The sequence below is a fragment of the Mytilus galloprovincialis genome, chromosome 12, assembly GCF_965363235.1.
Source record: "Mytilus galloprovincialis chromosome 12, xbMytGall1.hap1.1, whole genome shotgun sequence".
NCBI lineage: Eukaryota > Metazoa > Mollusca > Bivalvia > Mytilida > Mytilidae > Mytilus > Mytilus galloprovincialis.
Genome location: NC_134849.1, coordinates 18,391,920 through 18,464,008, shown reverse-complemented (window position 1 = coordinate 18,464,008; position 72,089 = coordinate 18,391,920). Strand labels below are relative to the sequence as shown.

General features: G+C 31.7%; 3 long non-coding RNA genes across 4 annotated transcripts; 2 read left to right on the top strand and 1 right to left on the bottom strand.

Moving 5' to 3' along the window:
- Positions 1-27,193: 27,193 nt before the first annotated feature.
- LOC143054685 (uncharacterized) lies at positions 27,194-32,034 on the bottom strand. The gene is made up of 3 exons (XR_012971784.1): positions 31,973-32,034; positions 28,282-28,369; positions 27,194-27,640 (listed from the first exon to the last, which is right to left on the bottom strand). It is a non-coding gene; the product is annotated as an uncharacterized LOC143054685 (long non-coding RNA).
- Positions 32,035-41,349: 9,315 nt separating this feature from the next.
- On the top strand, positions 41,350-48,142 carry LOC143054647 (uncharacterized). Of its 2 annotated transcripts, none has more exons than XR_012971766.1 (3): positions 41,350-41,565; positions 46,136-46,229; positions 47,533-48,142. It is a non-coding gene; the product is annotated as an uncharacterized LOC143054647 (long non-coding RNA). The 2 variants fall into 2 exon arrangements; XR_012971765.1 differs by having other exon boundaries at positions 41,357-41,530.
- Positions 48,143-51,187: 3,045 nt separating this feature from the next.
- Positions 51,188-58,316, top strand: LOC143055424 (uncharacterized). The gene is made up of 2 exons (XR_012972027.1): positions 51,188-51,262; positions 54,582-58,316. It is a non-coding gene; the product is annotated as an uncharacterized LOC143055424 (long non-coding RNA).
- The last annotated feature ends 13,773 nt before the right edge of the window (positions 58,317-72,089 follow it).

Below are 72,089 nucleotides of genomic sequence, written 5' to 3'. Positions count from 1 at the left end.
GTTTCGTCTACAAAAGACTCATCAGTGACGCTCGAATCAAAAATGTTAAAAAGGCCAAATAAAGTATGAAGTTGTAGGGCATTGAGGACCAAAAAGTATTAAAAGGTTTGCCAAATACAGCTAGGGTAATTTATTCTTAAGGTAGAAAAGCATTTAGTATTTCAAAAATTCAAAGCTTTGTTAACAGTTAATTTATAATTATGAACATATAAGTGAGTGTTATAATAGGGTATAAAATGATGAGGCTGTGGCAACGAAAATTGTTTGTTTTACATAATTTGATTACATAACTCCTACAAGGGTCGTAATCTACGACCCAATTAGACTTTTACACTTACACATTTACACGAGCAATACCACATGAGGAATATCTTAAGCAGGGTTTGTTCAACTTTCCCGAACACCTGCGATCGGGTTTGTGTTTCGTATGCTTTAGTTTTTATAGATGTTCGTAGAGTTTTCTTAAATGCATATGCTGTTGATACCTGTTATCTATCGTGTGTTATGAAAAGATGTTTTAATTTCAAAATTTCGATTTGATTAAGTATTATTGATTGAAATATGTATGAAATATTTGAATATACAGTGTATAACTTTAATGATGTCTAAAGGTTAGATAAAAGTCAGTTGACAGTAAGGTATTGCGCATTGTCTTATGACGTGATACAAATTATAAACATATTTTAAAGGAGAAACCCGGCGAGTGTCACATGTGGATTCAGATTAGCTTACTATTCCGGAGATCATGTAATCGCTCCGATTTATGAAGAGTTCGTATTCCCCATTTTTGAGTTTTTCTATGTTGTGATTTGTGCATTGCTGTTTGTCTATTGGTCATTTCTCGTTTGTCAGTATGATTTCGACTTCAGAGTTATTATATATGTGGTATATGTCGCATTCCCTCTACACTAACACATAGATTGTATTGGGAATTTTTTGGTTTTCGACATTTATACTCCAACACGCAATTGAGTTGCACTAGGCACCTATTCCTTTTAGTTCTTTACACAAATACGTTTTGAAAATTTGAAATTTGTACGTGGAATATAAATAAAGGCAACAGTAGTATACCGCTGTTCAAAACTCATAAATCGATAGAGAAAAAACAAATCCGGGTTACAAACTTAAACTGAGGTAAAAGTATCAAATATAAGAGAACTAAATACAACTGAAGACAAAAAGAAAAGGAATCTGTCTGTCATATACATATTTATGTTCTATGTTGTCTCACACACCCACAACTCACATGCACTCTTCCTGATGTAATGACTATTATTCCTCCTTCATCGAGTTCTCGTGACGACGGTTTCTCTTAGAGTTAATTTCTTTGACGACTAATTAATGAAGATTAAGTTATATAATTATTATATCGAACAATTTCATTTAATTCATTTTAATGAGACATGCGGCTGTCTTTGTTTTACTTATTATAGAAAATACTTTTGTAATGATTGTTTGACGCGTAGTTTATAAACTTAAAACAACTAATACACCATTCATTGATAATCTAAAACTACACATTTGATTTTGGAAATTATAAATTGGCATTCGTTATTGACAATAATTGTGTTTCATCAATAAACTTATTGCCCTTTGTAAATATTTATATATTTATATGAATGCCCACAACACACAAAGTTTCATAAGTGTAGGTTTCCATATTATTGGTCTCCAGCATGCTTGATTAAATTATACATGCATGCATAACGAAATTCATTCGGATGTTTGCAATTATTGCACAATGCTTGAGATATATATTTATTAGCAAGACATACGTATGTTGGTGTTAAGTGGTGGGTAATTGTCACATTGCATAAGCACCAATGCTGTCCTTTGTTTAATAATTTGGATAACAGAAACTAAAAATTTTGAAAAAATTAAGAATTGTCTTTTATAGCAGGAAATTCAACGCCTTACACTTTTCATTTGATAATAAGGAATCGTCTTCCTATGTTCAATATTTTCTTTAACTAAAACACATTTGTGAAGACATTACTATGTCAACTTGACTGTATCATTAAAAAAACTTGACAAAATAACCCTTGATGTTCCTTGTAAACATTTTACAGTTCTCTATGAATTATCCGGGTTTTGAAAAACATTTGGTCTCTTTTGATTGTAGCAGCGCATCAACTTTAATATCAACGTTTTGGTTTTCGAAAATTCTGGCCTTGATCATCACTGAAAACAAAAACGTGCAAAACGCCTACTGGTATCGCAAAAATGAGACCATACAATCTGTTTAGGCATAATTATGTCAAATTAAGTTTTTGGTTTTGTTTTTAAGTATTGCTAATAATTATTCAGTATGTGGCAATTGTAACTTCACAAACATACAAAAATCGTCTGTTGTGCGGTGTTTCGTCTGTGATTAGGGACTTAGTGAAGGGTGTATATAACATGGTGCAGTAATTGCATCTATATAACTTAGCCTTATACCTGTTACAGAGCACCAGAAACTACCGTTGAATTTACCAAAAATCACACTAAAATGTCTGTAAGAAGTATGATTGTTCTTGTTGTGGATAAAATGAAAACAAAATGTTATAAATTCCATGCATCAAAAGCGCTTTTCTGGATTAATCTTCATCAGGAATTCAAGACGATGTGTTATAAAGATATAATGTACAGATCCGAGGGAAATCGATAATACTGTTAAAAATATAAAATCACATACTTATAATGCATTTCTTGTGGTAAAACAAATAATGGTCGAATTGTTGCATAATATATTGAAATAATAAACCATTCACGAGTGCATTGATGAACGATCCATTAAACAAAGTACAAGAGAATCTATTAAACGAAATATATGCAAAAACAAAAATCTACGCAAGACAATTTAACATGCGTTGTCAACGATTGAGGAAAACGATTTTCTGATTTACATGTTAATTAAAATAAGATACAACAACATGTCTTTAAAACTACACACTTTTTTAGCATTTAAGCACATTGAAAAAGATGGTTCAGTTTGGTATTTAAAGCGAAGGCACGAAGAAAAATCTCTTTCGTCTGTGAGTAATGAACAAGTAAAGAATGCATTGAGTCCAATGTTAAGTCAGTTCATGTCGAGTCGAAGTCGAGCACAGTTAGGTTTTGTCAATTATATTCAATTTGTTTATATTGCAAAATGTGTATACATGTTTTTTGTTTAAATGTATTTTAATCACTCTAATTATTTACTTTGATTTATTGTGTAATAATTCATTCTATTTCATTGCTCAAATGTAGGACATCATGATTGGTTAACAAAACATCTTATCTGATAACATTAAACGTTCTTCAATAACACACCATTATTGGTAAAATATACAAATGTGTTTAGAGATAGAACAAATCTTAAATATCCATATGCTGCATCTATAGACAGCCGTCGATACTTACATCATTGTCGTTTTAAGCGCAGGTAGAAACCATTATAGAAAGATATTACTTTTGTGTATGTGTCAGTTAAACACATTAGACTAGCTATTTACCGCAAAATGATAGTTTTCAGATATCTAACAACACATTTTTTTCATTTTATTTTAAAAGTCGTAGTACAACTTCGTCCTATGAAATACGCGCGAAAATTTGTTTAATTTTTCTGCACTTTATGTTTTTTATTTATGGTTTTGCTGGATTTAAATCTAAATGTTAAAATAAAGTTGTAAATCTTTTGGAAGCATCAAACCACAATTGTGTAAGGATATCATGCTAAACCTCTCAACGTCAACGGTAAGTCAAAACTATATTAGAACTATCGATTGCCAACAATTCATTGTAAAATTTTATTAAGATATTTGTCCGTCATTACTGGGTATTGACAGACAAATATCTTTAAAAAGTATTGAGAAGCAAAAAAAAAAAAAAAAAAAACAACATAAAAATGCATTTAACCCCCCCCCCCCCCTTTAAGGTTTTTTATAACTGCAAGAGCCATCACAAACACTAGTAAGCCAAACTTGTGTATGAAATATACTGTACAGGACAATTTTTTTTCAAAATACTTCAATTTTTCTCACAAAGAGTAAAACATGTAAAACAATGGGTGTCTCTCGATGAGCAGAGTCTGCATATTATCCCAGATTACCTTAGAGCACCAAAGGGTTTTTGTGGGGTTCTTTTTGCTCAATCTTTAGTTTTGAATATAGAGGCTGTTTACTCATCGTTATTGATGTTGCCTTGGCATTGTCATATTGTATCGACTTAGCTTTGGATGACCCTAGGTATCTTTCTTTAGATACCTCTAGTTGTTGTCTGATTGGTTTATATACTTAGATGTAGAATTTTGCAGAAACTTTGGAATTTTAAAATCGAATATCATAACGAATTATAACGCATCAATGTGTTCAAAATCTATCGAATAACATTACATATATATTTCTTAAGATATGAGCAAAACCCTTACTAATATCAAGATCATAATGGCATATGTTTCAGTCAACAAATGAAAATAAAAAACATGTTTTTATGAGTGACCCTCTGTATCTTTCTTTAGATACCTTTTGTTATATATATTTCTTAAGATGTGATTAACATCTTTGTTTCAATTCTCAATATCATAATGGCATATGTTTCAGTAAAATGAAAAAAAAAATGTTAATGGCATAACAATTAAAGTAGTGTTCTTATTTTCATACAGTTAAAGGAAGTTGAACATATAAAGATGATATTCACAAATCTTAACTTCAGTAAATTGGCAATGTCATGGCAATACATGAAAATTTTACAGAACAGTGCAGTATACATAAAACTATGCAGACTGTGTAACTCAAACTTCTTAATTTTTTTTGGAGTGATCACAGTTTCCTAGGATCTTAATTATGTTTGGATTTTGTGAGAAATCCCTTAAAAGCTAAAACTGATAACAATGAAATAAGACAACTAAAGTTATTAAAACATGACTAAATAAACCTTTTACTTGTCTCTTACTTTATCAAACTGTATTGTATAACTTAAACGTTTGCAACCATTTGAAAAGATTCGACAATTTGTAAAAATGCTCAAAACAAACCTTAAACTTATCTAGTGTGCGTCTTCTCTCATAAAGAACTGCAATGTTTTTAAGTTGTTTTTATCCGTTTTTTGTCCCCGGAAAACCACAGGGAATAACACGAATATTCAGCTGTTAGATATAGTTTATATATAAATAAACATAGTATCTTGATGACAGGGACAGTTGAAATCATTAATTCAACGCCTATCACCATGGATAAATAAAGGGAAAGATTTAAATGTAAAAAATAAATTGATAGTTCAGACGCACTCAATTCAGATCAGAAAAATATAATCTATTCTGATATCTGTTAAATTGTGATACTATATATAGTGTTATCAAATACGTTATCTAATGTTAAGAGTATCCATTATGGGGCGGATACACAATTAATCAAGGATATTAGAAGTTGTAGAAATTGCAAAGTAAAGGTATGTGGATTACGTTGTTTGCAAATCCGCTTTGCAAATCTACACTTAACGACACTTAATTAACATGTACGTTAAAATTATAATACGAGAACCAAATAAACTGGCATTGCCGAAAATGTAAATACAACGATAGGTGTCCTAGCTATAATGTAGAAATTATTGTTTTATAGTTGTTTATTGAATAACACTTGCAAGTAAAATTAATAAAGATAGGATCAGTTGTTTTAATGTCTAAGTAATATTCCATTGGTGTCATACATATAATTTCCATCTTATTTTATTCTAAACGTGCAGAGTTTATAAAATTGCCAGATCTTGTAACATATATACGTATTCTAAATGTCAACACATATCAATATCTTGCAAGTCTTTTTATGAATCAGGCAAATTGAATTTAGAAAATTCCCAAAACATGTCTGAAAAAATCTGACCGACCTAATTACCCTATTTTAAAAGTATCCCAATCCGGAGTTAACATGGGTCAACTTTCGTTTCTTGGTATCTGGTAATTGAAGAAATATCTAGATACATTTCTGTTAGAAGGATAACAAATTACGGAGTTATCCCCCTTAATTGTTAATTTCTAGTGTATTTCAATCAAATTAAATCTTGAATCGCCAAACACAGGGAAAGAAAAAAAATGTTATATTTACCAGTATGCACGAGTAAACATTCTGAACGTGAATTAATGTAAGGTTGACCGGTTGTGTACTTGTCATGTTGTCACCACTGACTCATTCCGATGTAGATTGGTACTCAAATGATAAAAATATGTATCAGAAATAAATCAATTCAACAATAGTTTACTAATGCTTTAATCTTAAAACATCGATGAGGAACAGGTCAATCAAGGTAACAAACAATACCCGATGATATAGTATGGACTCTAAAAATCAACGGATCGTGTGCGGAGACTTATTAGTGTAAAGTAAATAAGTTATAAAATTAAATCAAAATGTTTACTGGGATCATTTTATTGCATTCAAAATAAACATATTGCTTTAAAAAGACAAATAACAAATCCGTTCGTATAACAATATGGTATCTAAAGTAACAGGTATGCTAACTATTCATCAGTATCTTAACGCCTTGTTTTTACATACGGAAATAAAAATACAGAATGATTTATTTTATCAAATAGTAAATAGCCGAAGGTCACCAATGGGTCTTCAATGTAGCTAGAAACTCCCGCAACCGTAGGCATCCTTCAGCTGGCCCCTTATTAAATATGTATACTAGTACAGTAATAATGGACGTCATACTACACTCAGAATTATACACAAGAAACTAAAATTAAAAATCATACAAAACTAACAAAGGCCAGAGGCTCCTGACTTGGAACAGGCGCAAAATTGCGGCGGGGTCAAACATGTTTATGAGATCTCAACCCTCCCCCTATACCTCTAGCGAATGTCGAAAATTAAACGCATAACAATACGCACATTATAATTCAGGTCAAGAGAAGTCCGAGTCCGATGTCAGAAGATGTAACAAAAGAAAATAAATAAAATGACAATAATACATAAATAACAACAGACAGCCAGCAATTAACTGACATGCCAGCTCCAGACCTCAAATAACCTGATGTCTTCATCATATGAATATCAGGCACAATCCCTCCCGTTCGGGGTTTAGTCATAAAATATATGAGAAGAATAGTTCCGATGCAAAGATACTATAAGTGAATCAATATTAAAGCCAAAATATGCAATCTTTAATGACCTGACAACAGTATCGTAATTATATCCCTTCTTAATAGACCTTTTTCAACAACTGTCGACACAGACTAATGACACATACAGTTTACAGGTAAAATGAAGGGGCCGTCTCAAAGACAAAAACGTTTGGTTATCATTACGATATATAAATTTGGTTTGGCGGTTATATATAGCTACAGAAGATATAGAAAATAGAAAAAGTAAATAAGAATATTTCTCTATCATACAATATTCTTATTACATGTATTTACACGACATTTCACATTGAATTGATTAAAAAGTTACTGCAATCATTCCGCATCCTGATAAGCTTTCTCTTCAACTTTCTTATTATGCCGCATGCCAATAAGAATAAATGTGTATCTGTAAAAGTTTTTCTGAAAATTTCTGATAATTTCTGAAACATTATTACTGGACTATCTGTCCGTCTGTTATCACACTTGTAAACACGGTCGAGACTATTTTAAACGATCTAAACCTTACACGATGTACATATTCAATTTTTGGAGGGGTATAAACATATTGGTTTCAAAGGTCGTAGGAAAAGATCAAGATACCTTGTTAAAGTTGGTGTATTTCCTTCTTGAATAAGGGGAGATGTATCAACATTTAAGTAGTACATAACTGCGTATGGAATTTATAATTCAACATACTAGTTACTATAGAGCTTTGTCATTGTAAATTCTTTTTGGATAGTGCTAAGCAGGGGTTGGGAGTCCAATGACTTATTTTTTTCCCTCATTTAATTATATGGTCGTCCTCACGAACTGATTATCCAATGTCCAATTGCCCGTGTTCCGAAAAAACAACAAACGTTGTCCTTTTTATCGGTGAGCCATTCCCCTGTTCTCGAACATGACCTCTGAGTTTCTTGCAAGAAGCGGGAATTGCTAAGTAATAGAGTTTAATTGTGTCCGTGTTGATCAAGTATCGTTGGTTTGATATTTTACACTTTCATTGCTATATTTTAGTTTGTTGTCAACGGGTCAGAAATTGTTTCGCTGTTTCTTTTTTCCTTGACAAATCTTTGCCGGTTTTATAATCTTTTAATTTTTTTTTTGTACTAATGATTCTTTTTAAATTTCGTCTATGACCATGCATAAGGGATTTTTTTTAAAACTAATTAGATTAGCAAAACCCCGTCGTATTGTTTTGTGCGCCTGAACCAAGTCCTGAAAATGTTGATACTGTTTAGGTGTCAGACCACCAATTACTCCCTCCAATTTAGAACGTGAAAGTATTCCTACTCGGACAAAAAATAGTGCATTTGATGTCATTGTTTACTTAAACTAACCAACAAATTTGCAGAAATGACACTTTTGGTGAAAGGGAGATATATTTAGACCATTTCGAGCCAAAATTCACTTGTCTATGACTTTGCATTAACAATTCAGGATTAATGCGCTACAAAGTACACTGATTTAAGATCTCCAGAAAACCAGGAGTTATTTTGTTAGTACCTGTGTTTTCAAAATCAGAAATTTCTTATAAGACTTTAAACATTGGATGAAAATTGGCATGTAGAAAGGTGAGACATGTACAATTCAGGGCATACCTGGTTTCCTTGAAGTTAAACTAAAGGTAAAATATTTAGAAAGCTGTGAAAATTGCAAAATTTGGATGATCAGATAGGGATTTGGAATTGGTGGTCTGACACCTGGACGGCTTTCCCCCGATGGAAATTATGCTTCGTCTTCATATTTGATTCCTTTTTAGTCGATCAGGGATCGCTATTTTTAGTTGATTTTTTTTATCTGTTTTTTTTTTCTTCTACTTTTTTCACCGTACAGAAAATGAGTTGATCTTTGTTTTTTACTTCTAAATTTAAAAATACATGCCATTTTCTCTGTTGGAAAGCTATATCATAGTCAATCAAATAAATTTCAAGCATTAAAACTCTTAGTGATGTAAAGTATTATTTTCAATTTTGATTTTTGAGACGACCCCTCACATCTTACCTGTCGTAATCGTGCTCAACTGTAGGTATAGACAATTGTTGAAAAGGTCTAATAAGTCTGTTTAAAGGTTTTGTAAGCGTTCGAGGTGAATACTGACATTTTTGTGCTTTGTGAAAAATATTACCATGAAAGATTGGATATGAAATACTTGAACGTATAAGATGTCTGCATGTTGAGTTATAATTACGAATTGTTTCCTTATACCGATGATAAAATTTAGTAAATGTTTTGACTAGTTTGTGATATCGAAAACCCTGGTGTAATAATTTTTCAGTAATACATAAATTTCTCTCGCTAAAATCTAATACGTTGTTACAGACACGAGCATATAGTTTAATATAAGGCAGGCATTACCTGTGAAAGGGAACGAAGTCTGTTTGCTTTCTTTTTAATTCAAATATATTATAACTTCAAAATCTGTTAAAAAAGAAACAGAAATACCGCTATGTTTCCGATTTTGGTTCTGTTGTTAGATATTTTAGTTGTTACGTTATTTAAGTTATGACGTCATATTCAAAGTAAACAAATTGACGCTATCTCAAAGTCCCATGACAAACGAGAACGGAATAAGAAAGTAGATTTCTGCGCATAAGCGGGAAAAATAAAAAAAAAGTGTAAAAAAAGTTAACAATTTTGAGTTCATTAGAATGACTTTTTTGCAGGAAATAAAAAAAAACATTTATTTTCAATTTTTTTTTATTTCTACAGTAATAGGGGAAATTAATGGAAAAAAAACGATAAACTGTATGTTCAAATATTTACAGTTTATCTCTGATCGATTCAATATTACATTATTGGCGTCGTTGCCATATCCAGACTCTGAAGTGTAAAACATATTGTTTTGATCTATTTATTTTAAAAAATCGATCATTCCAGAACTTGTTCAAACTGAACTTTTAATAAAGAAGAAGAAAAACTGATTTATGACAATTCATAAATATATTTATATTGTTTATACACAAACAAGATTTATTTGACATTGTCGGATACTATTCTTAAATTCAGATTTAGAGTTGCTACACCAGTCTTGATAATCTAATAGTAAATAGATCCTACAATTTTAATGCGTTTTTTGATCGGGTTTCATTACTACATATTTGACATAGATAATCTACTACTTGAGTTTTTATACAAAATAAACTCATTTTTGGCATTTAACTGTACTAATTGCGCTGCACAGATGTGCATTTCGACCATAAATACCTCTTCGGTGATGAACAAGGCTACATATTTGAAAGTTCCATATCTTATTAAACATGTCGAACAAATAAAAAAAAAACAACATATAAGTATCGTAAAAGATCACTGATCTAGCAGTTCATTAGCCGAGTATTCTATCTAGTTTGTGCAATAAAACATGCGGTCCTAATTTCTCTTCAAGATGCTCATTTTGACCGCTATTGTCCTTTTAGTGATGCCAAAAGTCAAAATATTTTTAATTAAAAAATTATTAAACAAAAGAAGAGCTTAAAAAAGAAAAATAATAATGAATGTGGCCAATACCTGACAAATAACCTGAGCCATAAATAAGTTAGTAATGACTTCAGAATTACTATTATTCATTATTTGTGTTAAAATTCAGTTTGGACCAATGTTTCACCAAACGCTTGTTTTGCGTAATTTATTTTAGCTGCAACCACTGCAGCAGATAATAACTGTGTCTACGAATCTATTATAATTATTGACTCCTTTTTGGTTATTCGACATCAAAGATCATAGATTGTAGCTTAAGATATCCTTAAGATTAAATGTCGTTAAAAGCACACAGTTTCAACAATACGTATACATCCAAATTGTGGAATATGGAGCCTTCGATGTTCACTTATAAAACAATCATTTGTTCCTTAGCACTTGGGCCTTTGGAATAGATCAATTAAAGAACCTTTAAATGTTTTTAATATTATAATTATGTTGAAGGAAAATGCAATATTTGGCAAACATAGATAACGTCCTTCGCTCTTAACACTAGCTCAACATTTTCAATAAGTGTCGACTGAAGGGAAACAACCCAAACAAATAAGTCGGTAATATTGGGACAATAACGGAAATGTCCAATAATATATATTGAGTAATCCACGAATATGAACGTAGATAACAAAATTTTCCCAGTTTATGTCCGATTCGGCGGATATTTATTATAAAAAAAGGTGTTACGTGAAAGCAACTTTTTAAAAATAATTTAAAAAAAATTGTTATTATTAATTTTACGATTTCACATTTCTTATACCGTATGTAAGGTAACCCTACATATATTTACATATAGTCTTAGACGGCGGAAAATCAACGTGGGTAATTTGCATAACTAGGTCAGTAGTCCCATTAATCAACGACATTGTAACCAAGTGATGCATTAACTAAAATGAATTCCAGGAAATAGCATATACTGACAATATCGTTAGTTGTTTACATATTTGATGAATATAACAACAACATCATTAATAATCTACAGAAATCAAGTTTGCACATAAAACAACTACTGGACAAAACAAAAAAGGCATGAATTAAGTTGTCCGTGGTAGTGGGTGGCATCAACACCCGTGGCATATTTTTTAACGACCTGTCATTATCCAATCGAAATCCGTGAACTATGACAAGCCGAGCATAAACATCCACTGGCAAATGAAAAAAATATATCATATTTACATTTTGCTTGTTAAGCTACAACTACAGTGTCACCCATTTGTAAAATTCAAGACTCATTTGTTTTGTAGAATGGCGAGTCATTGGACTGTTTGTGGTGTATGTAATTTCCGAAACATCAACAAAGCATCAGTAGTGTGGTGTTCAGAATGTGACGAGGGACTTTGTGGCGAGTGTAGAGAGCACCACGGTGCATCAAAATCAACTAGGAACCATGACACTATTTTAATAACAGAATATCAGAAGCTACCAACAAATGTGTTAGAGATAACACAAACATGTCAAAAACACAAAGAACAATATCAAACATTATGTAAGAAACATGATTGCCCGTGCTGTCGGAGGTGTGTTATTGAGACACATAATGATTGTAATGATTTGACAGCAATAGAGGACATCGTAAAAAATGTCAAGTCATCGAATGCGTGGTTAGAGGTAGAGCAAATATTGGTCCAAATGTTGAAAAATGTACAAAGAATTCGTAACGATCGCACAGAAAATTTAAAATGTCTACAGGATCAGAGGGTAGAGATTGAACGTGATATAAACCAAACCCGGAAAATGATCAACGACCACTTGGACAAAATACAGGACAAACTAATAAAAGAATTATATGCTAATGAAGAAAATGAAAGTAAGAGAATAAAGCTGTTGTTGTGTGAGATTGAAGACATTGAAAAGGGAATTTCTGACCTGCAAGGTAACCAAAATAACATAAGGCAACATGCATCAGAACTTCAAACATTTTTAGCATTAAAGCACATTGAAAAAGAGGTTTCTGATAAAGCAGAATGTATTCAGTCTGTCCTTAAGAACGATGACATGAAGATAAAAACACTGACTTTGAAGGTTAACAAAGACGTACAAAACATTTGCAGGGCTGATTGTTTTGGGTCCGTTAGTGTTGATTCAAAATCGTGCAAAGTTGTTATTGACAGTAACAAAAACAAAGAAGCTCAGATGATGATACCTAGTTTAATTTCCAAATGCATAGATGATATCAAACTAAGCAATAAAATGCAAATTGATTTGCAATCTGCTGGATATGTTCGAGGTTGCGCAATTCTACCAAATGGCAAGATGATGTTCTGTGATTATAGTAATCAAAATTTAATTGTGTTGAAAAGCAACGGTATGCATGAGTTTGAAATTCGGCTAGATACACGCGCATTTGATTTAGCATATTTTGAAAGAGACAGTTCCATTGCCGTTACCAGTGGCTATGGTTCAAATGTTATTCACATTATTGACCCTAATAGCAGAACAATCAAGAGAACTATACAAAGTAGTATATACGGTATATATGGTATAGCACTCAATGAGAATGTCCTGGTATACTCAGTGCCAGGTAAAGGAATAATGGAAGTTCAATTGAATGGTGAATCAGAAAAGGCATTTGTTCAATTTAAAATGCCACCCGATTCGTATGTTGCAGTGCATGCTGACAATATTTATTATACAAATTTATACAACTATTCTGTTACATGCTATGATATCCATGGAAATCTAAAATGGGAATTTAAGGATAGACAAAATCTGCAATATCCACAGGGTATATCTGTAGACAACAATGGAAACGTGTATGTGGTCAGTACGAATACACACAGCGTTGTCATCATAACCCCTGATGGAAAGCGTAGCAAGACAATATTGTCCTCTCGTGATGGCCTTAAATCTCCCCGTGCAATGCATTTCGAACCAACAAGTAACAAGTTGTTAGTTGCCAATAAAAACAAGATCGCATTTCTATTTGATGTTTCCTAAAACAACTACTGTGAATTTTTAACTCTGAACCTATTTGTTATATATGTGTATGTTACTATATTATGTATATACAGATAACTATATCATGTATATTCAGATTAATATGAACCGTCTTGTATATATGTAAATAGTTAAATATGGTAAAAAAGATTCAAGTCATTTCTCTATTTAATAAAAAGTTTTTTAAAATTAATTGAAAGCTCATTTATCTAGTATAATTATGTATTCTATGAAATTATGTAATGAATTGAAAAAAAATAAGACAAAACTTTTTAGGATATTTTGGTCCTAAATGCATTCAACTTCGTACTTTACTTGGCTTGTTAACTTGATTCGAACGTCATTGTTAAGTCTTTTGTAAACAAAACCTGCGTCTGGCGCAAATACAAAAATTCTAAGAACAATATGCAATTAGAAAAATTAAACTCATTTTTTATCTACAAACACATAGATTTGTACAAATAAATAACACTTGAAGATTATAAATGACATTAAGTGAGCAGGTCTATAAATATCTATCAGTCGTCAATTTCTCCTTAGAGTTGCCACTGAAGGAAATTAATTTTAAATGGGTCCGTTATACATACAGTGTTAGACTATTGATGATAGATCGACCAACAAGTTTTAACAACTGTCAAATATAGATTATAAAAATTGTATTTGATTTAGATTGACTGCATTTGATATGTCTGTATATATTGATCAATTGTTACAGAGGTTCTAGTCCCATTCGAGAAGAAAGGCTTAGAAGTGCATAGAGGGCATTCTTTTAAAACCACTTCCCGTCGTGTTCTCCTCGAAACGAAACGAAGATTAACAAAAACACCGAACTACAAGGAAAATTCAAAACGGAAAGTCAAATGACAAAACGAAAAGACCAATTACATCTAACGAATAGAAAACAATGACTAAGTAACGGCATTTTCTAATGTAGAAAATGATGGATAAAACCTGGTTTTACAGCTATCCAAACCTGTCCCTTGAATGACAGTCGCATACGATTCCATTACATCGGTAACGAGGAGTGAACAAAACAAACAGACATAAACATTAATGTCGGCATGCTTATGGGAACGAAATGTGCGCCACTCTTTGCTGATCACAAAATTTAACTTTTTGATTTTATTTACTGAGTAACACCACGGATGTAAAGCAGGATCTGCTTTCCCCCTCCAGAGCAGCTGATACCACTCCTAGTGTTTGATCAATCTTTATTGTAAATGTTGTTTGTTGTGAACTGTGGTTTGTCTTTTCGTCGTTTTTCGTTCTTTGCCATACAGTATTCATTTTGTCCGGCGTAAATATAAAATTTTGATCCTAGTATCTATGATGAGTTTATTTGCAACCACTGGGTCGATTCCACTGCTGGTGGAGATTTATTTTCCCTAGGGTATCACCAGCCCAGTAGTCAGAACTTCTGTGCTGACATTAGTTATCATTGATATGTTCATAATTATAAATTAAATGTTAACAAAACTTTGAATTTTTGAAAAACTAAGGCTTTCCTACCTCAGAAATAGATTACCTTCGCTGTATTTGGCAAAACGTTAAGGAATTTTTGGTCCTCAATGCTCTTCAACGTTGTACTCTATTTGGCCTTTTAAACATTTTTTTTATTCGAGCGTCACTGATGAGTCTTTTTTAGACGAAACGCGAGTCTGGCGTAAATATAAAATTTTGATCCTGGTATCTATGATGAGTTTATTTGTTGTTGACTAATGAGTTGGAATATACTTTGGTAACTGTGGTCTCTCTCTTGTAGGGTAAAATATTCTAATTTACCACCAAAAAAACCTGCATATCTACTCTTGCATTATATAGTGGATGTTTACCTATTTCTTTACAGAAATGTATTTTAAAAACTTATATGTTATTGCAAATGTAATAGTTTCAAATAATGCATCTATATAGAGAGAAAACCCAGTCATCTCATTTGATATGCGTAGTATTGTCTTACAATGTGTATTGTCTCATACATAAACTTTTCCTGATGTATAACATGTATAACATGTATCAGCTGCAGTGATATCAAATTTGAATACCTGCGCTGTAATTACTTCATCGTGTTTGACAGTCGTTAACATCTGACTTTGTTGGCGTCATTCCTTCCTCTAGCTCTTTTGGTGACGGTTACTTTTTAAAATGTTGACGATTGGAAGACTTTTTTTAATATAATAATATTTAACAAATTCATTAATTCATTCTAACGCAACATTCGGCTGTCTTAATTTTATTATTATAAAAAACACTTGTGTATTGATTGTTTGACACGATGTATATATTCGTATAAGAGTTAATACAACATCCATTATTTTTCTATGATTACATACGGTAATTCATTATGGAATTAAAGTATCTAGTGGTTTTACTCTGACTACTGTATTTGATTTAGACTTTTATTGTCTTTAGTCACTATGTTTTTATATACTTTAAATATGTATTAGATCATCAGCGGTTTTAACTACTAGTACAATTCATCGATATATCGAAATTTGTATATAATTATGGTAAATATGATCAAATATTTTCTATAAAAACAAAATGATTGAAAAGGACATTGTGCATATTTGTCAGTACCATTTAAGAACCATATAATTGAAAAAAACTCATAGTTTATGTTAAACATTTTAAATATTTCTATCAATTGCCCGTGTTTTGAGATAATTTTGGGGTTGTTTTTGTTTAATTAGTTCTTTTATCTGGTATAAGGTTTTTGATTGTCGAATATTCTGGCCGAGATCATAACTGAAAATACCTAATAACGGGATCATTAATGTTTGAGGGCACAATCAAACTTTTAATGATTCAATACATGGCAACCGAGCATCCTTAGTGATAAAGCTAATCAACAAAGTATGGGGTGTTATAAAAATATAACAAAGTCAAGAAATTGTTACATAAAATGTAAATAGGTAAACAGTAAACAGTAGATAAATAAAGGGATCAATAAAACCAAGTTCAGATATACATTGAACACCTTAAGGCATAGATTACATTAGCCGTATTTGGCAAAACATTTTGGAATTTTAGATCCTCAATGCTCTTCAACTTTGTACTTGTTTGGCTTCATAACTATTTTGATACGAGGGTCACTAATTGGTCTTATGAAGACAAAACGCGCGTCCGGCGTACTAAATTATAATCCTGGTATCTTTGAAAACTACTTACTAGTAAATAAGAATGCCAGCTTTTGATTGATTGGTAGCCTGTGTATTTTTCGCATATTCTAACATTTTTTCCCTCATTTTTTTTACGAATTTGCCTGTTTTTCACCACTACAGGTGAATATGCCTCAAATACCATGATATTTATAATTTTGGATATTCCTCTTTTACCATCGTAAGCATGTTCCCGCCAAAAACTTTCGGAAATGATGTTACTTAACAAAAGCGAGCTAACGCGTATAAGTACCTGTTTAATTTCCGCGATCCTATGATAATATCCACATAAAAATTATGCATCAACATACATGTTTATGAATTACAGCCTAAAAATAAAAATAACAATTATCTGTACCGGCACAGAGAGTTTCAATCCAAATCTATTATGTGTACTAAAAAGTAATTACTAAAATTTAATGATCCAATAATTCAATTGATTTATTGCATTAAAATACATTTAGTTGTTTATTGTGTTTCAAATGTACGTCAGTCCATTATTTAAGTTTTGCCATTTATATAATTACAACCATATATTTAAACATACGAAAGAATATGCTTTGAAACGTGGACTTTGGTCATATATAAACGCGTGCTCCCGCTAAATTTTCATTCCACGAGTATTTTTCAGTAAGATTGCACAACCCACCCTCCCTCCCTTTAACAAACAAAATTGCTGCTGTTTTTAGTTTATTTTTCAGATTACATGGTGAACAGATCCTAATGTATTGAATGTTTCTATAAGATTGTCATGTATCATCAAAAGTGTCAGACGTTTCAATATTCATCGGCAAATCCAATGAAATCTAAATATTCAAGGAATTTGCAGGAATAAAAAAAAAAGTGTCTATCGTCATGGTATTCCGTTCAATATGGAAAGTGTGTTGGATGTCATCATCAACATGATTGAACTGGCATTGATTTATTCAAATATCGTTCATTAAGCTGTTATGGATCTGCCTAGCAGCTACAAATTGTTATGCATTTACTGTCGGTTTCCCCTCAGTGACCAATTGTCATTAAGTTTTAACGTGTTGGCAAGTTTGTTGATGTGGGTTGTTTGTTGGTTTATATTGTTGAATATTGTTGAATAAATGCCATGACCAATAATCAGCCAAATTTCAAATTTCAATTTGTTTGTTTGTTGTTTATATTATTCTTGCGAAAGAATGAAACAAAACAAATCTGTAGTTGTATATACCTTGTGCACATTGAATATGCAATAAACAGATATATAATGTTATGGAGGGTTATTTGCGAAAAAAACCAACAGTTTTGGAACAGAATTTGCGTCGCCTTGCGACTCGGATAATTTCGCAAATACCCCTTGTCTGGTTTACATTGGTTTGCAACTTATAAAAACTATGGTTGGTAACAAAATAGAAGATCAATATCTTTACTAAATTACTATCCCTCAATTTTGTGTAAATGAATACAAAGACGTGGTTTTATGTTTATTTTACAAAAGATTGAGAAATAATTTACGTTAACTAACTGTCAACACTATAATTGAACTATCAATTGCCCAAATGTCTTTGTAATATTTTGTTAGGGGGCGAAAACACCGACCGACCTTTATCTTTACGGATGAAGAGGAAATAGTAAATTGAAATCACCAACCAATTGAGTGGTCATTAAAAAATCAGTAAAATTCGTGTATGATATTATACTGTACAGGAACATTTTGTTTTCAAAATACTTAAAACTTTTCTCACTTGTGTATACTTATATTTAGAATTTTGCAGAAAACTTTTGGCTCGTAAAATCGAAAATAGAAACGAATTATAACGCACCAATGTGTAAAAAATTTTATAAAACAACATTACATAAAAATATATGTTTCTTAAGATATGAGCAAAACCCTTACTAATATCAAGATCATAATGGCATATTTTTCAGTAAACAAATGAACATTAAAAACAATGTTTTCATTAGTGCCGCTCTGTATCGTTCTTTAGATACCTCTTGTTTTATATATTTCTTTAGATATGATTAAACATTGTATTTCAATTCTCAATATCATAATGGCATATGTTTCAGTAAAATAAAATGAAAAAAAAAATGTTAATGGCATAAAAATTAAAGTAGTGTTCTAATTATCATGCAGTTAAAGGAAGTTGAACATATAATGGTGATATTCACAACTCTTAACTTCAGTAAATTGGCAATGTCATGGCAATGGACGAAAAGTTTACAGAACAGTGCAGTCTACATAAAACTATTCACACTGTGTAACAAACTCCTAAAATATTTGAAAGTGATCTCACTTTCCTAAGATCTAAAATATGTTTGGATTTTTTGTGAGAAATCTCTTAAAAGCTTAAAGAGAAGACATTGAAATAAGACATCTGATTACAGTTATTAAAAACCTGACTAAATAAACGGTTTACTGGTCTCCTATCTTATCAAACTGTATTGTATTACTTGAACGTTTGTCAAAAATTGAAGAGAATCGACAATTTGTAAAAATGATCAAAACAAACCTTTTATGTATCTGGTGTGCGTCTTCATTCATAAAGAACTGCAATGTTTTAATGTTGATTTATCCGTATTTTCTATTCTAAATTTTTATTAATTACCTCAAGTAGTTGTTACTTTATAATAATGTACAAAAAATCATTCCAAAAAATCAATTCGTGCCAACACAGTTTATTCGAAAATAACAATAAAAAATATAGCTCACCAATGAGTTAAAAAATATATTTCAATTGTAATGTCAAAAAATGGCCTTTTTGCACCAAAGGGAGATAATTTGGAGCTTTTTCGTGACTTTTAAAATGTTGATATCATTGAAAAAGCTCCAAATTATCTCCCTTTGGTGCAAAAATGCCATTTTTTGGCATTACAATTGAAATATATTTTTTAACTCATTGGTGAGCTATATTTTTTATTGTTATTTTCGAATAAACTGTACTTAAACTGAATAATTGTAAAATTTAAGCAATTTCTGTAATTAAATTCTTTTTTTATTTCGATATTACCGTTATTTCTCCTATTAGTTCAACAGAAAAAAAAGGACATTAACAAAAATGTATGCTTTTTTCGAAGGCAGATTGTGAGCGTAAATCAACGGTGACACCCTTTTTATTTCATTTTTCTATTAAGTATAAGATAAAGTTCATTTATAGAAAGATATAGCGAATTCTTATATAAGATAAAAATTTGATTTAGACCCGCGAGCCCCCAATACATTCATTCATTGCCTATCATCATGGATAAATAAAGGAAAATATTTGAATGTAAAAAATAATTCGATAGGTCAGACACACTGAATTCAAATCAGAAAAATATAATCTACGCTATACTGATATCTGTTGAATTGTGATACTACATATAGTGTTATCAAATACGTTATTTAATGTTATGAGTATTCATTATGGGGCGGATACAAAATTAATTAAGGATATTACAAGTTGTCGAAATTGCAGAGTAAAGGTATGTGGATAATGTTGTTTGCAAATCCTCTGTGCAAATCTACAATTGACGACATTTAATTAACATTTAAGTTATAATTATAATAGGAGAACCAAATATACTGACATTGTCGAAGATGTAAACACTGCCATTACAGCGGGAGGCTTGGCATGCCATAAAACCAGGACCAACTAACCATGTTTTCATGGAATGTACTGTACCAAGGCAGGAAAATGGCCATTGTTACATTATAGTTCGTTTCTGTGTGTGTTAGATTTTGATGTTGTGTCTCTGTTGTGTCGTAGTTCTCTTATATTTGATACGTTTCCCTCAGGTTTAGTTTTTAACCCGGATTTGTTTTTTCTCTATCAATTTATGAATTTTGAACAGCGGTATATACTGTTGCCTTTATTTCAATACAACGATACTTGTCCTATGCTATAGAAATTATTGTTTTAGAGTTGTTTATTGCATAACATTTGCATGTAAAATTATTAAAGATAGGATCAGTTGTTTAAATGTCAAAGTATTATGTTATTGGTGTCAAACATAAGATTTCCATCTTATTTTATTCTTAACGTGCAGATTTTATAGAATTGTCAGATCTTGTAACATGTGTACGTATTCTGAATGTCAACACATAACGATGTCTTTTAGTGCAAGTCGTTGTATGAATTTAGCACATTAAATTGAGAACATTTTACTTAAGATGAAATATTATTGTACATTTAATTAGACCAATACTGTGGAATGATCTATCATGCTTTAGTTTACAATAATCGTAGTTCCGTCGGGCGATCTATTTTTGCGCCTAAAATGAACTCATTTGCGCCACAACTTATTTTCACAATGCTTCTTCTGCTTCAATTTATTCAAAACAATTGGTATTGTACTAGATTATACATTTTGGCTCCATGAACAAAACATCACATATCCTTTCTATGCATGAAAAAATGAACAGAAATAGATGTAAATTTACTAAGCAAGTAGTCCATGGGATCAATAAATAACATGTGTGTAAATGTGGAAACAAGCAATTTCGTTTGTGTTACATGTATGTCTGCCCAATGAATGACTTATTATTATTATTACGCAGATAGGGAAGTTTGTTACCAGTTTAAGAATTACAATTTTTTAAACCATGATAAATCGGAACATCTTTTAAAACTCCAGATCTTAGTTGTTAAAATCATTCGAACATTATTATTGTTGTGCCATCAAAGATTAAGGTAATCTTTGATGTGTCCACGTAAATGCCGGATTTCTTTTATAGATGCCTCTTTTTTTATGCCTGGGGCTCACTACACAAAAGTGCTCTAATGCCACATGTTCTATAGAAATATTGCATAGCATAGATACTAGCTTTAGCTGGTCCTGAGCTAATATCATTGCAAACATTTATGCTTTACTACATGCAATCTAAACTGTTTGTTGATACCTATTGGACATTGTTCATCAATGGTTGAGAATAATGCCATTGCTTCAAAATGGGTAATAAAAAAGACAAAGGTAGTATACCGCTGTTCAAAAGTCATAAATCGATTAAGAGAAAAGAAACACGGGTTGCAAGCTAAACCCGAGGGAAAAACATCAACTTTAAGATGATGACAACGGAACAACAGCAACAATGGAACGAAAAAAAGCACACCTCAAGATTCATAGAAATAAACTATTTGTTAAAACTGCAATAGTCCATATTAAATTCCTTACAAAGAAAGCAGCTGTTCCAAAGAAGATCCAGTAATTCTTCATGCAAAGCTTAAATTCCTCGCCTAGGTTTGGCTTTATTTTGGTTCTTTTAGGTTCCATCAACTCTACAACATTTGAACTGGTATCATGTTTTGGACTCGAGTTTCACTACAGAGATACTAGTGGGAGTAATGTACATATGGTTCAATAAAATTTCTATCATTCGTTTTATTTAAAATTCAACTGTTTTAAACCACTTCTACTTGTGTAATATTTCAAACAAACAAACAAACATTGATTTGAGTCTTTTTGGAAATGAAAGATTGATTTTTTGTCGCCCCTGCGAAATAAGGCACAAAGGCGATATAACAATTCTTTATTACGACGTCATCGCCAACATTAAAGTTCAGCATGTAGTAGATTAACTGTCTTTCACAATAGTTACTCACTGGAAATCAAACTCATAAGGAATGTAATATCGGCACATGTTAACGTAATGACAATAAAAAAAGGAGAAAATATGTTTACGGGATATCCATTTTGATACACATAATACAACGTATTGTCATTTGAAAAGAGTATTTAGCCATATCTTTTTTCTTCTGACCACTAACTGTAAAAATAAACACTGAAATCGAACTTAACAAAAAAAAAAAAAAAACCTCAGGTGGCTGTCAAGATCCTGGTGTTTACATTACAATGTTGTGTTATAAGATGGGTGGCTGTCAAGATCCTGGTGTTACATTACAATGTTGTGGTATAAGATGGGTGGCTGTCAAGATCCTGGTGCTTACATTACAATGTTGTGGTATAAGATGGGTGGCTGTCAAGATCCTGGTGCTTACATTGCAATGTTGTGTTATAAGATGGGTGGCTGTCCAGATCCCGGTGATTACATTAAGAAAATTGTTATATAAGATGGGTGGCTGTCAAAATCCTGGTGCTTACATTACACTGTTGTGTTATAAGATGGGTGGCTGTCAAGATCCTGGTGCTTACATTACAATGGTGTGGTATAAGATTGGTGGCTGTCAAGATCCTGGTACTTACATTACAATGTTGTATTATAAGATGGGTGGCTGTCAAGATCCTGGTGCTTACAGTACAATGTTGTGTTATAAGATTGGTGGCTGTCAAGATTCTGGTGCTTACATTACAATGTTTTGTTATAAGATGGGTGGCTGTCAAGATCCTGGTTCTTACATTACAATGGTGTGGTATAAGATGGGTGGCTGTCAAGATCCTGGTGCTTACATTACAATGTTGTGTTATAAGATAGGTTGCTGCCAAGATCCTGGTGCTTACATTACAATGTTGTGGTATAAGATGGGTCGCTGTCAAGATCCTGGTCCTTACATTACAATGGTGTGGTATCAGAAGGGTGACTGTCAAGATCCTGGTGCTTACATTACAATATTGTGGTACAAGATGGGTCGCTGTCAAGATCCTGGTCCTTTCATTACATTGGTGTGGTATAAGATGGGTGGCTGTCAAGATCCTGGTGATTACATTACAATGCTGTGTTATAAGATGGGTGGCTTTCAAGATCTCGGTGCTTACATTACAGTGTTGGGGTTTAAGATGGGTGACTGTCAAGATCCCGGTGCTTACGTTACAATGTTGGGGTTTAAGATGGGTGGCTGTCATGATCCTGGTGTTACATTACAGTCTTGTGGTATATGATGAGTGACTAAATCACTAGATTACAGATTTTGAAATTTATTTTGTTTTCTTTAACTTTCAACATGATTGATTTATATTTGTTTATTCTTATATTTAAGCCTCTTAAATGATATAATTATATTTATTCAGCAAATGAAGACATTGCTATTTGTATGATCACTGCAGTTAAGAGTTTTTTGACCGGAGAAAATATTGCACTGTCACATACAGAGTTGATACAGACACTATATCTGAAATAAACACTTCAAATTCTAACATACTGAAAATGTATAAATGAATATTTAAGGGGGCTCGCGGGTCTAAATCAATATTTTTACTTAATATAAGATTTCGCTATTTTTTTCTATAAATGAACTTTATCTTATACCTAATAGAAAAATAAAATAAAAAAGAGGGGTCACCGATCATTTACGCTCACAATTTGCCTTCGAAAGAAGCATACATTTTTGTAAAGGTACTTTTTTTTCTGTTGAACTAATATGAGAAAATGAGGTAATATCGAAATAAAAAAAAGAACTTAATTACAGAAATCGCTTACATTTTACAGTTATTTAGCTTATGTATATCTTACTTGAAAACAATAAGAAAAAATATAGGTCACCGATGAGTAGAAAAAAGATATTTCAATTTCAATGCCAAAAAATAGATATTTTTGCACCAAAGGAAGATAATTTGGAGCTTTTTCAATGATATTAACATTTTAAAAGTCTTCTGGGGTCAAACCGAATCGATTTTTTTGGTTAATTTTTGTTATCATAACATAAAGTAATAACTAATAGTGTAATAAATAAAAACAATATGTAAAAACAAATGTTTTAATTTTTTCCTGAAATTTTTGTACACGCGAGTATTCTTAAGTTGGAATATCATAATGTATATAACAATGAGTTTATAATAAATATATTTCTTTTTTTTGATTTTTAGACTTTGATTAAAAACTATATCACTGAGTAATGGCAACGCATGGAAACTTAGATATAGGAAGGTTTTAAAAATTGAGCGCTTTGTGGTCCTATACTGTTGTCATTGTTAATAGTGCTGCAGTGTTATTTTTAATGATATAATATTCCAGATGTATTTGTAAATCGTATGGAAAAGAAACAACATAAAGACGAATAACAGACATAAAAAACAAATAAAACATAAAAGTACAAAACACCGAGATAGAAACACACACAAACTAAAATGGTAGAAAAAAAAACACAACACAAATTAAAATGACGGTCTAACAGTTGTGACTATTCACAGTAATCATGTTGACTAACCAACATGGTCACGTGCGACCATTTCAATTAGTCATATGAACTACATTCAATTGTCAAAATGACAAATCTGCATAGTCAATTGAACAATCCAAATCGTCATAACGAGTATAACATATAGTCATTTTAATTTCCTACCATATTTATAATTACCAATCTACTTAGTCAGATGTGACTTACCATCTAGTCAAACGACTAAGAGCATAGTCAAAATGATTATAGTGCATTGTCATCTAGAGGACAGTTATGACGACTATTCAAATTGTTTGAATTGACTAATTTAAGTTTGCAGTGCTTTGTCAAACTTAGTTTTTAGAATTTAAGAAATTTGGACATATTATCATGAGGAAAATTTAAAAAATAATTTGGTTCTCGCATTGTTAATTTCACTTATGATGGATATTTAGTTTATAACAGTTAAAAATCAAAATACTTGCAGCTTGAATTTAAATTTTGACACCCGTAACCTTTCCAAATATCCATGCCGCGTAGCGACACTTCAAAAGAAATTTCCCTCATTATCAGGACAAATGCATCCGGTGAAAAATTTTAATTTTGGGAGATTATGTCTTTTACTGAATCATATCTTAGAAGTCAACATTGCAGTCCCAGTTATAGATGTGTCCTAAGTTTTGATTAGTACACACAGGGGTTACAGTGTTGTTTCCATTTTGTTCCCTTTGTTTTTGTATTTGATAATTTTTTTTACCTTACCATGAAAATGTATACTGTAGTACATGTACAATCGACTAAAACTTTTAGGCAGGATTATTTTTTATTTGAATTCTTGTCTGAATCTGTTAGTCTGCTGTGTTGTATATTTGTGATGTATGTTTAATTTAGATTAACCTATCATGTCACTAGGTTGTTTATCTAATACTGTCAACATAACTTTCATACAAGTTTGAAGTTTAGTTAGCTACAAAACCAGATTTAACCCGTCATTTTATACTTAGCAATGAATATGGTAGGGTTGTTGATTAACACTGTGCGGGACAAATTTGCCATTCCGGTATCGGCAAATCTGACTTTGTCGGTTTACAAGATATCCAAAAAAAAATTTGCCCAGTGATAGATTATTGAAAAATTTAAAAAATGCCACATGTCCCAACTTGTCACTGTTGTCACTCTTGTCACTGCAGCTGATTAAAAGTACATTTCCCATGGGAAATTTGATAATTCCCATGGGAATATTAGAATTTCCCATGGGAACATTGGAAGTTCCCATGGGAAAAATTACTTTTCCCATGGGAAGTTTAGAGTTCCCATAGGAACTTTAAAGTTCCCATGGGAAAAGATGAATACAAAAAGTTCCCATGGGAATTAATTCTTCCCATGGGAACAAATTTTCTTCCCATGGGAACAAATTTTCTTCCCATGGGAACAATTTTTCTTCCCATGGGAACAATATTTCTTCCCATGGGAACAAATCTTCTTCCCATGGGAACAATTTTTCTTCCCATGGTAACAATTTTTTTTCACATAGGAACAATTTTTCTTCCCATGGGAACATACTATATTACAACATGTACAATACAAACATTATTTTCCATTTGAATTTTTTTCTTCAGAAAAATTACAATTTGTTGCAAATACTGGATATATGAGAATAAAAGAGAATATACTTCTGCCTTAGCTGGATGGAAAGCTGATGGGGAACCTTGTAAAACATCTCAGAAAAGCAGATTTGTCTCCGGGACAAGTTTGCAATTCTGCTGAGTGCAAAAGTTGTTCACCTTAATTTTTGGAGTTAAGTCAAAATGAAGTTGATAACTTGGTTGGTATTGGTTCCCTGATATTTGTCCTAAAATTGTTTGGCTCTAGCACCACTGTTGAAAAAGTTATGCCCCTTTTTTCAACAATTTCCTTAGAGGAATAGTTGTTTTCCTCAAGGGAAATCAAATTTCCCTAAAGGAAAAAGATTTTTCCTCAAAGGGAAATTGTTTTTTCCTCAAGGGAAATTGTTTTTTCAAGGGAAAAAGATTTCCTTCAAGACAACAAATTTCCTCTGATGAAATCATTGTTCTTCAAATTTCCTCTAAAGAAATTTCTGAACATCAAATTTCCCTTATTTGTTCTTGTTAAACATTTCTTCGCTATACCATGTATACAAACAGTATGAATATAATTATTACAAGACTGTATAGTTGATGCAAATGATATTCAAAACTTTCATAAATGTTTGACTCAACATTTTAATGACATTGAAAATTGATAAAGTCTGACTGTTTAGATCTAGGTATTGTTCATACTTTTTATAAAATTTAACTATGATTTATAACAAAAATTTGTAGCAAATGATTCTGTTTTCTTTGTAATTCATGTAATTGTTTCAATGCAATACATTAATAAGCAACCAATTTGAATGTCATACCATTTGTGGTGTTCTAAAGAATTTTTTTTATATATTTGCAGATTAAATAATAAATTATACACTTTTCGTGTTATTTTAAATTAAAATTTTCTTCTGTTTCAGCTTGTGTACAGTGTTCAATCCACTACGTAAGAATTCAGTGAATACATTATTCCATTCACTTAACATTTTCCTTCAATTCTAAGAGAAAACATTTTTGCAAATTGTTCTTCAATGATCTTCTTCTGTATATTTGATATGAGGGAGCGATGTAAATGAGTGGATAAAACTGGTGTTCCTTTTTTCAACAACAAAATAGTATTTGTTCTGCATTCTCCTTTCTTTCGAATAATATATATAATATGTTGTTGCTTTTATGCAATAGTGTTTTTGTGTATCTATGATAGAACTCCATTTTGTTTATTGGCATTAACATGTGATAATGATGAAATTTCCTGTTTCTTTTTTGCAGGAAAGCACACATTCCAGTTCAAATTAATCCAATTATGCACTTTGTAAATAAATTTCAACTTTAAGTTTCCTCTTCAGTAATGACCTATTGATCGTGAAAACCAAGATGTCTGATCACCTATAAATACACAAAATAAACAAATAAAATGTTATAAATGGAGAGAGAAACAGCAATAAATGTTTTTCATATGTAGCTTTCTTTATTAAAATTCATTAAGTATAAACTTGAACCTTGCGAAAAATAATTAGCTGTGATGTAGACTAGAAAGTATAAAACGCAAAATAAAGTAGTCGCGAAAAATTAGTTGATTTACATTAGTCCAGTCTGTGTTTGCAGGAAATTTACATCATAGGTTGCCATATTCCTATTGTGCCTGTCCAAAGTTCAGAGCCTGTAGTTTTTGTAAGTTTAGTCTGACACTAACATTTAGTGGTTGTTGTTGTTGTTGTTTCATACCGGTTATATTTATTTTTTGTAATTTATTTTGTAATAAACATGATAAACTAGGCAATTAGTTTTACAGTTTGGACATGTTGGATTGTTTCAATTTTTCATCTTTGGGTCTTTTATAGCTGCCTACTTTGACTATAGGGTATGGATTTTCTCATTATTGAAGGTCGTCACAGGCCTACAATTGCTTTCTTAAAGCCATGATAGTTTTCATATTTAATATACCACATCTTTTAATTTTTATAGTAATCATGATTATCATCTTTCAAGTTCAACAACTTTAAAAAAATAAATAAAAGTGGCCTTACCATTTAGGTTTAGTTTGCTTCTGCAAATTTTAAATTGCCTATCATTTCTGCTGTTTATAATTTCTCTGTATCTTCTATAGTTCTTGTCCTATACATAAAAGAGTAAAAGTTATTATTGAATGGCATCTTAGATCAATATTTTTTTTTGCTGTTTAATGTACATGATGTATATTAATGTGTGTTTAATAAGAAGAGTGCACATGCTGAAATGTCTCGCCTTCTTTTACTAATCATTGATAATATGTTGATAGTCCTAAGTATAAAGCTTTATCACAACTGTCACATAAACTTAACATTAACCAAGATAAATAAATAAAGACTAATGAACCATGAGAATGAGGTCAGGCCTAAATTAAAATATTGTTTGTTTGCCCTTTTCCGACCCTATTTTTTGAAACAAGGTAGGTAGGTAGGTAAAATATTTTATTTTTCTTTCCCATAAAATAACTTGGCTCGGTACATTTTTTGTCATGGGTAGGCAGGTAGGTATAATATTTTATTTTATAGATACAATATCTGAATGATATCATTTTTGTCTGTATTTGCTCTTGTTTTAAGAATGATCGATTTTACTAATCTTTACTTTTATTAAAGTTTCTGAATAGTCCCAGGAAGTTATGAAAAAAAATTATCATGTATAATGTGAAGTTAATTTATATGCACTTCTATTTGTTTTTAAATATCAAAATATAGGGCTCGAGCATATTTTCAACAATTATATGCCTGGAACTTTTAAAGAGTTTTAACTTGCACTGATATTCTGTACTACGTACATGTACCTTGTACGCTTAACCTGACCGAAAGATTTATTAATATCATATATATCTCCCTAGCATGGTTTGTGAAACAGCTTTACTATGTGCAATCTATTAGGGGGTAGGACCTTTATCGGGACTTCGGGATTGGGTGTTTTTAAGCTCAGGATTTCAGGATTTCCAGGAATTGTTTTTTTTTTTAATTTTTGGGATGCAGAATTTAAATTTATTTAAATTCGGGAGCTCAGGATTTCATGTTTTAAAGCCCGGGATTTCAGGATCCGGACCCTCCAACCCCTATCTATAGTATGTGTCATTCCGACATTCTACCAATTTTATCAAAATTTGAACTGAAATTATCAGAGATGATATCTGTGAAATAAAAAAAAAATATTTGACTAGAATATAAAGCCACTGCCCAGCAGTGCATTTCCCACCATCGTCATCATGCAACCAGTTAAAAAAGCTAAAACTAAGCATTTATCTTACTTTATTTACAACCCTAGAGACTGAGTGTGTCCGGGTGTTATAAAAAAAAAGCTAAAAGACTTGAAACTCAAATGTCACATATTTTACATCGCATTTATAAATGGTCTGCAAGGAAAACTTGGCGATTTTACTGCCAATTATTCTCCAATTTACAGGACTTCGGTTCATTTCAGATATAAATAAAATGTCAAAGCTGGTAATAGGCAGCAATAACATAATCATCCGGATATACGAATCACTAAACGTCATCCTTATACATGTTATATAGGATACAACATCCGTTAACAAAATATTTTGTACACACGTTGATAATTTTGTATTGGACACACTTTTTTGAATGAACCCTGCTCTTCAAGTATAAAGGGCAACGTTGGTTATACTTTCAACATCGACTTCAATCAAAAGCTTTGAATCTCTAAATGCAAGTGTTCATGCCAAACGCTGACGTGATACCAAATGGACTTAACCTTATACGGGGAAGATAAAACCTGTGGATTCCGGTAAAAAAGTTTTGAGCAGGAAATACAAATATAAGATTTTCGGGAGGAACAAAAAATAATTAAAACAAAATATTGCTGGTAAATACAAATAAAAGATTTTCAGTCGGAACGAATTTATAGAGTCGGTCGGTAAAGGGCAAACAAATAATATTTTAATTTAAGCCTCAATGTCAGATGAACCATGCCAGGCAGACATATACAGCTAACAAGGCTTCAATGCAACAATTATAGTTGACCTATTACTTATAGTTTAAGAAAAATAGACCAAATCACAAAAACACTGATCAATGAACCGTGAAAATGAGATCAAGGTCAAATAAAACCTGTGCCACTGACATATAGATCATAAAATATTTCTATACACCAAATACAGTTGACCTATGGCTTATAGTATTTAATAGATAAAGACCAAAACTCAAAAACTTAATTTTGACCACTGAACCATGAAAATGAGGTCAAGGTCAGATGACATCATCCCACTAGACATGTTCACCTTACAATCATTTCATACAACAAATATAGTAGACTTATTGCATAAAGTATGAGAAAAACAGACCAAAACACAAAAACTTAACTATAACCACTGAACCATGAAAATTGTCATAAATAGCATAGACACCTCTTAGTTTTGAGAACAACATGCGTTAATTGTGCAAGTATAATCATTGATAAATCATGCACAAGATTGACTTTTTTTAAAAAGCCTATATATTGAAATTTTCTGAAAATATTACATGCATTTATTAATATGACCAATTTCAAGAAATGCGCAAAGATGTGAGATGATTTATATAATTGTAATTTCAGGAATTTACAGTAAAGGCTTTCATCCCCACTGCATTTTGCACTTTTCCCACGTCAGGAGCCAGATTATGGCCTTTGTGACCTTTGTATGATTTTTATTTTAGTTTCTTTTTTAATATCAAAGAGTTTAATATGACGTCCATTATCACTCAACTAGTATACATTAATGGCAAGCTAAAGCATGCCTCACAGGCAGGGATCCAGGAGGGTCTGAGGGTTGGACATGTTGGAACCCCCCTTTCTACATTGTTCTTTATTGGACGATCAATGCATTTGAATTTTAAAATTAACACCATTCAAACGTAAATATATTTCAAAATTAAGATGCTGCAATGTAAAATCCCAGTAGAGCTGGGAAGATGGTATAAGTCATTCCAAAAGAAGAAGGACATGCAAACTGTGTTTAACTGCAATTCAGGCAATGAATTCCATTATTTATTTGAATGCAATTCTTTATTAGTTAAAAAATATCAGAAATCAGCATATTCCAGAGTACTATGTGAAATATCAGAATTAAGCAAAAATGAAAGGACTAACCGTCATTGACAAATATTAACTTATTATTTAAAAATGTGTCTATATTCATTTCAAAGTTAACTAAAATATTATAATGTTAAAATATTATAATATAAAGTAATTTTCCATATATTTTATTTCTAAGTTGTTTTATTATTTTTTAATTGTATGTGATTGTATTTTGTAATTTACCTCTTGTTTCACATGTCAATGTGACGGAGTGTTTTTCAAATAAAGCATATTGTATTGTATTGTATTGAATGGGGACATGTAGTTGGACCCCCCCCCCCCCCATTTGTCTTTGGTTAGGAACCCCTTCTCGGGTTATGGGATTTTATCGTTGCATTGAATGCTCTTTGGTCTTTTGATACATTCCCCATTTACATTTCGATTTTATATTCAGTTCTATTATAGATGTTAGACTTCTTGTTGATTTGGTTTCACATTTCGGCTTCGTCAGAGGAAAGCGTTCCAGAAATAAAATAGCCTTGCAAGACGTAATAATTATTTGGACTAGATTTTCACCACCATCAACATTGTAAAGCTTGTCTCACTGTGGAAGAAATGAGTTTGGCGCGTTTACAAAAATATAATTGTCTGTGCTGACAGGGGAGTGTGTGTGCATACCATTATTTAAATTTTCTAAACCTTCTTTTTCAATATTTTGTGGATTTCTTGGTAATATACTGTCAAACCTCGAGTGCTGCTTTACAAAAACGATCAACTTACAAGTAATGTAGGGGAAGGAAACTAGCTAAAAAGACCAAAAATAAGCCACAACTAATGGGGTCTCATTTGGGGGTTCTGTTCACGGATCTCGCTTTATAGTTACTATTTATTTTTTTAGATTCCTGCATCCCGCTTACACTATGTAAGTAAACAATTCTAATATTTTTGTAATTTCCTATGTCCCGCTAAACTTCATTTCCAGTTTTCACGGCACAATATTTTGACTATTAGTGACACTAACACTGTGGTATTTTCACGTGGGTATTTTACCAATAAGGCCATATATTTCGGTGTGTAGAAATACCGCAAAGGAATTCTTAAAGGCGCTGACTGAGAAGAAAGTTTTTGCATTAAGGACACTAAAACGATGTTTTAAGATCACAGAGAATATGGATATATAGGAGGATATGATTAAATACCTCATATCTGTAAAGTTAGGTATCAATAGATATTGTAATTTTGAAGTTAAATGACTTTTTAATCAACGCGTGCCACTCGGCACGTGACCAACGGCTTATTGCAAATTCAATAATCATCATGTTCAATCAACCTAATCCAATACACAATTGTCTTTTTATCGTTACTTATTGATTAATTAATGGTTGTTGTTGAATAAACTTAACGGTTTAGCGTGGTAAATTTTCAAGTTTATGAAAGAAAAATTAAAAAAAAATGAATTTTGTGTTTTAAAACTTTGCCTTTGTTATATTTTGTTTTTAAGGAAATTGCTATGCAAGCTTTTTTTAAAATTAAAGAACCCTATTTTGAGATACAAATTGAGACAAAAATGCTTTTGAGATTTCGTTTCCTTGTTAACAACACAAGAGTTTACATATATTATCATTATACCTTGAATGAGTGACATATGCATGAGAGTATGTGGTGTCCGTGGGGTTCTTCAAAATCCGATTACAGAAGTAATGTAGAAAAACTCCAAGAGGTAAAATTATATTACGTTTTAAAAAGAGACTATAAATCATAACTGTCTCCTATGAACAATAACTTTAAAACTGATGTCAATGCTTTTTTTATAACAATTCATCTTTATTTCAACAATTGAAGATGAATACCATTTTATTTTATAATGTAATAAGCATCGTGATGTAAGAAATATAATTCACAATGTGCAGGCGCGAATCTAGAGCTTGAAGCGGAGGTTTGGGGGAGGGGGTACGTGATAAATGTTTAGAATACTAGAGAAGTTTTCTTGTTATATAAAACCATATGTTTTTCAATAAATGGCAAACTTTTTGTTCATCCGGCATATGGTTACTCTAAATAAACTTTTGATTAGTTTAATTATTTGATTACAGATCGTATCTACCCGTTTTGCAATTGCTGTATCACCCTAAATGAGGCTAATAAAGATATGTATGATTTTCCGAAAATATGCGAAATGTTCAGTTTCGACGAATTAAAAACTTTATAGGTTCTAGTTTAAATATCACCGCATTTGGAACGAATAGGAAGGGGAAGTTAAAGGATAGGCGACGGTTCCCTTAAATTATATTTGAATTACAGTATATGTATTAGGATAGATGATCACGTGACTAGTGATAGTGGACAGTCGTATTTTCTCTGTGATCTTAAAAGTGATTTTTTATGTATTTACTGATTTTATAGACTCAAATTTTAGTTAACAAGTAACTTTATACAGTGCTTATTGGACATACAATCCACTGGGAATTTTAATTTGCAAAATAACTGGATATATTACACGATGGATGAATTTTCTAATTATCGTTTGTGTACAAATGGCGCCGGTCAGTATGTCAACAACTTGATGACGAGTAATGGACATGTGCCTGTAAGTACTTTTAATTATAACATTGCTTCACCTAGCGAAAGAAAACGTCAATCAGATCAGATGGCTGAACACTACATCGAATCAGACAATATAAACAAGAAAAGTAGATGTGATTTGAACTACTCGAGTGCACCCTCGGCGATTGATAGCGAAAATTCCCACAATAGACTTGAATCTTTAATTCTTCAATTGTCGGCAAATTTTACATCTATGAGTAAAAGCTTAGAAAAAAGAATTGATGACCTCGAAACTAACATGGAGGAAAAAATATCAGTAAAAGTGTCCGAAAGAATTTCAACAATGATAGACAACAAGTTGAAGGAAAAGATAGATGAAGTAAAAACTGAGGTAAAGAATGAACTTGATGTTATGAAAAGTCAAATAAACAGTCTAGAAAAAAAGGTATCAGATAAAGATACTAACAGTTCACGCCAAAGTAATACCAGAAACCGATTCATAATCAAGAATTTGTCGTTTGACGAGCGAGAGCTAACCGAAGATGAATTGACAAAACATAAAGTTAAAGGTATGTTGCGAGATGGACTGGGTTTAGCCAATGTTGATATAAAAAGTGTACAGAGAAAAGAAAGTAGGGGGGCTTACCCTGGTATAGTGGTAGTCGAAACGAGCAACATGGAAAACAAAAAGGAAGTCATGAAAAATAAATCGAAACTTAAAAGCAGTAGACAATTTGAGAAAGTGTATATAGAAAATGATATGCCGTTGGAAACGAGGAACTTCCAAAATGCGATGAGGACCGTTTTGAAAGAAATGGGAAAAGACAAAGACTATAAATTTGCAGGAAGTCGACTCTTAGCCAAGCGCACATAGGATGCAGTGCGGCTTGGGGTATGGAACTGCAGGGGATGGTCTACTAAATCGAACGAAAATTCAATTTTCCGGGAAAAAGTTTTAAACTATATTAACTGTGATATTATTGGAATTTGTGAAACATTTTTACGTGGAAATGAACGCCTACACGTTCATGGTTTTAGATTTTATGGAAATAATAGGAAAACATTGCATAAACGTGCCACTCGCGGCTCAGCAGGAGTAGGTGCATTTGTGAAAAACAATATAGCGGATATGTTTGATATACATGTTTTAGATGAGGAGGAAGAGGGAGTATTATGGTTGGAGTTCTCTGCTAAACTAGAAAAACTATGCTTTTGTGTTGCAATATGTTATTTGCCACCAGCAGATTCATGTAGACCTGTGGACTCGGACGTATTTTTTCGAAATCTATTACATCAGATATATTCTTATCAACACAAAGGGAAAATATTTATTTGTGGAGATTTTAACTCTCGTGTAGGATCAAATTCCGATTATATTGAAGGTGTTGATCTTGTTAAACCAAGGAATTATATTGATCATACAGAAAATCATCATGGAGATGTGTTCATTAATTTTTTAAGTGACGTTAATTTCGGCATGTTAAATGGGCGATTTAATGATAACCAATTTACCTGTATTTCTACAACTGGAAAATCTGTAGTAGATTATATATGTGTTCCTTACGAAGATATGGAAAATATTGAAGACTTCAAAATAGTTCCAATGTCAGATATAATTAATAATATTTCATACATTCCTGATAGTATTCCGGATCACTCAGTATTATATTGTGATGTGAATTTATCTATTAATTTAAAAAGGAATATGGATATGAATAAAAGTGAGAATAATGCTAGTCATAAGCATAATGTTTCATCTGTGCCAAATGATTTCTTGCTAAATGAGGATATATTTCATAAAGTACTGGAAGCTATTCAGAAAATAGAAAATTATATTGAAGTATCAAGTGATGTTCAAAATGCCTACGACGAATTCCAATCTTTAATTAAATGTGAAATGGACAACAAGTTACCTATTTATAATAGTTCAAGTGGGAATAAACGAAAGAAGTCACGTTTTAAACCTTATTGGAATGATAGTCTAGCTGGTCAATGGAGTAAAGTTTGTGAAACTGAAAAGAAGTGGTTACGTTACACTGGACCAACATCTTTAAAGCAAAAATATAAAAAAGAATACTGTTCCGAAAGAAAAACTTTTGACCGTCTAATCCGAAAATTTAAAAGAAAATATCAAGCCAATGAACGCCATATACTTGAAAATAAATTGTGTGAAACCAATCAGCGTGATTTCTGGAAATCTATTGGTAAATTGGGTATTGCCAACGAGCGTAAACCGTGTATTCCAATGGCAATTGTTGATGAGAACGGTTCAGTTAATACAAACAGAAACGATGTTATGAATAAGTGGAAGACCGATTTTCATTCATTATTTAAGCGAAAAACCGGTGTCGAAACTGAACTTGATTCTGCGAACTTTAATATTGAAATTGATGTAACTACGCTTAATGCATCTATTTCCAGAACCGAGGTTCTCGATGCAGTCATACGTGCCAAATCACGGAAAGCTACAGGAATTGACGACATCCCGGCTGAAGTATTAAAGAATGACACAGCTATTGACTTATTACACCAAATTATTATGGGCTGTTTCAATCTCGGCAAAGTTCCAATTCAGTGGAAAAGTGGTATTATAAACCCGATTTTTAAACACGGATCCGATGACAATAGAAACCCGCTCAACTACAGGGGAATAACTTTGATTTCGGTGCCTTGTAAAATTTATTGTAACATTTTAAATTACCGTTTAAGTAAATGGCTTGAAGATAACAAAATTTTATGTGACGAACAAAATGGATTTCGACGAGGCAGAAGCTGTGAGGAGCATATACATTCGCTATACTCAATCATAAATGATCGTAAAATATCAAGAAAATCCACGTTTACATGTTTCGTTGACATGAAAAAAGCATTTGATACGGTTGAGCATAGCTTTTTATGGTATAAACTGCAACGTGCAGGAGTAAGGGGAAAGTTTTTATTCGCAATTCAGTCACTGTATGATGATGTTAATTGTACCGTTCGTGTTAATAATGACCTTACTCAGTGGTGCAACGTTGAAGCCGGAGTAAAACAGGGATGTATCCTTTCACCGACATTGTTTTCTCTTTACATAAATGACTTAGCGGACCGCATTAATGCGTTAAACTGTGGAGTGAAGGTTGATGATTTTCATTTGAGTATTTTATTATATGCGGACGATATCGCCTTAATCGCACCCGACGAAAATAGTTTACAACGAATGCTAGATGTCGTATCGGACTGGTGTGCTACATGGAAACTTTCAATTAACATTAACAAAACCAAAATCGTACATTTCCGAAATCAATCAATTGCAAGGTCAGATCGGATTTTCAATTGTTCAGGCAATAATATTGATTACTGTGAATCCTACAAATACTTAGGTGTCTGGATGGACGAGTACTTGACTTTTAAAAAACATGTAACGGAGTTATCAAAAGCGGCTAGTCGTGCCCTTGGAGCTTTAATGACAAAGACGTCTATGTTAGGTGGAATGACATATAAGGTTTACACTAAACTGTATACATCAATGGTAGAGCCTGTTCTTCTCTATGGTAGTGGTATTTGGGGCACTAAAGCGTTTAGTGCCATATCGACAATTCAGAACCGGGCCTGTAAATTCTTTTTGTCCGTAGGAAAACGAACGTCTAATTTAGCATCACGCGGCGATATGGGCTGGACGTCGTGCTTTACAAAACAGCGAATTAACTTCTGTAGGCTTTTGTGTAGACTTTTACGCTCCGATCAACATAGAAACTGTACTAAAATACTTAAATGGACTTCAAGGTATAGAAAGGGTTGGGCTTTCCAAGTGCACAAAACTGTTGATTTGCTAAATGTGAGAGATCTTGTGTACGATTTATCTGTATCTACAAAAACTGTAATGCGTACAATTAGCGAAAAAATAACTGTATTAGATAACACGGAATGGAACGAGGAAGTCTTTAATGATCGACATAACTCACAGAACGGAAACAAATTACGAACTTATAGGCAATACAAACAAAGTGTGAAAACCGAACAATATGTCCGTTTGAACATTTTCAAAACTGAGCGACGTACAATGGCTCTGTTTCGCTCCGGTTCACTTCCACTTGCGTGTGAGACGGGAAGATACTCCAGGCCGCCTACACCCATTGAAGACCGAATATGTGTGCTTTGCGAAACCAACAGCATAGAAACAGAAAAACATTTTCTAACGGAATGCTCATTATATGACGATCTTCGATACAATTTGTTTAATGAATGCTCAAAACTTATTGAAAACTTTCAAGATTTTAATACAAACAGAAAATTTATTGAAATTATGAATTGTACCAATATCCAGTATTATTTTTGCAAATGTTTACATAAATTTTATTTACGTAGAAAACTATTTTTACAGTAATATTTTTCATTAATCAATTTTTAATGCATTTATTTATAAGATTTTTACCCAATTTTATAGTATTTCATATTTCATAGTTAATACATATCTTTTTTTTTTTTTTTTTTAAACTAAGAATTATTTATATTTTAAGCTACTTGTTCCATTTAGATAAAACTTTTATGTGATTACTTACAAGTTTAAATAGTATATTTTTGTATATATTTTGGTTTTAAGGATCAGTGTCTCATAAGTCATTTTTTGGCTGGATATTGATTGTAGTATGTATGTATATGAATATTGTGTGAATGTCTTGTTTCAATCAATATGTGACACTATAATAAACAATTTTATTCTTATTCTATTTTATAATAAAATATAGAGGTAGCAGTCTTGGATTGTCTTAATTAAATCCTTTGATCCTCTAATTATCAAGTTACCCTCTGGCCAATGTAATTATGACTTGTGTATATTTAAAGACGTTACTTATATATCTTTATTCTCATAAAGCAAATGCATTACATCGGTACAGAGATAACAAATACAACAATAAATATTTACAATATGTACAAAACAAGCGAGAGAGGTTACAAAAGTTACAAGCCAGGAGTACAAGCACGGGCCGACAAACACAAGTATTTATATTTTCTATAAAAAAAAACAAAGCTTCTTCAGAACTGGTTTTCTTGTACTTGACATAACTTCAGAGAATTTAACTGTATTTTGCCGTTTTGTAAAATATGCAGTTAAAAACTCTTTTCGTTTTTGATTGAAAAAATTTGCATTCAAATATAAAATGATATTCGTCACCTATTTGTCGATTGTTACATAGACTGCAAAAGCGGTTTTCTCTGATTACGTTTTGCCATCTTCCTGTTTCAATCGGCAACTTAGTATTAGTCGTTTGAAATCGACAAAAAACAAAAGCGTCTTTGAAGTCCAAAATATTAAAATATTCTTCAATTTCAAGTGTTTTTTTTTTTAATTTTTGTAGTTTATACCTTTTGACGAATTTTGAATGAGGGAATTCCAGTTCTGAATATATTGATATAGCAATCTCTGCTTTATGACAGTTTTTAACCATTCTTTATTAACAAAATTTTGTGACTCCCATATGTTTGAGAAACCACAATCTTGAAAGATTTTTTGTATAAACAAGATCCATTTTATCTGGTTATTATGTAGCGACAACGTGTCACCCTATTCAATATATATATATATAGTAATGATAACATTAAAAAATATTTTAAGATTTTCAAGCGGTGTGGTTGGGTGTCATGTTGAAAGGGGGGGGGGGGGGTTCACCTTAATTATGATTAAAACATGTTTTTTGTACTGCCTCTAATCAACAGAAACTAAAATCTCATTAAAAATGAAAAATCAGAATATATTTTAATATAAAATTTGTAGAACAGAAGTTAAGTATCCCATAAAACATAATGAATCATTATACATACAGAGACCAAAGCAGCAAAGATATAGACAATAGAATCTATTTGCATTTGCCTATGTTCTATCCTTATAAAACCTTGCTGTGAGGCATGGTCCCTGACATCAGAAAAATGATTGAAGTATTGGCAACTGGACGTTAAGCAACCAAATATAAATCCTCACTTTTCCGTGAAGTGTTCACAATTATTTGTCTTTTTAAAATTAAAAGGATTAAAAATTCCCAAACTGAAAAGAGTTGAAAATACTTTATTACTTTAGAAGTAAAAATTATAACAGACAGAATAAATACGGCAGAAACAAACAAATGGGAAAAAAATAAAGAACAATTTGAAATACCATATATACATGTTTAAACAGTTTACTAGCAGATTATAAACGGGTCAAGGTTGAGCGAACGTGAATTTCTACCTATTACACTAAAAAGGTGACAATCAATTTTTTTAGGCACGTGTCGAATACACATTAGATAACTTTCTAATTAAAAAAGGTATAATTGTAAAATTTAAAATAATGAATTTTTACAAAGTCTATTTTTATATGCCATGTCCTTTGTAACAGTTGTATCATTCCATCAGGTCCTTAGTGCACATTTTTGTTCTTAGTGCACTAAGGAGGTCCTTTGCGGTATTACTACGGACCCCATATATTTGAAGCTGTTCAAAATACTGTACATTATAGGTACGTGTATCAGATTAAACAATAATTGTCATATATATAAAAAGAATAAGTAATCTGGTATGAAATATGTCCACTGGAACGACCGTGCAAGTGCTATATATATATTATAGCCAGTCAAGGTCGTTAAAAACTTCCATTTGTTGTTGTCCACTGAAAATAAGCTCTTGAATACACGAATCCCCGTTTTATTAATGCCAAATTTATTTGTTAGTATTTCTTATTCTTTTTCTTATGATTTTATCATATTTTTTGTGTGAAATTTGCTGTGTGGTTGAACATGAAATTGCCTCCGATGCTACAAAGAAAATTTGTTTAATGTCAAATGTTGCAATATATGCTAAGTATTACACGTGGACAGGATGTTCCCCCCAAAAAAAGTTATACACACCCCGAGGGTACACGCTAGTGTCATATGGAAAATTACTGGGTCACCTGTAAGATGGTAATCAGCCATGCAACTAATCAGGTTACTTAACTGACCATGTCACTTCAATTTAAAGTTTATCGGTGGTTTCTTATCGGTAGATCAAAATGATAAATTCGTTTTAATTAAACATTTCAGATCTAAAGGATTTATCATTATAATGAAGTGAAATAATTAAACCATATCGTATTATTTTCAAAAGATTATTTATTTTCATATTTTTTTTTATCTAAGCCGGGAAAGAATTGATGAAAACTGTATTTATAATTTTTAAATTTATTTTATAAAAAATCCGTGTAGGTCTCATGAAATGGAACCCACGCATTCCTACTTAAGATTTATAAAGGAGTAGGTTCAGTAAGACCCCTTTTCGGCCCCAAAATATAGCAGTTTTACTAAATTGTATAGTACTAGAACCGAACACCTGTTTTGGGATATATATACATATAGTTAATTTACCGCAAATAACTGCGAGAAAATGAATAATACACAAGTTGATAATTGTCTCTTCTCTGCTTATTAACTTGCATGCAATATTTTCTCTGATTTACTTGTGTGATCACCGACACTAATAATAATTACCTAAAAAAATAGGTGCTCCTTACTGGGAAGATCATATCGGATCCTATCAATTTATTGGTTCCATTCCCCCAATTAAATGAGTCTACACGTCTCCTTAGAAAAAATGCCTTGCAATGCGTCTGAACTACTAAGTACTTCCATATAATTTCGAAAACAGATAATAATCTATTTCACTGGATGAGATTGGGCTGACGGATTTTTAAATGGAAATGTATTAATTTTTATTTATAGCACAAGTTTTACAAGGCAAGATTATTCACCCTTTTCGCCCAACAAATCAAATGGTTGCCTCCTTACACCTACACGAGCTAAAACATATACATATGAACATTTGATATCATTTATTTTGTGTGACAACTCTTCACCAATGACCTGAGTGAAAGGTTGACATGGGCAGATCCAGAAATTTCCATTTTTTTAATTATTTTTTTGGGGGGGGGGGGGGGGGCAGAGGGGGATGCTTGCTCCAGTCATGCTTCAGTGATTCCCTATATAATCAACAAAATATTTCACACCAAAAAGGGGGGGCGGGGCTTTCTCCTTAATAAGAAATCTCTGTTTTCAGGCATAGGCTATGAAAACGGCTAATGAGTTTTCAGATGCTTTACATTAAAATACATCATGTACATACATGTGACATACACAATTATATATAAATGTAGAATCAAATCTTGATAAATGTATGTAGTTGAAATTGTTAGCTTTAAACATTAAAAAAATGAACTCCCAAAGTTTAAACACAATTAAGAATGACCATGTACATGATGTAGTCTGTAATGTATGCCATTGCCATGAAGCTAGATCATTGTAGCCTCACCGGACACAATTACGAACGATTTTTGAACTGTGGTTAATATTTTTTTAAGTAGACTACTTTTCTTGAATTGTTTATACCATAGAATTTAAGATGTATGAAGGCTTTCTATTTTGCATCATATCCCACATAAATTTTTATTCACGTTAGGATACTTTAGTAAGATTTGCGTGACCTCGTTTTACGGGTCAAGAGAGCCACATATGGACGCAATTCCCAACAGCACTATATTGAAATATCTTGCAGAAGAAATCAATGACAACAGTCTAGATTGATAAAGCATACATTAATCTTTATCTCAAACACATTTTCATAGGAAAATAAGATGCACAAGTTTGTTTTTTCCTTCAATTACTTTAGCAATGGTTGCAGACGAAATGTCGGTCATGTGGAAAGGAAAGATTTCTGATTTTTTTTTGTTTTTGTGTAAGTTCCTCCTTTAAAGGAGCACTAAATTCAAGTTTATCCATTTCAGTGTTATACTTATCATTCATCTATGATTTTTTTTTATACAGGTCAACATTTTTTTTGGAGTTCTCTGGACTTTTCAATAAAATTAACATATTTTCTTTTGACCATAAATAGGGTCACAAGAGTCTAAAAAACGTCAATTGTGGGGTTATTTGGGCAAGATAAAAGGCATCACGCACATGAACAGAATCAGGAGATATTTTTCTTTCTATATATTAACAATAGAAGGCAATGTGCACTTACCTTTATGTTTTTTTTTATATAACTTGCAGGCCAGATTGCCGTTCTTATAATATTTTCAGAATGATTTTGTCATCGTCATCAACATTCACCAATGGCACATAAATTATATTATCATGAAAACAAGGGAATTTTAATAGGGTTTTTATTTATAAAAACGTTTATTGATAAAAATAAATAAATATGATCTCAGAGGGCAAACATTGGAAATCGTTCGTAATTGTGTCCAGTCGTAATTGCGTCCTGTGGGGCTAGGTAAACTGTCATCTATTTCCTTAAATCTTTGTCGCCAGTCACCCCAAGTTTGATTTAAATTAAGGAGCTACCATTTGATTTTTATGGGGATCTAGGATGAAATTTGAAAAAAATAGGCAGAACAGGAGTTTTGACAGTCAGGGGACTTACTGAAATAGGTGATTTTTAAATCACTTATTCGAGTAGCAAAATTGTGGTTTTGTCACAAATTGAAATTTTGTATTTTTTTCCAAATTTTAAACACATCTGGTTTAAATAATATCTTTTAATTAGTAAAATTAAAAAAAAATAAACTTTTTGCTTCTTTTAAGTAGAAAGGTTTCTGCCTTTGATGCTATCATTTAGCTGAAAATTCTATTTTAGTTGAAAAAATGCTATAATAATGGCTTTACATAATGAACTGATACTTTCTTCAAAGATTTTTCCTGTGAAGTTCAAGGTTTCATCTTTCAGATTATGTAATAAAATTCTACTGTTGCGATAAAAATCTCACTGTTCGGGGGTGTTGAAATTAGTAGGGATAATTAAAAGAATGATACTTAAAGAAGTGATTTTTGGGAAGGAAATTGAGGTCTGATACTTAAACAAGTGATTTTTATGTCATTATCCTAGATTCAGTACAAGGTCATCACCTGAAATGACCTGGTCATCCTAGACAACACAGATGTTGGTTCTGATAAGTTTAGAAACATAATTAGTCCCTGGATCATTAGTATTCTATATTTAAAGCTACAATAAAATTAAATCACTTCTTCTAGTGATTAATTTGTACTACTTAAATAGGTGATTATTAAAGAAAGACAACTCTAACTTCCAACCTTTATGGAAATAATGTTACTTAAATCAGTGATTTAGAAAATCACTCATTTAAGTAAGTCCCCTGACTGTTTGAGAAAAAAAAAGGCAGGATGAGACACTAGCAAAAAAGTCAGGACGACAATTTAGGTAAAAAAAGTCAGGATAAACTAAAAAAAAAAAAAAGGCAGGAACGAACAGAGTGAAAAATAAAAAGGCAGGACAGAGATTACAGCTAAAAAAAAATGCAGGATAAAATTTTTCATCCTAGCCCCCCCCCCCCCCCCCCCCATAAAAATCAAATGGTAGCTCCCTTAGTCTAGTATATATCTACTCTATTAGGTCTCTAGTTTGGATAGTGTATAACTTGCAAATTAAAATCATACTCCTTCCAAATTTCTTTCTTTAAAATATTATGGATGAAATAGCAAGTAAAGAATGAATTAAATTGGATGAAATGTGTCAATTTTTTTGGTAAAGTAGTATGTCTGAAGTTGTCAAACTTAATGATAGACCCTTCAGGGGCGGATCCAGTCATTTCAAAAAGGGTTTCCTAACCCAGGACAAAAAGGGGGGGGGGGGGTAATTACATGTCCCCATTCAAATGCATTGATAGTCCAAAAAAGGGGGGTCTTTGACACATTCCCCATTCCCATTCTTAATTTTATCATGTAGTCGTCGTAGTCCGAAGACACTTGGTTTTCGCATAATTACTTTTAGTATAAGTTAACAGAAATCTATGAAACTCAAACACAGGGTTTGTGACCAGAGTTTTTGTCCAGAGTTTAGAAATTACATGAATTAGGGGCCAAAAGGGGCCAATATTAAACTTTGTTTGATTTTATAGAAAATTGAATTATTGGGGTTCTTTGATATATATATTCCAAATCTAACTGTGCATTAAGCTTCCTAGTTTTTTGGTCCTGTTTAAATTGGTCTATCTTAAGGTTCAAAGGGTCCTAAATTAAACTTATTTTGATTTTAATAATATTTAAATTCTTGGTGTTCTTTAATCATGTTAATATGCTGAATCTGAATATTTACTTAGATTTTTAGTATGGGCCCAAATTTCAAGTTGGTCCAAATTGGGGTCCAATATTTTACTTTGTTTGATTTCCAAAAAATTGAATATATGGGGTTCTTTGATATGCTGAATCTAACCATTCATTTAGATTTTTGATATTTTGGCCCGTTAACAAATTCATTTGAAATTGGTCCACATTGAGATATAAAGGGTCCAAAATTGAACTTTATTTGATTTCATCAAATAATGAATTATTTGGGTTCTTTGATCATGTTGATATGCTGCATCTAACCATGTATTAAGATTTTGAATATTGGACCATTTTAGAGGTTAATTGTCAATTTAAAATTTTTAAATACTTGGACCACATTCATTCAATGTCAGAAACCTATGCTGCATCAACTATTGAATCACAATCCAAATTTACAATTCAGAGTTGTATTCATAAAATTGAGAATGGAAATGGGGAATTTGTCAAAGAGACAACAATCCGACCAAATAAAAAAACAACAGCAGAAGGTCACCAACAGGTCTTCAATGTAGCAAGAAATTCCCGCACCCGGAAGCGTCCTTCAGCTGGCCCCTAAACAAATATATACTAATTCAGTGATAATGAACGCCATACTAATTTCCAAAGTGTACACAAGAAACTAAAATTAAAATAAAACAAGACTTACAAAGGCCAGAGGCTCCTAACTTGGGCCAGGCGCAAAATGCGGCGGGGTTAAACATGTTTGTGAGATCTCCCCCTCCCCCTATACCTCTAACCAATGGAGAAAAGTTTGAATTGAATGTTGTGTCCATACTTGCTCCAACTGTTCAGGGTTTAAAGTGTACGTTTGTATCAAGCTGAGCCATGCATAGCATTCTTATTGGTTATTTATATATTAATTTGAAATTTTGACGAGTGAGACACATACAGATTATACAGTGTAAACAATATTTCAGAGTTTAAGGTAGTCAAGCAAAACAAATCATAGAAGAATAGTTGAATCATGTTTTTGTTGTCCAATGAAAAATTAGTACGAACACCAAGAAAAAGTATGGGAATGTTTGTTTTTTAAACTATTGACCAGGGTGAAAGTCTTTGAAAGTCATGACTGACAAAAAGTTTGTGAAATGAAATAGCACAAATATTCCATTCTTATTAAATATTATTGTATATAAAGAAAATACTGATGTTTAATAATAGTTTTTACCCTTTTTATGTTTTATAGGACAAGAAATATAGAAAAATAATGAAAAATATAAACAGTTTCAATAGAAATGAGCGACAAAACAAGATAAACAGAATACAACAAGGCCTAAATGGTAAGACCACTTCTATATACTGTAAATTCAGAAATTATTGCTTGCCTTTATTATTGTGATTTTTCAGGGAATGGACAACTTATTGTGATTACAAAAAAATCTGCATCAATTATATATCATGTATATACATGATATATATATGTTTCTGTTATCAAAATATGATTTCTTATTTTTGCGATACTCACCCAGTCACATTAATCGCATTACTAAAAACCTCTGGATAATTTCTGAATTACAGTAACAAACATGATAAAAGTAATTGCCTTTGAATGATGACTCTTATAAAAATAAGAAGATGTGGTATGGTAAATGAGTGACTTATCCACCAGAGTTCAAAGAAGTGGATGCAAGAAATTAAAGGCCAATGATGGGCTGGCCTTCAATAATGAGACAACACTTCCTTTATAGGTCAGCCAATAAAGATCCCAACATGAAAAGATTTAAACAATCCAATTTAGTTCAACATGTTCAAAAACAATAACAATTAATAAAAAAATATCATGTCTGTGAGCACTCAACCTCTTACCTGACCATAATATAGGACAGTGGTTCAAATAACACAGCATATGAACATTCTATAACAACTTTTGCAAGTGGCTAAACTTTAAATATCACTGCAAGGCACTAAACAACGAATATTAAATCTTGGACACAAAGCACTGAAATAAGAGAACTCATATAAAGCATGACAAGTAAGAATATCAAATGAAAGTTTCTCAAATGTTAAAGTCATATGAAACAAGTGAGTGATGAAAAATAAAGTTTGTACAACTTTTGAACCAATGCATGTATACATCATAAACTTAGTCCTCTGTGCACGATTTTATCATTATTTTCACAAGTATATCATATAAATCGTCAATTTTTTTTTCTCTCTGTTTGTTCTGATTTAACAAATAATGCTGCTCATTAAATGCCGTGTTTTGAAGCTGAGTTTTACCGATTGCCACCTTATAGTAAACAAATCACAAAAAGCATGGGTATTGAGCACGTGTTTAACATGTATAATCAGCTATTTGTTTATTTCAATGACAGATCCTTGCATATTGTGGTCACCGGATTTTTACGAGGAGGGTTACGCTCGGGTCACTATGTATATGGAAAATATGTATCGGCGAATTGCTTCCTGGAAGCAAGCAATTAAAAATAAGTAAAAAAACATAATTATTATACATATTTTTTTTTAATTTGAGGTTTCTTATGACTTTAATTAAAACATGATAAAATAAGCCTATTTATATTGCTGTTTTTTTCTCCATTTATCATGTTTATAACTTTTTATTTTTATTTTGTGTATTTATAGGTCAGATATCTTGGTTTTTATGATCATCGTCAGGTCCTGCAAGTCTATACTGAAGAGGAAACTTATTTGTTAATACTTTTCTACATAATGTGCTAATTGGATTAATTAATGTGAAATGAACTCAATTGTGTGTTTTTCTGGAAAAAGAAATAGAAAAAATTCTACAAAATTGCTATAAACAAAATGGAGTACTATCAAAGATGCACAAGGACACAATGGTGTAAAATGTAACAACCTACATATTCACTGATGGATTATGGAGAAATTAAGAAAAAAAATAGTGTCTTTGTCATGTTTGTTGTCGAAATAAACACATGCGTTATCCATTTATGTACATAATATTATGTACATGGCTCTCCATATCAAATATACAGAGAAGATGTTTGAAGAACAAGTTGCCAAAATTTATTCAACCAATTGAAGGAAGATGTCTTGTGAATGGAATTATTTATGCACTGAACTGTTATGTAAGGGGTAGAATAATTATACACAGCAGCTGAAACAGAAGACAAGTTAATTTGACATGAAAAGTGTTTATTTTATATAATCTTTTGTATCAACATGATCAATAATTCAGTCTAGGAGAAAATATATTTATACTGTTTGTCAATGTTTGTACTGTTATGAAATTTTTATAGAGGAAAAACATTTCCTTAAGGGAAATTTGATGTTCAGAAATTTCCTTAGAGGAAATTTGAAGAACAATGATTTCCTTAGAGAAAATTTCCTCAAAGGAAAATTTGAAGCGGCAAATTTCCTCAAAAGAAAAAGAATTTCCTCAAAGGAAATAATTATGCAGCAAATTCCCTAAGGGAAATCTTTTTCCCTTGAGGAAAACTCTTTTTCCTCTGAGGAAATTGTTGAAAAAAGGGGCATTACTTTTTCAACAGTGGTGCTAGAGCCAAACATTTTTAGGACAAATATCAGAGAACCTTAGATATATTATTGCTGTATGTTTATGCTTATGAAATTAGATATATTATTGCTGCATGTTTATACTTTTGACCTTAGATACATTATTGCTGCATGTTGATTTTCACTTGCTTATGACCTTAGATATATTATTGCTGCATGTTTTTTTTTAAATGCTTATGACCTTAGATACATTATTGCTGTATGTTGATTGTCACTTGCTTATGACCTTAGATATATTATTGCTGCATGTTTATGCTTATGACCTTAGATATACTATTGCTGTATGTTGATTGTCTTTTGCTTATGACCTTAGATATACAATGTATTATATTGCTGCATGTTTATGCTTATGACCTTAGATATATTATTGCTGTATGTTTTATTGTCACTTGCTTATGACCTTAGATATGTTATTCATGTTATTTGTGCAGGTTTATTGACACTTGCTTGAGTTATTTTATTGCTGTTTGTTTAATTTTCTGTTTTTGTTTTACACATTTTACTTGATGGTGTTATCTCAGTGAAAGATGAAATATTAAAACACAAGTGCCTTATTTGTTATACCAATTGTAATGTTTTGTCTTTTTGAAAATGATATTCTCAAATGTATATAACTTAAATTAAGAAGTGTTGAAATTAAGTAAGGATATGGTATGTGATTGCCAATGAGACAACTAAAAACCAGAGATAAAGGTATTTTCAGCCAGTGACTGAACAGCCGTCAAAAATGAGCAAGACCTATCAACATTTAAATGTCTGCATGAAAAAAACACAAAAACATTCAAATGGATAAACATAAGACACTGTGTGCAATGGTGTGAAAGCTATATATGCAAAACTATATACTGAAAATTCAGAAATTATTGCTAGCAATTGTAAGTGCGATTTTTCTCAATTTCATCATTTTTTTGTTCGAAAATTTAGAATAATCCTGTTTAGTTCATAAAAAATTTCAATATGCAAGTGTATATTATTGTGATTATAACCCTGTCACTATTTTCACAATAATAAAAACAGCAATAATTTCTGAATTTATAGTAGTTTTTTGACACGTAGTGATTTACTTTCAATTAAGCATGCCAAGACAAAAATCGTAGAACACACAATTATATATTTCTACAATTAAGATTCAAAGAAATACTTGTACCCATAATAACTTAGTCCGTTTTGTGAAATTGCTTCACTCATGCAATTAGAGGATTTTTTTTATGTTTTCTTTTTAGTTATATCACTTCCCATGTGAACAATTATTGTTCCCATGGGAAAACATATTGTTCCCAAGGGAAAAATTATTGTTCCCAAGGGAAAAATTATTGTTCCCATGGGAAAAATTATTGTTCCCATGGGAAAAAATATCGTTCCCATGGGAAAAAATATTGTTCCCATGGGAAAAGTATTTTCCCATGGGAAGAAAAGGAGTTCCCTTGGGAAGAAAAGTTCCCTTGGGAAATTTAGAACTTCCCATGGGAACAAACAATTGACTTATGTTCCCATGGGAACTTTAAAGTTCCTATGGGAACTCTAAACTTCCCATGGGAAAAGTATTTTTTCCCATGGGAACTTTCAATGTTCCCATGGGAAATTCTAATATTCCCATGGGAATTATCAAATTTCCCATGGGAAATGTACTTTTAATCAGCTGCAGTGACAAGAGTGACAACAGTGACAAGTTGGGACATATGGCATTTTTTTAATTTTTCAATAATCTATCACTGGACAAAATTTTTTTTTGATATCTTGTAAACCGACAAAGTCAGATTTGCCGATACCGGAATGGCAAATTTGTCCCGCACAGTGTTGATTGATAGCATTTTAATTTTTTAAGTTGTACCAACTTCTCCTTTTGAATTAAAAAGTAAAACTTATCTCAAATCTATTATTAATGTAATGTAAGCTAGTTTTGACACCCTACTTTCGTTAAATTGTTTTGTCTTTTTGATGTTGGTTTTGGATAGATAGATAGATAGTTTATTAACGTGTCACCATTACTATTAGGAACTGAGACAAATAAATTAATCATATTGATCTACATAAGGAAACGCATGTATAAAAAGTAAAAACACTACAGTATAAACGCAGGAATTGGACAGTTGATTTCTATTTATTTGATGTCTTTTAGGTTTTGATTTTGTAATTTGTAGAGAGATTTTACTATTTGAATTTTCATTTGGAATTCATAATTATTTTCATTATTTTTTTATTATTTTACTCTCTACTACGCATTTTAGTAGAGACACTCTTAGATAATTTTTCATAAAACGTTATATTTTATCTTGATTGTTTAAGTTGTGTGGTATTGTAAAATCTTCAAATTTTAACATTTACTGCAAAAAGTTATTATATATTTGCAACTTATTTTTCAATTCGCTAAAAGTCATTTCCCCCCTTATAGTGTAGAATCGGAACACGCATCTTTAATGAATTACAACTACCATGTATGCAGTGTATATATACCTCATAAATATCTAAATGAATACAAAAATTTCAAAAAATATTTCGAAAATTGAAATGTAACCCTGAATAATATTCTATACTCGTGAATACAACCAGACAGGTCATCATTGATTCACTTCATATTGTATGTTAGTTTATTTATGTGCACTCACATACAAAAGTGTCGGATTTTCTCTTTTAAACCATGAAATTGTGTTTTGACTGGATTTTATGATCACAATAAAATGTTGTTTGAAATACCCGCGCCATTATAACTTTATTGTCTACAGGAAGTAGCTATCATGTGACCATATTTACCTTCCTTGTTGTGGCGACGGTTTTTATTTTGTAACCATTTTGACGCCTTTTCGTGATTTTTAAGGTATGATGATCCATACATAATCCATTTTAATCATTCCATTGTTAAATGTGACTGTCTTCATCATATTTACTAAAGCATACCAGTTTGTAATGTAAAATTAATACGGAATTGAATAACGCCTACATTACACACACATTTAACGTGTTCAGAGATCTAGATTTGCCATAGCTAATCTGTACTATAGCTAGATAATATGATATTTACCAACTATCTATAATTATTTATTTTACTTCAGAAAGAATCAATGGGTCACCCTCAGGCCCTTTTTTGAAAAAAATTGCCCTTTTAAAAGAGTGATATGCAACCACTTCAACATTATAAACTAATATGAGAAACTCATTAATATGAAAGTGCAACCAATTTTAAATTAATAATAGTTTGTAAGGTAGAACTATTCGGTCTTATAATGATCGAATTGACCTTTATGTACTAAAATAGAGAGACCGGTCATATCAACTGCATACCAAAAAGTAAAAAAAAAACAATACCGAACTCCAAAGAACTCACTGCTTTCGTTTGTTGTTAAGTTGGAATGGTAATAGTTTATTCAGACTAATTTCAGTTAAAACACACACAATGTCTACCATGCAAACCATGCATAACCTTGAACTTCAGCTTTATTGCAAAATTTCCTAATGGCCAGATTAGGTTATTTATCAATGGATCTATTTCAAATGATTTACTTGCTTGTAAAAATAAATCCCTCGATACGCGTACATTTTTGGCTACAAAATCAAAATACGATGATTGTGTGCATTTTCGGACCTAAAAGCCTCCATCTAGGATACGAATGGTCTGTTACAAAGATTTGCTATCGATATTATTGAATCCCTAGACACAATAACGTTCTGGATTTTTGATGGCGGATACAGTAAAATATGCTAAAAAAGGTTAAGAACTATTGAAAATCAACAGTGTTTTTAAAAATAATCAAGACATCGTCATATTTAAAATGATGTGTAAAATTTAAGTTATTTTGTAATATCATACCAATTTCTTTGTTTTGTTTGTTGTATCATGGCCTGATTAAAAAAAAAACATTCAAAATCTTAGGACCAATTTTGACCATTCGTGAACTTACACCCTATTAAAGAATGTGAAACTTTACTTTTATAATAAAAAAGTAGTGAGTCATAAAGATTTAGAACTTAACATGTTAGATTGGTAAGCATATCTCAACTGGTTTAGTTTGCAGTTTGATGGTCAATTCAATTACTGTGAACGTGTGTGTGCAAAGAGAGATGCAAAAGAGGGACAAACGATACCAGAGGGACGAAAGATACCAGAGGGACGAAAGATACCAGAGGGACGAAAGATACCAGAGGGACGAAAGATACCAGAGGGACAGTTAAATTAATCCATTTTCAGATAAACAGAATATAATTATAAATGATAAAGGTAGTCAGATTAGGGAACTTAAAAACAAATGTTATTGTGACCTCTTTAGAATGATATTCTAGAAAGCGGGTGCTTAATGGTCGTTATTTTTATTCTTTCAGCCATATTTTCTTTATTTCATTATTTCGCCCATCAATGTATAATTCGTTGCCATATCCAGACCCTGAAGTGTAATACATATTGTTTTAAAAAAATCGATCATTCCAGAACTTGTTCAAACTGAACTTTTAATAAAGAATAAGAAACACTGATTTATATATTAATATTGTTTATACACAAACAAGATTTATTTGAGTTTGTCGGATAATATTTTTAATTTTAGATTTAGAGTTGCTACACCAGTCTTGATAATCTGATAATAAATAGATCTTACAATTTTAATGCGTTTTTTGATCGGGTTTCATTACTACATATTTGACATAGATAATCTACTACTTGAGTATTTATACAAAATAAACTCTTTGTTGGCATTTAACTGTACTAATTGCGATGCACAGATGCGCATTTTGACCATAAATGCCTCTTCAGTGATGAACAAAGCTATATATTTGAAAGTTCCATATCTTATTAAACATGTCGAACAAATGAAAAAAAAAAAAACCCAAAAAATACAACATATAAGTATCGTAATTGATTACTGGTCTAGCAGTTCATTAGCCGAGTATTCTACCTAGTTTGAGCAATAAAATATGTGGTCCAAATTTCTTTTCAAAAACTTATTAAACAAAAGAAGAGCTTAAAAAAGAAAAAATAATAATGAATGGCCCAAAAACCCGACAAACAACCTGAGCCATAAATAAGTTAGTAATGACTTCTGAATTAATATTATTCATTATTTGTGTTGAAAGTTTGGACCAATGTTTAACCAAAAGTTTGTTTTGCGTAATCCATTTTAGCTGCAACCCCTGCAGCAGATAATAACTGTGTCTACGAATCTATTATAATTATTGACTCCTTTTTGGTTATTTGACATAATAGATCGTAGATTGCAGCTTAAGATTTCCTTAAGATTAAATGTCGTTAAAAGCACACAGTTTTGACAATACTTATACATCCATATTGTGGGTTATGGAGCCGTCGATGTTCACTTATAAAACAATCATTTGTTCCCTAGCACTTGGGCCTTCGGAATAGATCAATTTAAGAACCTTTCATTTTTTTATTATTATAAAATGATGACAGAAAAGGCAATATATTTGGCAAAAATAAATCATGTCCTTCGCTCTTAACGCTAGCATAACATTTTCAATAAGTGTCGACTGAAGGGAAACAACCCAAACAAATAAGTCGGTAATATTGGGACAATAACGGAAGTGTTCAATAACATATATTGAGTAATCCACGAAAATGAACGTAGATAACAAAATGTTCCCGGTTTATGTCCGAATCGGGCGATATTTCTAAAAGAATTAAGGAAAAAGGTGTTAAGTAAAAGCAACTTTTTAAATATAATTTATTAAAAAATGGTATTATTAATTTTAGAATTCCACATTTCTTTTACCGTATGTAAGGTAACCCTACATATATCTAAATATAGTCTTAGACAGCAGAAAATCAACGTGGGTAATTTGCATAACTAGGTCAGTAGTCCCACTAATTAACGACATTGTATACACTGATAATATCGTTAGTTATTTACATATTTGATGAAAAAAACCAACAACACCATAGATAATCTACAGAAATCAAGTTTGCACATATAACAACTACTGGACAAAACAAAAAAGGCCCGTGGTAGTGGGTAACAACAACACCCGTGGCATATTTTTTTAACGACCTATCATTATCCAATCGAAATCCGTGAACTATGACAAGCCGAACATAATCATCCAAATGAAAAAAATATATCATGTTCACATTTTGTTAAGTTACAACTACAGTGTCACCCATTTGTAAAATTCAAGACTCATTTGTTTTTTAGAATGGCGAGTAATTGGACTGTTTGTGGTTTATGTAATTACCGAAACATCAACAAAGCATCAGTAGTGTGGTGTTCAGAATGTGACGAGGGACTTTGTGGCGAGTGTAGAGAGCACCATGGTGCATCAAAATCAACTAGGAACCATGACACTATGTCAATTACAGAATATCAGAAGCTACCAACAAATGTGTTAGAGATAACACAAACATGTCAAAAACACAAAGAACACTATCAAGCATTCTGTAAGAAACATGATTGCCCGTGCTGTAGGAGGTGTGTTATTGAGACACACAATGATTGTAATGATTTGACAGCAATAGAGGACATCGTCAAAAATGTCAAGTCATCGAATGCGTGGTTAGAGGTAGAGCAAACATTGGTCCAAATGTTGAAAAATGTACAAAGAATTCGTAACGATCGCACAGAAAATTTAAAATGTCTACAGGATCAGAGGGTAGAGATTGAACGTGATATAAACCAAACCCGGAAAATGATCAACGACCACTTAGACAAAATACATGACAAAACAATTAAAGAATTATATGCTAATGAAGAAAATGAAAGTAAGAGAATAAAGCTGTTGTTGTGTGAGATTGAAGACATTGAAAAGGGAATTTCTGACCTCCAAGGTAACCAAAATAACATAAGGCAACATGCATCAGAACTTCAAACATTTTTAGCATTAAAGCACATTGAAAAAGAGGTTTCTGATAAAGCAGAATGTATTCAGTCCGTCCTTAAGAACGAGGACATGAAGATAAAAACACTGGCTTTGGAGGTTAACAAAGACGTACAAAACATTGACAGGGCTGATTGTTTTGGGTCCGTTAGTGTTGAGTCGAAGTCGTTCAAAGTTGTTATTGACAGTTACAAAAACAAACAAGCTCAGATGATGGTACCTATTGTAATTTCCAAATGCATTGATGATATCGTACTAAGCAACAAAATGGAAATAAATTTGAAATCTTCTGGGAATGTAAGGGGTTGCGCAATTCTGCCAAATGGGCAGATGATGTTTTCTGATAATGAGGGTATAAAAACAATCGCGTTGAAAGACAACTGTTCGCACGATTTAGACATCGCACTAAATACAACCGCATTTGATATGGCGTATATTGAAGGAGAACATACCATAGCCGTTACCACTGGTTATTCTGGAAAATCAATTCATATTATTGACGTCAACAGAACGAGAAAGAGATCTATAAAAACTAGTGCAAATCCATATGGTATAGCACTGAAGAAAAATACCCTGGTATACTGTAAGGAAGGTAAAGGGATAATGGAAGTGCAATTGAATGGTGAATCAGAAAAGACACTTGTTTGCCTTGATATGCCATCTTTTTCGTATGTTGCTGTGTATGGTGACAATATGTATTATACAAATAAAGACAACCATTCTGTAACATGCTATGATATCCTTGGAAATTTAAAATGGACATTTAAGAATACAAAAAACCTGCGATATCCACAGGGTATAGCTGTAGACAACAATGGAAACGTGTATGTGGCCAGTATGGATACAAACAGCGTTGTCATCATTACGCTTAATGGAAAGCGTTGCAAGACAATATTATCCTCTCGTGATGGCCTTAGTAAGCCGCGTGCAATGCATTTCGAACCAACAAGTAACAAGTTTTTAGTTGCCAATGAAACTAAATTTGCATTTCTATTTGATGTTTCCTAAAATAACTACTGTGAACTTTAAACTCAGAACCTTTTTGTTAAAGAAATTATTCATGGGGGCTCGAATTATTTCTATTCTTATAGGACAATTACGGTAATTCTCTTGGAACGAAGTGCTCTAGGTGGAAGCAAATATTTGCCGTTTTCATAAATAAACGCACTATTAAATTGGCGTTAAAGAACGGAGCAACCTGAATTAGTGACATGCTTAAACTATTTACAATGACGTATTGAGATATTTTAAATTGTACAGCTAGCTAAACCTCTCTGTTGTTTGACAGTTGCATAAAATGTTATTATATCGACAACGATAAATGAATACACCAGCCGTACACATTGTCGGCTTCCCTATGAAAACGAACTATGCTTATCACAAAATTTCACTTATCAGCAGGATTAAACTTACTGAGCAACACCAATCACGTCCAGAGCATCTGACACCACTCCTAGTGTTTGTTCTAACTTTATTATACATGTTGTTTTTTATGAAATGTTGTTTGTCTTTTCGTCGTGTGTCGTTCTTTCCCTACAGTATTCATTTTGTTGTTGACTAATGAGTTTGAATTTACCAACTTGTAAGGTAAAATATTCTACTTTATCACAAAGAAACTGAATATCTACTCCTGCACTATTTAGTGGATGTTTACTTATTTCTTTACAGAAATGCATTGTAAAAACTTCGATGTTGTTTCAAATGTAACATATAGTTTCAACTGATGTAACAATATAGAAAACAAGAACTATCTTAAAAAAAAATATCCGACGTATTTAAATTTGAATATATGTTTAAAACTATCATTTCGATAACCTTCAAAAGCACAATGACTTAATGATGCAGCACCTCTTTAATTAAATCTCCATCTGAATGTAACTACATTGCAGTGCACTAACCTGCATAGTTTGACACAATTTGTCCTTGGTGGCAACGCCCGTTCACTACCTTCATCTTGTGAACAAGAATGTTCTAACTATCTCAAAATCAATGAATTACCAACAAAAGAACGTTAAAAATTGTTTTGTGAATATTCCGATTATATTTAAATAAGTGATTTACCATTTAAATAACGTGTTCTCTGTTTTTGTTCAGTATTCTCGGTTCTCGTATCTTTCTGTTTACATTCACCAAAACCCCGCGGAAATCTCAATCGCGAAGGTGCGTTCTAAAAGTCATGTACGTTCGTACAACAAAGTAAACATTAAAAATTATTATAATTGTCCCGAATAAACAGCTGTCATGGATGCAAAGAGCTATTGGAGAAACAATTATTTTAATAAAAATATAAATCTTTGTAAGATCTAGTTCAAATATTTACTTGCTTTCCATCACGATATAATTAACGAGACGTTTTTTTCAAACACACCCAAATCACCCACCATGACAGCATTTTGTCCAATCACAGAAAGGATTTTCGAGCATGCGTATTCTGTTGCCATAGTTAAGCGTCCTTAAGTTCAAAGGGCATAAACCGAAACTATGCCGACTACGTCAGAAAAACCTAGGCATCATCATTGTATATACATATTAGTATTGTTTTACAATGTGTATTGTCTCTTACATTAACTTTTCCCGATGTATAACATGTATCAGCTGCAGTGATATCATATTCGAATCCCCGCGCTATAATAACGTAATGGTGTTGGAAGTCGTTAGCGTCTGACTATGTTGCCTTCATTCCTTCCTCTAGCTCTTGTGGTGACGTTTACTTTTTAAAATGTTCACGATTGGTTGACTTATATTTTGCTATAGGTGATAACAATAATATTTAACAAATTTATTTAATTCATTGTAACGCAACATTCGGCTGTCTTAATTTGTCTAAAACACTTGTGTATTGATTGTTTGACACGATGTATATATTTGTATAACAATGTACAAGAGTTAATACAACATCCATTGTTTTTCTATGATTATATACGTTAATCCATTATGGAAATTAAAGTATCTAGTGGTATTCCTCATTGACAATTGTATTTGATGTATACTTGTATTGCCTGGAGTTACCATGTATCAAATGTTGTTTTAAATATGTATAAAGCTTATCATAGATACCAGGACTAAATTTTGTATATACGCCAGACGCGCATTTCGTCTACAACAGACTCATCAGTGATGCTCGAATCCCAAAAAGTTAAAAAGGCCAAATAAAGTACGAAGTTGAAGGGCATTAAGGAGCAAAATTCATAAAAGTTTTGCCAAATCCAGATAAGGTATTCTACCTCAACTGCGGTACTACAATACATCAATATATTGAAATTTGTAACTAATCATGGTAAATATTATCAAATCTGATCTACCAAAAAAAAAACCGATGGTTTGATTATGTTAGACATTTTAAATATCTCTATCGAGTGTCCGCGTTTTGCAATACTTTTGGTCCTTTTTTGTTTATTAGTTCTTTCTCTTGTTTAACGCTTTGGCTGTAGAATATTCTGATCTAGAAGATCATTGAAAATACCAAAACGTTCGAAGCACGTATCAGTTACTGCAATAAAGAGATCATTAGTATTTTAAGACACAACCAAGCTTTTCATTATTTAACACATGGCAATCCAACATTCTAGATGATAAAGATAATCAACAAAATGGGGTATGTTATGAACATATAACAAAGTAAAAATCTTGTTTAATATACAAAAAATGTAAATAAGCCATGTGAATATGCGTACTTTGAAAAAGTAATATTGCCATACACGTTTAAAAGTGAATGACATCATTAACCTGAACATCAGACACATAAAGAGATCAATAAAATCAAATTCAGATTTATATGGAATAACATCACTTTAAAATAATCTACTGTAAAAGAGAAATGCGGATAATAGGAATTGACAAAATTTAACCGAAAAGTCACTTGTTCTTTCCTCTACATAATAACATGCCTGTACCTAGTCATGCATATGACAGTTCCATTCGTTTAATTTGTTTGAGCGTTTTATTTTGCTATTTGATTATGGACCTATCGTATTGAATTCTCCTCGGAGTTCAGTATCGTTGTGATTTCATTTGTTTTGTTAGCCACAATATACCACAGTATTCTTATGTTGCAGTACATGGTGACCATCTTTGTTATACAAACATACATAACAACCATGCAACATGTTATGATTTACTTGGAAATCTAAATATAAGGATACAAAAACATGAAATATCCACAGGGTATATCAGTAGACAGCATTGATAAACGTATATGTGACCTGTTTTTCCTCTCAGAAGGTCACTGATAATAAGTGTGGTTGTTATAAACCCTGATTGAAAACATTGTAGACAAATATTATCCGCTAGTGATGATCTTATCTTTCCACCTGCGTTACTTTTCGATCGAAAGAGACAAACATACATGATCATTACTGTCCATCAATATTTTTTTAAATATGTGTAGTTATACCATTCAAATGTTTAGTCCCTCCCTCTTGGTGAAATCGAACGCAGTAACATGGACAGTTTAGATTGGATTTGATATATTGACACCTTCCCAGAAGTAACGCGTTTATATAGTACGTGTATAGTACAACTAGTTTATATTATTATACGCGTTTACACAAAAGAATCATTTCAGCAGATACATGTATAGATACGGGTCTATTTTAACAATAAACGCGTATAAACGACAATATACGCGTTTTAAACAACAATATACGCGTATAAGTTGGTTTACAGCCTTATATACAACACAAATTGGTGTTATCTTTCGTCAAAAAATTAGGGGAAATCAAATGTTATGTTAATACTACTTTTTGTTATAAGACAATCTATTTGTTCTGAAAGTTCATGTTTTTTTTTACCAATGATTAAGAAGAAATATAACGTTGTTGTTCAACCTTATTATACGAAGATGTCATTTATAAACGAAATTTTAGCGTTAAGAATATGTTTTATTAAAATTTATGTATCAAGATTTCAATAGAAACATAGTAAATTCTTAACCATGAGACAGATATTGAAATAATAGTCTAATAACTAATCGAAGAATTCAGATGTGGACAATCACTCATCTAAAGAGTATCTGTATAAATTGATCACCTGTTGAAAAAAAATTATCCTTATGTATTTACAAATTGTACAGATAAACAGATGTTAGTATGCCCATTATCCATGATATGAAAAACAAAATTCTAGCTAGGAAAACGTTCCCGTTGTGAAGCTTAACTTGGAAAACCCGATTGTTACTTGGATCACATGCATTGCGATACTTTTTTTTCAATAACACCACTCCTTTCGAGTTCATGATACTTAGATGAAGCTTTCAAATTGTAATATGACCCTTCAAACATTTGGGTGAACTGATGCTTGGTATCATCTTTTCTTTGTTTTTTATTTCATAAAGTTTGCATAGGCTTTCAACTTGTTTCTTTTCATCAAATATTTACATTACTATTTGTTATCATTATGGTTTTCTAGCTCGCATCATCTCTAATTTGATTCGTTTTTGATACCGTATTATTTATCGTGGTCTGTGCACCTTGTATAAAGTTGCTCGTATGCAACATACTTTATATTTCCTTAGTGTATCCTTAAAAATATTGTTAGGATATTGATACATTGTTTTTTTTGTTTGTTTTTTATTCTTTACAAATGTTGTCGTGTTTTGTAAGTATACAATGATAACAGATCTAGATAAACAAGAAACATACACATTCTAGTCATGAAGAATACGTATATAACTATTTAGTAAAATTAAACGTTTTACCGTCAATTTTCAAAGTAAATAGTTTATTCATTGTTAAATATCCTTGCAAATAAACTCATCATATATACCAGGATTAAATTTAGTGTTTACGCCAGACGCGGGTTTCGTCTACAAAAGACTCATTAGTGACGCTCGAATTCCACAAAGTTAAAAAAAAAATAAAAATAAAGTACGAATTTGAAGAGCATTGAAGACCAAAATTCCTCAAAGTTTTGCAAAAAAAAGCTAAGGTATCTATTCCTGAGGTAGAAAAGTCTTAATATTTCAAAAATTCTAACCAAAATTTTGCAAACAGTTAATTTATAAATATTACCGTATCAATGATAACTGGTTTTGTAAAAGTCCCTCTCGCCATCATGTATACCAAGCCAAATAAACCACAGTACGACCACTTATGATTATTGCATGAGACGAAACATTTTCTATGTTCTTTTACTTTACAAATGTACTTATCTAAAGCTACTGATTTTGAAGACAGTTAACAGAATATGATATTATAACTCAGTCAGTCAAAATCAGCTGCAATATATTTATCCGTAATAAGAACATAACAGCAATGTACGTTGTAGTCTGAACCGTTTGATCGTGTCAACGTCTGAAATCACGTTAAAAATGATAAAATATTTGTACAATATACCCTTACATTCGAAAAAAAAATCCATTAAAAAACCTGCATGACTGTTATATGCGTCTAGTAAGAATTATTTTCCTATGAAAATGTGGGTTACAAATGATTTTAATTCTAATATACCTATTTTCGTCAACCAGTATAATCACAGTATATCTACTTTTACAAACGCATTAAAATGCACAAAATGGGCTGTTCGTGTCACGCCCCCTTTAAACGACCTACTTTATATTCGATTACAAAAAAAATAATATTTTCTTATATTGTTAAAAATAAATTGAACTGATTAATATTTTGTTATTTTTGTCACGCGGAAACAACAACGTAATCAGCTTGGAATGAGTAAAAACGATGATGTATGCTGCAACAAAATGTGTTTATTTTATTTATTCTGCATTTTTTGTGCAATGTCGATGTCATCGTGGAACACTTTTCCGTAATCAGGGTTGAAAATTAGTTTGAAATGTGTGTTACAATTTTATAAGACTATCAATGTATAAATTAAAAGCTGTATAAAAACATTAGAAGATCAATTTCAAAAAAAAATATAAACTTTTTGTATTCGGCACAAACAGTTTCTCACCCTCATACAGTATAGATCTATCGAAAATTTTATCACGGTGTTGTTTACAAAATGAAAGAAGCAAGTCATTTTATAATCATAATGTACGCCAAATACAAATTTTGAATACAAAACCTGAATCTAGAATATTCCCCAACAAAAAGTAAACGATACAATCAAGATACTTTGCTTCATATTTTAAAAGCTGTCAGCCAATTTGATAAAAATAATATTGGAATTTTGGTATCTTTATTGTATGACAGTGACGTCATGTTATATATTCATGCACTTACGGTTCGTTTTACGTCTAAAAAGTGTATTTAGACTGCGACGAATTAACATAACATAGGGCGCATCCATGATGAAAAATGGTTAAAACATTGGGTCTTAATACATTTCTTTAAGGTTTATGACCCCTTCTATAGCCATTTTTGTACGAATTTTTCAAACTTCAATTGTATCAAAACTACAGATGTAATGAATAATAGCGATAGGCCATTTTGCACATATGCCAAAGGGAAACTTGATGCAAAGTATTATTGTTTATTGTTTCATTGCATTTAATAGAAAAAGAGTACTTTGTGGCAAATAAACCAATATTTTTATAGAAAATCTATAGCCTTTAATACAGAGATTTTTGTTATAAAATTTGAAACATAGATTACTCACTTGCTTTTCTATGATGTGTCAGAGTTTTTGTTTTACAAAAAGTTCTAAGCAACCTGTAAATTCCAAAACGCCTCGTGCTGAGTCACTAAAGTCGAGTACGCCCTAAAAGGTGTACTTGATTTGGTCCATGTTTATATTTGTTTTAACCAATAGCTACATTGATAAACTCGTTTTAAGGAAATCAATACTAGCAATGCATGCAATAATCTTATATCTATCAGTCATGAAATTGCCAAATATGAGGGTAAAAAGATAAATGCTGTGGATTTTCTATAAAATTTCCATATTTTTAGCATTGAATCAACACAAGGGTACATAATCCTTAAAACTTGCATTTCACGAAAAAAAAAAGTACGAGGTGATATGAGGAAGTCATCAGAACATTTGTAACATTGATGTAGTACTTAACTTTTTTAAAACAAGTAGTCATAAACAGATTCCAAAATATGTGAAATTATTTCATCTTTCGTACTTCAGCTCTTGAATGGGTTAAACTTTTTCCGTTTCCTATTTGAATTATACAAGAGAAACCATACCTTTCATTACTATTCAAAATGTGGAGTGAATATAAAAGAACTGCAAATTTAAATACTTAGTATATCTTTTGTATATCGGTATAGATTAAATACTTACCTTTCTTTGTCAATGATTTGTTAAATCAATGTGTTCTTTGCTTGTTACGTCATTCTGTATACGATGAAACGAACAACAAGTTGATAACATTACTTACAGACAATCAACGAATCGCGGAAATTATAACTTTAATAGAAATAAAAACAAAATACAATTATCTTATGCTGGTTTGTTTTGCCTCTTTCTGATGTAATAATCGTACAATCTTAAATGTTTTCAAACATTAAACTCATTCTTTAAAATACCCGCGCTTTTGTAACTTTATCAAGTTCAGGAAGTAGTTCTGAAATCAATATAGTTATCATGTGACCATGTTCTTATGACATTGTTTATGACCTTAGACGACTGATTGGCAATTATAAAGGTATTATAATCTTCAAGTAAATTTTTAAAGTTTTAATATCATTTTGTTACACTTAATATAAAACCCTTTTAAATCGATTGAATCGTTACAAACACAGCATTAATTAGCCTTACCATGTGTGTGTGTGTATATGTGTGTACAGATAGTTTTTATGACTAACGTGTTATCTAACTAGGTTATACATTTTCTATAGATTTTGTATGATTAAATATATAGTTTATTATGAATGTCCTTACAATTATGGTCTTTGTTTGCTTGTAATTTTTTAAACAAACAATAGTATCAACGGTTGGTTTATAAGCTGTATTAGAGGTCGGTCTTTTACAAACGTATCAACCGTATCGTATACGTTGACGTATCCGCATCTGCAGATATATCAAAAAATATTATGTGAATCCGAGCTTATTATAAGAGCATTTGCATTAATCAAGTATTTGTTGGCGTATCCGTATCGGCGTATCGTATAAAACGTTTATGAGGAAAGGATAAATTAAGTCAAGTAGGTCCCGATGAAAATATTTTATAATGCATTTAATTTTAATTGAGATCGGGGTTAAGTCATTATTGTAAACAAATCTGTTCGATACGTATACGTCGATCCGTGCACGTATCTTGATACGTGAATAATGCAAATACTCTATTAAGACCATGCTTCATTTAAGGTTCATTTGGACCCTTCGTCTAAAATGGCCGTATTTTCACCTTAAAATTTACTCTGAGTGCAGACAAACCTGTACATCTGGAAAAGTTTTAAGGCATAGCATGCCCTAGATAAATACATTTCAAATATGTTTTATGTTTTAGAAAAATAAAAACTTATCCGGATTTTGCAGTGCACTTTTTTCATTCATCCAGAAGGTACCAAAATAAACTAAGTTGAGCAAGAGGTTTGAAATCTTCCCCACAGGTAATATTTGAAATGAGCTATTTTGTTTGGCATGGACAATAGATGGACAAACGATACCTGACAATAATTGGTGATTTAAACTGTGTACCGGAGTGGACCATATCAAGCAAATCTCAACTGTTTGTTAATTTTATCATCTTCTGAAAAAAAGTGCACTGCAAAATCCAGTTAAGTTATGAATTTTCTGAATCATACAATGCATTTGAATAATAGTTATCTAGGGCATGCTATTCCTTAAATCTTGTCTATATGCACAGGTTTGTCTGTACTCAGATTAAATTTTGAAGTGAAAATGCAGCCATTTTAGCTAAAAGATCCACATGAACCTTAGAAAAAAACTAATTGGAATCTCTTCACAACAATCAAACATACACGTTCAATATTTGTCAAAGTGGTGTTTTGTAAAAAAAAATATAAGGCGTTCTAGAAACAACTTTTACATGCCCTTAAAAAGGAGCCAATGTAGGGCAGGTACACAAATATCGTACACAATCCTTTAACAATCTAGTTAAAAAAATATTTCAAGATCTTACATGAATAAACAAAAAAAAATTAATTAAATGTACTAATTATATATATGTAAGGAACTTTGAATATTGTTCATTTGCGATTTTATCATAAAGGTTATAGAAAAGTACTGAGTATCACTCTATTTGTCAAATAACCATTTGGTTCAACGTGAGCACAAGTTCATACACTAACAGACGATTTTACCGTATTCACTCCTATCATGCCAGTTAACTGTTCCAACTTTCCGGAATATCTTTAAACGTTGGGTTACATATTCCACAAAAACTCGATATTTCCTAATTGTTTTGTAAATTTCTGCATTAGAAATTAATCAGTCGCCCATTTGCATTATTGAAAGTACATAAAGTAAAGCTCGGGTTCACATACTGTTTTTTGGTATATCTGTAGATGCGGATACGTAAACGTATATGATACGGTTGATACGTCTTTAAATGACCGACCTCTAATATAATATAAAAATATAACATAGACTAATTCATTTAATCACAATCTTTTCATTTAAATATATATGAGATAATAATGAATATGATAGAACATGAACATTCATGTTCATAGCTGCCTGTCAAACTATAATTACCAGGCTTCTCACAAAAGAAATCATAGTTACTCAATTTTATTACGGCACAATATATACACAAGACAAACAGATATATTTCACAGCACAGGACAAACACTCGACTATACCACTGACAGTCACATATAACATGTAAAGTTATTGTTAAAGAGCAACTATAGCGTCTAGCCATTAGAAATGATAAATATATTCATCCAAACAGCTCGAATAAACACATGAGCTAGCCACAGTATACACAAGCACATCTTATAAATAAGTACATAAAATACATTAAAATTCATAACTAACACATTTGTATGCGGCGGGTGGGAGGGTAAATAATTTCAATGAAAAATTTCAAATGTACCGCGAATCCCGAAACAAAGAAATATATAAGAGCGTCCTGTACCCAGGTAACAAATTGACCAATCAAAATAAGGAATACTCGGAACAATTTCTTCCGAGTAAATGTAAACAGTGATTCACGTGGTAATTGTCCATTTTTATAAAATCAAAAATTACACAATTACCAGGCTGCTCACAAAAGAAATCAAAGTTACTCAATTTTATTACGGCACAATATATACACAAGACAAACAGATATATTTCACAGCACAGGACAAACACTCGACTATACCACTGACAGTCACATATAACATTAAAGTTAATGTTAAAGAGCAAATATAGCGTCTAGCCATTAGAAATTATAAATATATTCATCCAAACAGCTCGAATAAACACATGAGCTAGCCGCCAAGCCAACGGCCGCCAAAAAATAAACAAACAACTGTGTTGAACAAAGAATCAAGCAGATTAATTTTAACTATCATATAAACAATACACAATTTAAGCTTGTTAATCTAGCATGCAAGAAATAATATCAAGCAAAAACTAAATAATTAAAGCAAGCAAGGAAGAAACAATATCAACCCTGAACATAAACTTTTCTCCATACAAGAAACAATATCTCATATGAAAAGAAACAGCACCCAACAGTGTGAACAATACTCACTGAAAAGAGTCCCTTACCTGCAATATAAAATAAAAATATTAGTACATATTAATATAAATAAACCTAACTACATCTTAACCAAACAATCTTAAATAATACCAATACATATTAAGGAAAATAAAATAAAAATAATCCAAATTTTTAGTATGGAAGAAATAATATCGACCATAAACTAAAAAAAAAAAACCCAAAGGAAGTATGGTAGAAACATGAAATTCAACCATATCTAATCCTTTAACTCCACTTGAGAAATTCATCTCAAATGACAAGTCAACCTATCTAAATTAAATGAGCAACCCTTTTTTTAAAATATAAACCTAACTGCCTTGTACCTTCACAATTGAGATGTAAACCACCATCGTTATAAGAAAAGAGCTCCACCTTTGGCTTTCCACATTTCAAAAAATATTTATACGAATGAATGAATTCGACTTCATAACTCAAACATAAATTTAACAAAGCCATATTAACATCCTTTATCTTCTGACCAGTTTCCTCAAAATCAACAGGACGAGGAAGAATACCAGACAAAGCAATAACCATAGAAGGAAACAACAACTTGGCGGTAGAAATTAAATTACAATAGGCAGACTTAAACTGATCAATAGATAAAATATGAATATCATTGGTACCACAATGAATAACTAAACATTTATAACCTTCATAAATACTCCCCTTGTTCTTGTTAAACTGATAGGATATTTCTCCAATGGAAGCCCCCCGAAACGCATAAACATCCGCATTCTCAAGCTTCACATATTTTGCGATTGAGTCTGACACTATCAGAAAAGTTCCTGGTTCTACAAAGAAACGATTTAAATTAGTAACCTAACAAGGAGACACTCTTCGACATCATTTGCGAAACTTGCAGTTTCTGTTCCAAAGTAAATTCTAAATACTTGTTATAAGCATCACTATGCCAATCTCCATGAAGTTGAATTAATTATGTAGAAACCTCAGCATCAAAAGCTAATGTTGCCCCCCTCTTCTAAAACTATGAGTAGAGTAAAATAAAGAGTTACGACCTGTTTTTTGTATTAAATATCGAAGCTTATTTTGATACTCTTTATAAGTAATGGGTAGAATGCGCCCCATTTTAACTTTACAAAATGCAGGATCCTTTTTAACCGCAGGAATAGCTTTGATCATATTCTTGTATGCATTAACCGGACATAAAATACTCCCCTGAATACTAGAAATGGGAATTCTCAACTTTCTTTGTCCAAACTGAATTGTTTCAGACCATTTCAAAATAATTATTAAAACATCATTCTCAATAATAATATCCCCTCTACATAATTGCTTATTTTCATCAAATTCTTTTTCTGAATTTGGAACAAGATAAGATTTTCTACTCATCATAAAAAAGGCTAACAAAAACAAACTCCAGAAAGTTTTATCCTGGGTGTCATTTAAATCCATAAACTCATAAATTTGTTTTAAAATCAAAGGAGTTATAGGAAGCGCTTTCCTTGGTAAATAAGGATTTAATCTCTGTAAACCTTTCAATGTAAGTTTTAACGAAAAACTTTGTAAATAAGGAAACTCCAAATCATTGTATAAATGCAATAATCTTATTCCATTTAAATAATTTTTAATAGAATTCACCGATTTAAAAGACCTGCTCAAAAATTGAGCTTACAAACACACAGTATTCAAAGATGCTGGTAAAAATTTAAAACCAAAATAAATACAAAATGTTAAAAAAGTCCTCCACTGAACTTTAATGTTTTCAAAAGTGCCATGCGCAAAGGCTGACTTGCACGATGTCTGTTGATCCACTTTCAACAAATTCAGCTGTAAATCTACAATAAATTACCAATCATGAGTAAACTGAAAAAGACCTGAATAGACAAATTTCTCAAAACATTTACCTAATCTCACAACAGGCAATTCATAAAATAAGTCTTCAAATCTTGAATCAGAATGCCATCTTGACAAAATATCTGCTGTTCTATTTTCAACTCCAGGAAAATGAACAGCCTTAATTTCAAAATTATACTTTGCAGCATAAAACAAAATTTCTCTTAAACAACATTGCATATATGCATCTCTAGTACAATCAGAGTTCAAAACCAACACAGTAGATTGATTATCACATCTCACTAAAATCTTTCTATTTACAAAATGAATGTACACTCCATACTTCAACACAAATCATCAAAGCAATCAATTCAAATTGATTTATATGTAAATTCAAATCCATCAAAAAGGAAGGAAATTGAACATGAAAAAACTCTCTTTTTTTCAAGAAACCAACCTCCACATCCACTCAAAGTAGCATCCATCTCCAATATTTCATCTGGCTGAGACCAATCCTCTAAAGCCATCATAGAAACACCATTGTAAGACTTTAAAAAATGATACCACCAAAATAATCTTTTCTTATATACAAAGGAATAATATGGTCACATTTGTCATCTGGTAAACTACGAAGCCAAGTAAGCAACCTAGAAACAAAAAGCCTTCCTGGTCTTACACAGTTAGATACAAAATGTAATTTACCTAACAATGACTGTAACTGTTTAACTGTAGCAACCAGTAAATTTAACCAAGTCTTTACCAACAATAAAATCTCTTCCACTCTCTCAGTTGTTACAGAAATTGTAAGTTCCGAAGTGTCCAATTTCACTCCTAAAAATGTCATAACCGTACTTGGAGAGCTCGCCTTCTCCACTGATTCTTCAAGACCACAACTGTCTAAAAGTCTACCTAATAAATCAAATACAACATTTGCATCTTCTGATTTTTCTGCTCCAGCAAAATCATCTAAATAATTTAATAATAAATAACCAGACTGCTTCATCATGTAAACTACAGATGAAGTCACTCTCTGGCAAATATGAGCTGATGACCTAAGTCACATACTTAAAACTCTATCTACAAAAATGTGATTTTTCCAATGAAATCCAACAAAATTAATATCTCCAGGATCAATTGGAATTTGGCGATAAGCCCGCTTCAAGTCCCTCTTAAAAATACCACAATTTCTACCTTTTAACTTAATAAGATTAACAAAATCATCTACAGATGGATAAGTCAAATTAACTGACTCACCCAAATAAATATCTTTATCAATACCTGTATTAATACAATTTTCAGAAGGAAAACTTAAATCTAGTATTACCCTTCTTTCACCTGGTGTACTCTTTGGAACTGAATTTAAAGGAGATAACACTAATGAAGAATATATAAAAGGGTTCACTTCTAAAGGCCCAATAACCGCTTTATATTCTAACTCCTTTTTCAAATACTTCAAAATGAAATCTGGAAAATCTCTGGCCCCGCTATGATTACGCGGCTTTTTGATATCTACTATATCACCTGCTGTATAACCAATAGGAAAACCAAATTCTAATAAGTCACACAAAATGTGATCATTATAATCAACTAACATAGATCTAAAAAAATCTATTTTTAACTTTAAAAAAACTGGTATTTTACAACCTTGATAATTCGATAAACCTGACAATTTAATTTCTCTCTGAATATCCACAAAATACTGCAAATCTAAAGAATTAACATTCAAATCACAAATTAAACACTTTTTGTGTTTATGACAAAATTCATCAATTTTTAAATTCAAAGCTGATTGAACTGATAAAGATTTATTTACCACCCTTTTACTAGAAATTCTATAATTGTCATTATTAACTGTACAAGTATCAAATTTAGAAACCTCTATTGACTTAGAGAATTCACCTTTATCAATCAGCATTTTATCCTTATTTGAATCTAACCGTAACCATTCAGGATAAAAAGTATCTATCACTTTTGAATTAAAATTCCCAATGCTATTAACAGCTTTTTCTAATTCTAGTCATGGCATATGAGGACAAGCCGATGAACTCTCTGGATGTTTCATTTTAGCCTTATCCTCCCTTAAACATGTGGCACAAATGTGCTGGACAAATCTACTTTTGCCTGCAATATCCAAATTATGTCCATCCTTCGAAATATTACATTTATTTCTCTGATACAAAGGACAATACCAAACTTTTCTATCAAAATTCTTTTCAGACGATTTATCTGAATATTTACTTGCTGTTTTATTCAACACTTTCTTTCCTATTAACATTCTAACCTCTAACAGCTTTACCCATGCTGCATAAAAATTTAACAGTACAGACCATTCAAATTCACTGGCATAATAACAAATTTTGTTCAATAATGATAATCTACCTTCTCTTTCTTTTTTACTAATTTTACAATGCCTTATAATTTCTAGTTCTCCAGCACAAAACTGACTCATAGTTAGCTGTCTAAACTCCACAGCCTTTCTATTTGTAAACTCATATTTAAGCTCAGATTGAGGCCAGTTCATCTTAATTTTAACTTTATCATGGGGTCTATCTTTGATACCTGATCTGACCTTCTTTTTCTTATGCTTATTTTTCTTTTTATGTGTAGTTTCACTATCAGAATCAGAACTAGACAAAACATTTTGCTCTGACCCACTACCCGTACTACTATCAGAACTTGAACTACTACTTATAGAAGAATCAGACTCTGAGTTAGACTCTGTGGCTAGCATTTGTTTCATATGTTTATCTACAATTTTCTTAGTCTTTGTATCTTTTCTCAAATGTTTAATATTTAAATTAGAAAGTTCATCACCTTTGCTATCTTTAACTGAGTCTTTGTCTTTATCTTTATCTTTATCTTTATCTTTACCTTTATCTGTATCTTTGCTTTTACCTTTATCTTTGCCCTTCTTAGACTGTTCCACCTTCTTGCCGGATTTCTCCTTCTTCGGCTTAGAAGCCCCTTTTAACTCGAGCTCCTCCAACTCCTCCAATTCCTTCATTCTCTTCTCTATTTCCTGTCGTAATTCCACCTTTCTCTTCTTGTTCTTCATTTCTTTCTCCTTCTTCTTAACTTCCTTGAGTTTCCTCACCATTTCTTTTGTTTCTTCATCAGTGTCCGACTCCTCTGAATCCATCTAAATCGAAAGACGATCTTTCAGATCTTCAAAATCCGCCTTTGACATACTGTCATTTCCACCAGTCGCACCGTGCACAAGCTCGTCACCAACCTCCGATTCTCCGGTAAGTGCATCTGACTGCATCCCCAGTTGATCGAAAACTCTGTAATTAAAACTCTTCTTGACACGCCTGGGTAAAACTGCCCGGAATTCCTGGTTAGCGCTACTCATGTAAATAATTTCAATGAAAAATTTCAAATGTACCGCGAATCCCGAAACAAAGAAATATATAAGAGCGTCCTGTACCCAGGTAACAAATTGACCAATCAAAATAAGGAATACTCGGAACAA